General features: G+C 44.8%; 4 protein-coding genes across 10 annotated transcripts in view; 3 read left to right on the forward strand and 1 right to left on the reverse strand.

Annotated features, from left to right (window-relative positions):
- The window catches only part of tiam2a (TIAM Rac1 associated GEF 2a), a 60,036-nt gene extending 48,611 nt beyond the window's left edge, over window positions 1–11,425 (forward strand). For all 6 annotated transcript variants that reach the window (XM_013912370.1, XM_013912371.1, XM_013912372.1 and 3 more), the window contains 12 exons: window positions 1,518–1,751; window positions 2,212–2,280; window positions 3,737–3,862; window positions 4,620–4,728; window positions 6,539–6,718; window positions 6,907–7,025; window positions 7,334–7,442; window positions 7,730–7,788; window positions 7,883–7,985; window positions 8,202–8,295; window positions 9,027–9,181; window positions 9,426–11,425. In XM_013912370.1, the coding sequence (XP_013767824.1) occupies window positions 1,518–1,751; window positions 2,212–2,280; window positions 3,737–3,862; window positions 4,620–4,728; window positions 6,539–6,718; window positions 6,907–7,025; window positions 7,334–7,442; window positions 7,730–7,788; window positions 7,883–7,985; window positions 8,202–8,295; window positions 9,027–9,181; window positions 9,426–10,129 (2,061 nt within the window). In that variant the 3' untranslated portion in view covers window positions 10,130–11,425. The remainder of the gene's footprint in view (window positions 1–1,517; window positions 1,752–2,211; window positions 2,281–3,736; window positions 3,863–4,619; window positions 4,729–6,538; window positions 6,719–6,906; window positions 7,026–7,333; window positions 7,443–7,729; window positions 7,789–7,882; window positions 7,986–8,201; window positions 8,296–9,026; window positions 9,182–9,425) is intronic.
- Window positions 11,426–15,860: 4,435 nt separating this feature from the next.
- tfb1m (transcription factor B1, mitochondrial) lies at window positions 15,861–40,185 on the reverse strand. The gene is made up of 8 exons (XM_005738991.1): window positions 40,124–40,185; window positions 37,514–37,660; window positions 36,841–36,992; window positions 36,549–36,657; window positions 36,267–36,418; window positions 35,823–35,942; window positions 17,680–17,807; window positions 15,861–16,815 (listed from the first exon to the last, which is right to left on the reverse strand). The coding sequence occupies exons 2-8, from the start codon at window positions 37,644–37,646 to the stop codon at window positions 16,527–16,529; spliced, it is 1,083 nt and encodes a 360-aa protein (XP_005739048.1). The 5' UTR covers window positions 37,647–37,660; window positions 40,124–40,185; the 3' UTR covers window positions 15,861–16,526.
- On the forward strand, window positions 24,023–29,595 carry LOC102215085 (claudin-20). Its single transcript, XM_005738990.2, has 2 exons — window positions 24,023–24,410; window positions 25,061–29,595. Exon 2 carries the CDS (start codon window positions 25,240–25,242, stop codon window positions 25,966–25,968), a length of 729 nt encoding a protein of 242 aa, XP_005739047.1. The 5' UTR covers window positions 24,023–24,410; window positions 25,061–25,239; the 3' UTR covers window positions 25,969–29,595.
- Window positions 40,186–46,169: 5,984 nt separating the features above from the next.
- LOC102215659 (filamin-A-interacting protein 1-like) overlaps window positions 46,170–59,609 on the forward strand; it is a 21,934-nt gene continuing 8,494 nt past the window's right edge. The window contains exons 1-4 of one of the 2 annotated variants that reach the window (XM_013912363.1): window positions 46,170–46,357; window positions 56,712–56,989; window positions 57,303–57,476; window positions 57,616–57,884. In XM_013912363.1, coding sequence (XP_013767817.1) covers window positions 56,717–56,989; window positions 57,303–57,476; window positions 57,616–57,884 — 716 coding nt within the window. In that variant the 5' untranslated portion in view covers window positions 46,170–46,357; window positions 56,712–56,716. The remainder of the gene's footprint in view (window positions 46,358–56,711; window positions 56,990–57,302; window positions 57,477–57,615; window positions 57,885–59,609) is intronic. The other variant, XM_005738992.1, reaches the window with a different exon arrangement.

Raw genomic sequence — 59,609 nt, forward strand, 5'->3', positions numbered from 1 at the left:
AGTCTTTGCTGGAGTATTGGAGGGCCGTCTCTGGAGTGACCATGTTATAATGAGCTAGCTGATGAGTCGCAAGCTTATTAATGGCAGACTTTATTATCTGCGGTCTCCCTGGGAACGGGCGGAGGTGGTGCTGGGGGGTTACGGGTCGTACCTCACACACACTGTGAGAAGATGCGTGACTCGGGTGAGCTCTCACACACTTCCTGGCAGCGTATCGGTTCTGTAGTGACAAAATGAAGGTTTTATCGATCCACGTCTGTTACTGCACAGTTTTGAGAGGGAGCTGCGACTGACTGCTTGCTTATGCAATATTTTAAATAGCAGCACATGCACGAGGAGGCAGAGAGTGCTGAGCAGCTGTTTTGTTTGGCGTCTTGGCTGTCCCGCCGTGCTGTGTTGCTGTGCAGCGGACTGGAACCTGCTATTACTGGCATTTATCAGCTCCTGCTGATTTTTTGTGACTGGCCACAGATTACAATGCTACATCATGCCATTCACTTGGAATAAGGGGGTCTGGGCATCATGAGGCCATTTTTATCACAAGCATCAAAGGTAATTGATAGCAGCAAAGCTTGCTGCAGTTGAAGTGTTTTGCTTGACACGCCTGTCAGGTAAGAAATTAGTAGGTAGGATTTTGATTACTTGAGCATAGTTTGCATGTATTGCAGTGCTTGCTAACTGCAACCCAAACATTGCAACAATGGTGTAAGTTGGAAACAACAGAGAGGTTTTTTTTTCCCCTTTTGCTTCTTGTTTCCGTAGAACAGAGCAGCTCCTAATAGTTCACTTTCTGACACGATTGCTCTGAAAGTCTTACCTGCCACAGGCAAAACTTCACAGCGCGCTGCCGACGGCTGATGTTAAGTTCCCCACCCCGGGCGGTACAGTCCACTAAAATGGGATGCGAGCGATCTGCTTCTGTAGAATATTTTTGTAAATGCTGTGACGCTAAGTTCTTCATGGGGTTCCACCCATCAAAGGTGTAAGCTGGAAGAAATGACTCATTTATGTGTGGAAGGTTGAGACTTCCTCTTCATCAAACACCAAATATTTCACACTAATATACGACCACTTGGGATTTCTTGCCATGTCAGACTGTCTGTAATCGACGTGACACAAAGCTGCATAACTGTCTATTATGGATTATGGAGAATAATGAAATGTGCTGTAATGCTATCTGCTGGGATATCCAGTTGCTAATTCTGTAAAGTCTTTGATGCAAAGCCAATTAGCACAGAGTACATAACTAAATCTCAGTAACACTCTTACTGTACCCAGGGGGATCGTTGACCAAGCGCAGGGTGGAGTGATCCACGTGGTTATTTTACACAGCTTTGGGGCTGCAGTCATTAGCTGTGGATGGTTAAATGAGGGATCTTTAAATGGATCCGTGAGAGTTTGTGTTCAGGCCCGTGCGTGTCATCATACAGTGCAATATCTTCTTATTTTATGCAGCTGACTATAATAATCCTGCCTAACCTACATACACCACCTTCTCTCTCTGTCGCCCCCTACAGAGCGTGGACACAGTGTGCACTCTCTACCACTCCTTCCAGGAAGGGTCAGGCTCGGGCAGCGGGGGTCTGATGGATCACGGCGGGGAACCCTCGGTGAGGCAGGGAGGGGATTTGGGCTCGAGCCCTACAGGAGACGCTGCCCTGCTCAGACCTTGCCCCAAGCATATGACGGCCACAGAGAGGTTACGCAAGGTCATCCAGGAGCTGGTGGACACGGAGAAGTCCTACGTGAAGGTGAGACCAGCAAAGAATTTCTAATATTAAACTTCACATCATGATTTAGAAAGCTGTGCCCTTATTGTAAATTGGGGTTTTTTTTTATGTAAGGTTACTTTAATAGATGATGAACAAGAGATCAGGAGCATAAAACAAGCATTCAGAAGAATTTGTTAGCTGTGAGTAGTCGCTCAGCCTGTCTGGCCAGTCATTTTATAACCTTTTTTCCCCCCACCTACCATTTTTCATTTAGTCTCCTCCCCCCACACGCCTCCTCTTCAGCCTGCAATTGAGGGAGAGGATTGTCTTCAAAGTGTGGCCTGATTTTAGGCATCTTCACCATGCAACTAGGGGAGGGGAAAGCCCATATATCAACTTAATGAGTACAACAGTCCCCGCAAGGAGTGGGGGAATTAGGGGCTGTGGTGGTGATCTGATAAGAGGTTCAAAGGTTAAGTGCTGACCACTTCTGTTTCAGGACCTGACCTGTTTGTTTGAGATCTACTTGAAACCTCTACAGAACGAAACCTTCCTCACACTGGATGAGGTAGGTGGAGAATTATTTATCCTCCTATCGCACTCAGCTATCCTTCTCCTATCACCCCACCCCGATCAGGTGGGGGTGATCTCTCCCCTGACCTGGCGTCCTGGCTCCCCCTTGCCGTGGCATTTATATCATACCTACTTCCTCACTCAGCCTAATCTGCTGTAGGCTTGGTTAGCATGGGGGGGGTCTAGCCTTTGGACCCTTACTGGGAATCGAACTTGTGATCCTCCGCTCCAAAGGTGTGTAGTCAAACCACTACGCTATCAAAAATGTCCGGTTATATTTTGGACCTCAGAGGGTTAATCCAACAACGACCAGGACAGAGAGCCCAGGGATTGAACCGGCGACCTTCCGGTTACAGGTGCGATTCCCCAACCCCTGAGCCACGGTCAAAACAGTGAAACTTAAATTAGACGTGTGTTTGTAGATGAACTGCCCCATGTTGTGTAGCTTTCTGGATTTTAGACTTATTTATTATACAGACTATATAGTACATAAAATCAAAACTCACGTTTTTTATGTAACTAAAGTGTTTAATTATGTGGGCTACAGAAAGTAATTAAGTTATAGACTATATGAAAAACATGTATACTTACTGCATTTGAATCATTGTAACCATCTGTAACCACCTGCATGTGGTTTGATTTTGCCACCCTAAGAAAACTTACGTATGCTAACTCTGTTGGACACCTAATATGTGGAGCTTTTATTGTCCATCGATGAACTCTGCCGGGCCAAATCTCCCTCATTACTGCTCCAACTGCCTGGAGGACAAATTAACATTCTCGTCCGCCGACCTTCCGGCGTCTCAGAAGGCCACACCAATAAAGGGCGGCTTAAGAGCCAACCCACCTCAGCTTAATATGCCACGGCACGGCTGTGCACTGCACGTACTCTTCATTAAGGAAGGACTGTTTTTCTCCGTTTAACAACTCAACAGCATATATCGTTGCTGTAGCACGCAACTTTCCAGCTCTGTGACCTCAAACGTAGCACATCTCTCCCAAGTATTACCAAGACACACCAGCTGATGGGCCTCTAAGCATCGGGGCAAATTAAGAGGCCATTATTGGACACCGGAATGTGACCGGACACAGGACAGACAAGGGCACTCGAGCTTTTAATGAAAGCAAGTGGCGACCCTGGCTGGATGTGTCAGATAGCGCTTGTTACACAGCTGAAGTTTACTGTGTCCATTTATATGTGCTTTATTTGTGCGCGGCTGTAGCTTGTCCCTAAGTGCCTCTGTCAGAGATGGAGCCATCACAGTGGAGCTGTTATAACACTCTGGGGTGCCGTCTGCTATGAATTACAAGCTATCCTGTCTGTTTTTCCTCGTTGCCACACACTCTCTCACCCTCTGATGTTCTTTCATACGTCCTCACCTGTCACCTGTGTCGCTTCCTTCTCCTCCTCTTTCTAACTATTGTTCTACTTCCCTTTTGCCTCCTCAAAGATGGAGAGTCTGTTTGGCAGCCTGCCTGAGATGCTGGACTTCCAGAGGGTCTTCCTGCAGACCTTGGAGGAGAGAATTGCCTCGTCACCTGACTTTAGCACCCTGGAGACCCCCTCGCAGTTCAAGGTAAGCAGTGTTGGGAGGGTTACTTTTAAAATGTATTCCACTACAGATTACAAAATGTATTTGTAACGTATTCTGAATACTTTCCATTACTTAATTTCCCGTCATTATGTGGGGTGTAGTAGAGGTGACATGGGCTGCGAGATTGAGACACAGACATTAGAGCCTCTTAATGCGCGTTTTGTTTGGGTTTCCACCAAATACCAAAAATAGGGAGGACATAGCCTAACATGAAACAGGAAACGACCACACTGTAATCCATTTATTTCAACAAAGTAACTGTATTCTGAACCTTTTTAAACGGTAACTGTAACAGAATACAGTTACTCATATTCTGTATTTTAAATGCATAACACTGGTACGTGTATTCCGTTACTCCGTTAGGTAGAGAAACGTCACGCTGTTTGTTAAATATCTAAAGATTCAGTCCCGAATCCACACAGGCTACAGAGAAAAGAGGGATCTTTCAGGTGTTGGGTTTTAAATAATTGAGGTGGTGCAACAGAAGCGTCATCGGCTGATTTATGGCCTCAGTGTGAGGAGGTGTGAGGTCTATCGATCGCGGCGGCGGTTCACTGGTCGGATTGTGAGCTGCTGAAAGCCAGTGTACTGAAGAGGCTGGGTGAGAGGAAGAGGACAGAGGGGGCATTTTGAAGGGAGGGCACGGTGATTCAGTCGTGACTTCACATGTTCACACCCTCCAATCCTCTCTCGTGCTTTGTGTTCACACTGGTGTTCCCCCCCCCCCATCTCTTCACAGAAGCTGCTGTTTTCCCTCGGGGGTTCATTCCTCTACTACGCCGATCACTTCAAGCTCTACAGCGGCTTCTGTGCCAACCACATCAAGGTCCAAAAGGTCCTAGAGAGAGGTACAACACACATCTTAATATTCTGCATAGTAACGAGAAACAGCATGCAAAAACAAACTAATCCACCTCCGCTAAATTTAGCTTCCGTGCTCCTGTGTTGCGTCAGAGGAAGCTCGGCCGCTCACGGCTGAAGGTTCGGTCTTCTCTTTTGGGAAGCAAATCAATTATGTATGAAAGTAAATGTCCCAGAGTGAGACGGTGGGTGAAAGCAAGGTGAGCGATGCCTCTCCAGTTTAGCACCAGTCCCGCTCCAACTCCAGCACCACGCACGAAGGAGCACACGGCTCTCCACCTTTCAGTTTGTGATCGACACTTTCAAAGCATTATCGCCCTTTTCTCCTCAAACAGATGATGTTTAAACAAATACATGCACATATAAATATTCTGGCTTTGGATAACCTTGTCCTCTAACAGCAGATGTGTGACTGTGACAATAACTCTCGCTTCTCCCACAGCATGTGACGCTGGAGAAATTTTAAAGTTGATTTATGCCTCCTCAGATGTTGGCCTTTCCGCCACTATTTGGGATGAATGCCCAGTAGAGAGAGAGGAGTGTAAGCAGATTGGCTTCTTAGCTGACGGGGGGGGGGGGGGCGCTGTGTAGGATATTCCTCGAAGGAAGCAGCAGGGCTGATCTTTAATAGGATTAGATGGGACAAAATTACTAAAAAGTACCTTGAGGATGGTTAGCCAGCAACACTTGAAAGCGTTTTAGGAACAGTCAAAATGATTTGATCTTGTAAATTATGTTAATGATATGCTTAAAAGCAGGCTATAAAAAGATGTTTTGCTGCAGAGGTAAAGCCTCCTGTTATTTTTTGAAGATGCAGATTATTTTTTTAACCAATTGTTCAGATATGTAGATGAATTAGGTAAAATTTTCCCCCCATAAGCATCTGTGATTTTGGCGTAGTGATTATTCCTGAGTGCTTCAGCATGCAGGCGGTGCTAGCTTGGCACAAAATGGTTCCAAGTGTTTGAGTAAGGGAAATAGATGCCAGATATTCACCGGGTTTGTGCACCCGCTCTTTTAGCCAAAGCTTTAAATGACGGGTTGTGCTGCTCACAATTGACGACTGCAAACTGATATTTGAGCAGGAAGCATAATATTTGCTTAGTACGGATAAAACAGCCGAGTAGAACATAAGTGATGGCGAGTTTCTTGCTGGCTCAGCAAAACCGAGAACACCCAGCGCACTCTGGTCACGAGCAGCTGATCCACAACACATCGCAGAAATCTGCGGCTGTTGTGAGTCCTTTAAGTAATTATATACTCATCTCTGTCATCTTCATCCCCCCTCCTCTTCTGCCACGCCATGGGGCCCGGGTTGCCTTAGTTTCTGTTTATTTGTCGACTCGTTAATTGCCTGCCAATTACTCTGCGAGGCGTCGACGTGGCTGCACGTCTGTGGCTGGCAGTGCTATAATTAATACTTTAATGGCCCCCCCTCGGTAACGCTGTGGAAGCATAGCGCTCGGGGAAAATGTCAGCACCTTTACCGAAGGCCTGCTCTGTCTTATACCTGCTGTTTCACGTTAACCATGCGGCCCCAACTTGGTGTTTTACCAGATTTAATGTTACAGCATCAAAGATTTACACTTTGATACCACAGTGGTCGTAGCAGGTGGAGAAGCCCACACTCCCCCCTGCTGGAGACTCATTATTGCACCGCGATTCTGCACTGACCCACATTTGCTTTAGTAGGTTAGAGCTTAATAACGTAGCCACGGTCCGAAACATAGACCAGAAGCAAAGAGAACAGACGACTTAAAAAGATTCAGATTAAGTCTGAGTGTTTCTTTCCTTTAGCCAAGACGGATCAGACCTTCAAAGAATTCCTCGATGCCAGGAACCCCACCAAGCAGCACTCTTCCACCCTGGAGTCCTACCTGATTAAACCAGTGCAGAGGGTGCTCAAGTACCCCTTGCTGCTGAGGGAGCTGGTCTCCCTTACCGACGGCGACAGCGAGGAACACTACCACCTCACCGGTAGGAAGGCTGCGCGCAATCAAGCGCTGTGCTATAAACAGGCCGTGCTGACACTCGGCATTTCGGTGTCACGCTAGTCGCACGTGGAAACATTAAGTGATAACCTTTGGCATTTTTCCAGTACAGGGTGAACACAGTCACCCACAGGGTCACGACTCAGTCCTGTTAACACTCTGTTGTGTCTGCAGAGGCCCTGAAAGCCATGGAGAAGGTGGCCAGCCACATCAACGAGATGCAGAAGATCTACGAGGATTACGGCTCCGTGTTCGATCAGCTTGTTGCCGAGCAGACTGGCCACGATAAAGAGGTGAATTAGTGTATTTTTGGTGGAGTTTCCATCAGTACATCAGAGCGCAGCAGTTTAGGTGATGCGCGCGCCTCTAGGGTCTGAATACATTTATAAATTGATGGAATATTTACTCAAAGCCAAATCATGTTTTCTATGTTCACGTATGCTTTCAGTGTTTTTAAATTTGCCTGAGCTTTGAGCCTGTGCACAAACCCGAGTGTGCAGTGCAACTCCATTCACAGACACGCTTAGCCTGAACCGTAAAAAGCTCAGCGCCTGCCTCGACTCTCTCCTAAACTGTCTGCCGTCCCTTACGCCTCTCTCAGGTCACAGAGATCTCTATGGGAGAGTTTCTCATGCATTCCTCTGTGGTCTGGCTCAACCCTCATCCGTCGCTGGGCCGCATGAGAAAAGACCCCGAAATGACCGTGTTCGGTGAGTCAGCCCTTTTTATTTTTCACCGTTTCCCTTAATTGTCACTCGTGGATGTTTGCAGTAGAGAAAGTGAATCGATATAAACCAGCTGTATTGGGTTTGCTGCACAGAATAGTGTGCAGGAACAGAATTTTAATATCCACAGCTGTAACGCTGATATATGCTTTAAGGCTTCAAGCTGGCATTTAAAATGCTTCTGTGGTTGCGCTCCCTCAGTCGGCTTTCCCCAAGAGGCATGCACAGTCAAATCCAAGACGCTCATGTGTTCTCTCGCGCTCTCTCACCAGTGTTCAAGAAAGCAGTGATATTGGTCTGCAGGGAAAACAACAAGCTGAAGAAAAAAATGGTATGTTTGTGTCACGTTCCCACATCGAGTACGTTTGGTGTGAAACGTTACATTTTCTCTCTTACCCCATTTTTCTTTTTTCTTGTAATGCCAGGCCAACCCTCGTTCGGCGCTCTCTCACGGAGATTCGGACCCCTTCAAGTTCCGCTGGCTCATCCCGCTCTCGGCTCTGCAGGTCAGATTGGGAAATACTGCAGGTAAGAGGCCGACACGCTTCCAAATTATCCCCAACAAATCACTCACAAAGTACATCCACTAAATCTCTCTCCTTTCATATTTCCCTCAGCCCATTCGCATTACCCACACACCCACGTTTCTATTCAGCTTCCACCCCTCTTATCTCCCTCTGAAACCATAAACCATACACGCACCACATGATTAAAGGCCTCTCATTTATTTCCCGGCTCTCCTAGGAACAGGTACGCAGAGCAGCTATATCTGGGAGCTGATTCACTCCAGGTCTGAAGTGGAGGGGAGACCAGAGACAGTCTTCCAGCTGTGCAGCAGGTCAGAGATTCAGCGTTTAGGTGAAATCACAGCTTTCTAAAAACGCACCGATTTTAAGTTAATGCTACACTGGGAGCATCGTGACATGGTGCGAAAACGAAGTCAGACAGCAAAAGAAATACGAGCAGTAAAATATTTTGACAGGTCGTCAACACAAAGGAAAACTCTGCAGACTAGTTTAGTCGATACAAACTGTCATGATGTTTGCAATGAGCAGTTTGTAGATCACATTGAATGTCGGCCTCTCGTCCAAAGATGTTTGGATAAACTCTGGTTTTTAGGAGCCGTCACATATTTCACACGACTGTCACATTAATAATGACCCAGAATTCTTAAAGAATATAGTCTATCGGCTGGAAATGGTTAATTAAGTTTTCTATTAATAGAACATTTTATCCATAATGTTAGATAATCAAATAAAGCTACTTCTTCTCTGCCCCCCAAAAAGACCCATTAGGCCGTTTGCTTTCCTCCCATGCCCCCGTCTGCTGTTATCCTAGCATTTCATAGAAACAGTCTACATGGGAACTGTAGCGAGAGAGCCTGTGACTAAATCGGTGATTCTCATTACATACTATGAAATCGGGATCAGTCCTAATAAATTACATCAGTAATTTCGCCGGGGACACAACGAACCCTTCGCAAATCTTAATCTATATTTAGCTTGTGAAATCAAACTGAGCATGCCCCGTTCTCACGTTACTGCGATACCTCTGGTTTCTTCTCCTCAGTGTGCCTGAGAGCAAGGTCAGCATCATCAAGGTGATCCGCTCCATCCTCAGGGAGAACGTGAGGAGGAACATGAAGGGCGAGGGCACGCTGGAGAGGAGCTGTAAGGAGCACCTGGCTCCTCTGAGGAGCACCCTGCCTTCCTCCGCCAGGCTAGGTGGGTTTCTGAAGCGTTCTTTCATCCAGTTTAGGTTGTATGAAACACTCCACACTCATTTTTAGTACCAGGCACGTCTTCCTGGGAAGGTTTCCTGTAAAAACATCTCTTTATAAAAATTATTCTTGTCGACTGGAATTTGAAGTCATTTGGCCGCCTAACACTCAGCTGGCACTCGGCTGCTTATGCTGCAAGTGTTCAGCTCAGATAACAGTGGAATTTCCATCCCCACCTTTGTTTCTAGGTTCCTCCAGAGCTTCCTGGTTGTGCAAGCAGCCGCCTGCAGAGCTCTCCACCCAGGGCGAGACTCCGAAGCTCGGGCCAGACTCTGACGAGGGAAGCCTGAGCAGTGGAACCTACAGTTTGTCCGGGGCTCCTCCAGCCCGCGTGTCCTCCAACTCGCCCATCTTTCCAGTCCAGCAGAACTGGTCTCAGACACACGGCTCCAACTCTCAACCCCGCTCCACCTCTGTGAAAGAGTCTGACATTTTGAGCGACGAGGACGACGACGGCTTTAGCGAGGGGGGGACGAGGAGGGACAGCGGAGACAGCAGCTCCCCAACTAGTGCAATTGAAGCTCAGTTTCTCCAACTTAAACTGTCGCAGGATTCTGCATCAGAAGGTGCACCGGCCCCCCGCGTTCAGCCCGAGGGTGTTGGCGACACCCCGGAGATGCAACCCAAACTAGTGCGAGGCCACTTCACCGCCGTTAAGAGGAAACCGTGCAGTTTCAGGAGGAGCCCGGGAGCCCTGTTGAAGATGAAGGAGCAGAGCAGGTCACTGGACAGCCAGACGGATGCAGCGCTGCCATGTGGAGCCGTGGACCTCAACACGTTGCTGGAGAGAGAGTTCAGCGTCCAGAGTCTGACCTCAGTAGTGAACGAAGACTGTTTCTATGACCCAGCTGAGAGCGGTGCCACCGGCGCCTCGTCTCAGGTGTCAGCATAGACGGGGCATACAGTACCTGGGCTACTTTAGTGGCCACCGAGGCGATGACTGCGAAGCTGTGCATGAACTTCAATACCTTACAGATTTAAGTCTCACACTCGCCCACACAAGGTTAGATGCAAACGACGTGTTCTGATGGCAGCTCGTCGGCTGGGACTGTGGCTTTCTTCCCCTAGAGAGGCAAAGCGCAGTGATGATGACTACAATGAATCTGCCAAGCACTGATGTGTGTCTGCATCGTCCTCAGCTCTCTGGGCTCTGCCTCCTCCCCACAAACCATCAGTGCGACGCGTTCCATTCAAGTTTGCCCCGCAGCTGCTGCTGATTGGCAGTTTTTATTCGGTTCTTGACCTTTTTCACGAAGAATGTCCTCGTCTGTCACTCCCAAACGTTGAGAGGCGGTGAAATCCACAGGACGCTGAGTTGAGTTTCTCAGGCAGACACTGGTAATTCGGCAAAGCTTGCCAGGCAACAGGCTTTTGTATCGATTCTGTGAAACCAAAAGAAAACGATTAATACACCGAACGTTGTACGAATTTCACTTTAGTACAAATATGAAAGGAGGCACTGAAGAAGAAAAAGGCAATCACAGACGCACCCACAGAGCTGCAACGGTCAAGTGAGACTTCCTGAGAACAGGAGGCATCAACTACGCCTTTTTTTGCTGTATTTCGTGCACTAAGAGTACACTGTTTGCCTACATATTTGAAATATCTGTACAGGTTGTATTGTTATTACTGCTGTTTTTAATTTATTTCTGGGTTTCATTATGTTTATTTTATCCTCTTTGGGTTAAGGCTTGAACTCGAGGCTACAGATTCGGTCGACTCTTAAATGAGAGAGAACAGTTTGAGAGTTAATCACTTCATTTTTAAATGCAGCTACTGGATTTGGTTGTGTTTCGCTCCAGATTGTAATTTCTTGCATTGGGATGTCCATGTTTTTACTCAGATGACCGATTTAAACTGCAATAATGTTTAAAACCCGATGATTTTAATGTTTGTATGTATCCTGTATATATAATCTTTTCTATCTTTGATACGTTTATGTATACTCATACATACTTGACACTGTACAGAAACGAAACAGGATCTTGCAGTAACACAGTTGATATTTTTGTAAAGAGCGTTTGCCATTACATTAAGTACATGTTTGTACTAAAAAAAGGCAAACCACTACATGCTTTACCCTTTCAGCTGAACTCTACCATGCCTTTAATGCTAGCATACCAATGAATGTGAATGCTCCATTCTGATGGAACTGTTTTATAAATAAAAGTATATCTGTGAAAACCATCTGGGAAAGTGTTTCCAGGCTGCCCTTCAAAGCGTGCCACTTCAGTTTTGCATGTCCTTTATGTTTCATTGACAGGTAAGCGTCTCATCTTAGGCTCAGTCCCAGGGCTGGGCTTGATGGACGGTCCCCGATTAGCTGTCATATGATCTTGACGTTGGAAGCATACGGTGTCTCCTCAGAATACATAATTACTTGACAGAAGTGGGCCACGGCTACACGAAGAAAGACTTGGCAAAAGGCTTCACGCACACCGACAATTAATCTCCGTGATGGGAAAATATTTGTTTGCTCATTATTTAGCATCACCGAAAGCACAATTCATTCGTCTTGTTAATTCCCCCCACGTAGCCCTAAATGCATAGCTCGACAGATCCTTCATTTTTGAGACATTTGCCAAACAAGAGGAGAATATGGAATTAAATCCAGCAGCTTAAAGCAGACGGAAAGCCTGCTGTGTAACAGCCACCGAGCCTCTAAGTGATAATGATGTGAAAATATTTCACACTGAAGGTGTTAAACTCTGAACCGACTTAAAATGCAAAACTCTAGCTGGAGTTGGCCGATATTAGACACAATAAAAGGTTATTGGTCACACCAGAACAGGTCCAGCAAGAAAATATGAGGTGAAGCAATCTGACATTTCCTCCTTAAAAATTCCATACTGTTGCTTTAACAGCACCAGGGGGAAAAAGGACGCTGCAAGACTCTTCTAGCACTTTGGCCATTGCAGAGTTTCACTGAGAGTTTTTAATGATACAGCGCACAGCCGATCATTCAAGTAACTGTGCACGGACAACGGTGCTAGAGTAACAGGAAGCCTGCTGTGCTCTTTTATTACCTAAGAGTTACTGGAATTTACAGTAGGTGACAAATCACCATGGCATGAATACGTCATGAGGCTGGTTCAGTGGCTGATGGAGCAACAAGGATACAAGGTGTACGGTTCTGGTTGGGCGTGATTTAGGAGAGGCTCTTAAACGGCTTAGAAAGCGTGCTAAAAATGACTGTGGACCAAAATAACGTCATGAATGACTAATGTCAAATATCCTGCAGAGACCTCCTTAATAATGAGGTAAGAAGACTGTACTCCAACAATGGTAGAAATATTGTGAAGTTATGTTAAACTACACTACAGTCAGTTTATTAAATACATTTCTTTTTGAATTACTCAAGTAAAATGGCCAAATAGACAGCATTTAAAGTGACCCCGCCTCAAGCTGCTGTAATTTGAAGTTATTAATGCATCTGTTGTAACACTGATAGCGGAACGTGACTCGGCTCTAATATTTCACTCTTAACACCAGGGCCGTGCAGAGACGTTTAAGTTAAAAAGGGGCACATTGAACCAGGCTGAATAATAACAACACACATTCATCAAGAATCTAATATGGGATCGCATCATACTACATCACTGTTGTGAGGTGGCGACAAGGCAAAGCAAACGTAGCCTATGTTTTACCTGATGGGTACAATGTTGCTGTTGAGGGGTTTCTGCTGCTCCTGCTGCTGATGGTGCTGGAGGGCAGGGTTGTGCTGATCTGAGACTGTAGACATTAAAAAGTCCATAGGAGAGATGGTAGCTGATTCAACAAGTGTCATGAGAGAATAACAAAATGCAAAGATTGGTGACAGCGCTTGGAACCATAAGGCAACAAAAAACTGAGAAATAATTTAGGCTCTGCCTGTGAATCACTCTTTGCTTCTCTTCTTCCTTCCATCCCATCATTTCATATATCACTCTCCACTTGCTATGTGAGAACAAGGCACAACTTGCTATTGCAATAAACTATAATCTAATTATCCACATCTAACAACTCCAGCACTTAATCTATAATAAAATGATGACAGAAAAATGTTATAGCCCTGCCTTTGGTAGCCTCACACAGCTCCTACTGTTTCCTCCTCATGTCCTTACCAGCCATGTCTGGACAATGTTATATCATGAGTAATAATTTAAAATAATCCATATACATAAAACAAACACATGCACGCGCACACAGTGACATTTTAGACCTTCTTCAGAATACTGTATAGACGACCGGCATCCTTACATTATTATTTATTACTAGAGCTACAATAATAAAGCAAAGAGGAGGGGGAAGTAATAAATATGAAATAATGTCATTATGATGATTCTATTTGTTTCACTATCCACTCTGTGCAGGGGGAAGCTTTTTACATTTTTAAACAGATACAATAATTTTACTGCTGTAAAAATCCAAATTTTGTCTTATTTAGAATATAAATCTAATATAATCTGTTTCTTAATGTATGTTCTTTAAAACATTTTAAAGATTTTAAAACATTTTAAAACATCTTTATTTCCATGATTAATAAGAACAACTTTACAACATCTAACCAAGACAAAAACACTCTGCAGGAAGCGTATTGAGTCTACAAGAGGAACTTGCTGCACAACTGACCAGACAGAGCTTCACGGTGCACGTGCATAATGAGCCAAAGAAAACCACAAAAGCAACTCAAGATTTTCTCAGTACTTAGGCTGTATCCCAGTTCAGGGTCTGCAGCCTTAAAGTACGCAGCCTCAACAATCCTCAAGGGCCGCGTACTCAAAGACCGCTAAGGCCGGAAGTGCGAGGCTTGTGTAATGGGACGGTCTAGCCTCCGTTGCGCTGATACTGTTGTTTGTCAATAAAGTTAAAAAAAAAAAAGCCTCCGTTGCGCTGCCCAGTTTGCCTAGCAACCATGATACTAACAGCTGGAAACGTGTCATAGCTCTGACAGAAATGAAGGAGAAACTCTTTTGTTCATTTGTTTGTTTCTACATGAGCTTTGATCATTCTCTGTAAGATTCAGCTCAGCTATTGAACGGCGTACATTTTAAAGTAACGGCTCTAAAACCAAGTTAGTACAAACGTCACTAATGTCACATAACTTTGCCGACATGTGGCCAACAGCAATGTTTAATGTTCTTCGTTATTAAACATTTGCACATAAATAAGTGACATAATATTCAGTACTTAAAGTTTACTCTTCGGGCGCCCCTCATCCGCCCTTTTTTTGTGCAAATTTATCCACACCCATCGCCGCGCTATGCATTCTGGGATATGTTGGGCCACGAAGTCTACACTGCCACGTCCTTAAAATTCAGGGAAATGAAGGACGCATTTGAGGGCCGCATTTCGAGCAGCCTTTGAATTGGGACAGCCTTCGGCGCGCCGCTGTGACGTAATCGGCCTTGAAATGCGTACTTTAAGGCTGCAGACCCTGAATTGGGATACAGCCATAGAAATTAGATATTCTTCAGCATCACCTGATCTCAACCCACAAACAAGCACCTGAAGGCGACTGCAGGACATCTCCAGAAGGAAAAGCAACTGAACTTCAGGCAGGAATTACTTAGTATTAAAAACAATCCTTATATGTAGAATTATTACAATAATCCTGTTTGTCAAATAGGTTTTGAGCCTCTGGAAAAACAAAAAAGCATGCAATTCATGCAAAATGTTTGTTAGACCCGTTGAATTAAAGCTGAAAGTCTGAACTTTAATCACACTGTGATGATGTAACAGTAACAGCACTACAGACACTGTCCAAAAACAAAACCATCGAGTTTATGATCATAACTCATACAGGTGCCCAACACGAGCTCAGCCAGCCCCACATTTAAAAATGAATAATATACACATTTTAAGAACTTTGATAAGCTGGATGCAGAAATTACATAATTTCTTTTTAGATAAATATTTATCTACTTTTACTGTAGCATGATGTTGCAGTACTAAGTTTACTGCAGCCATGCTGACGCTGTGTACTAATTAAAGACCAAATGAAACTAAATTTTTGATCCAAAAATATAACAGGTGACTTTCCTGACCAGCTCATCAAGTTTTCACTCACCTGTAGCTGCGGGATGACAGTCTTCACACAGCTGTGGTGGACACGGTGCCTGATTGGCCGCTTCTGTACATTATTCAGAGTATAATTGACTTTGAGATATGATGCGTACACTAATGCTCAAAGGTATCAGACAAACCAAACAAATGCCTCTACGACCGCAGCCTTGCATCTCGTTAGTGGCTAATTATCTTCCTCCTCTGCGTGATGCAATTCCTCACCCTTCAGTCCTCCTCCACACGCCGTCATCTACCAAAATAAAAGCTTATCGTAAGAGCAGTTTATTTTGGGGTGACTGAGCAGACTGAACGGCGCGCATCACATCACTCCTGCACGTCATGCGGATTGTTGATTGTGGCTGTCGATTATCACCCACCTATCATCAGAACTGAGTGAATTCTAACTCTGGCAACTACTCAGCCCTAGCACGCCATCTGCCATACTGGCAGGAAGCAGCGCTGCCATGTTCTGCTGGTGACAGTCTGCTCATAGAGGAATATTTAAAACTACAATGCTTTCACCAAGAAACACTGCACACGCTGCTGTTTATTCATACTTCTGATTAAACAAACAACAGTCACTTGTAAGATTTTATTATTTTGCCTCATTTTCCAGTTATACTACAAGCACATCTTACCCCACCATTAGCCCACAGAACGCAACACAAATAGTTTTGAACAAAAAATATTTTAATTGCAGCCATCTTCCTTTTGCATGACGAGTCTTTCTTGAGCTGACAAATTCACAGCACTCTTTGTCCCTTAAAGCGCCGTCTCCCCAGAGACTGAGCAATACACACTGGAAGGAATAAAAGTGGCCTGAATATGGACCTGCCATGTTCTCCTTGTCTAAATCACCCTGAAAACACTGTTTCTTTCAGTCCCACAGGATGAGGTGTTATGTGAGATGGATAAGAAGTAAGAACTGGGACATAAAGAGATGCTTTCTCTTAAAAAGCTTTTGTGGGGAACGAACTAGCCGCCTTTCTTCATCCTCCCTAAAACACATGACTTGCTGGTAGCTGTTGGATCCCAGGAAATGGTTAAGGGGCTGAGCCAAAGCCTGTGTGGATCCTGTGTGTGAGTCCCAGTATTTCCTGTATACCAAATTGCCGTGTGTGTGCAGGGTAAATGCTTTAAAAATGCATGGTTATGCCAGGTGGAAATGTCACAGCTAAGAGCAGACTGTTGTCTCCCTGTGCTAACAGAAGCTATTAGTCCCCTTCTCTTGGTGTCCATGCTTTTTATTTTTTCAGCGGGGTTGCAGAGGACTCTGCCACGCCGCTCGGTGCGTCCGTAAGTGTAGGCGATGATGCCGTGTTGCTTTTTCTGGCAACGTGCTTCAGCCTGAGCTCCTCTCTGAACTCGTAGGTGAGAAGAGCGGGCTCGTGAGCGCAGAGACGAGCGTAGGCATCTGCTAACGCCCTGAACTGGGGTATGGTGAGTTCTGTGGGGCGCAGGATGGGGTCCACGTCGGCCTGCTGCATCACCTCCTGTGTCAGCTCAACACGACGCGCCTCAGGGAACAACTTCCTGTGGGGAAAAAGCGACGACACGAGAGTACAGATTCCTGCGCTTAGTCCGCTTTGATATCTTAACGATCATGCAAGTTTAATGGCATCAGAAAGTTCAAACAGAAAGAAATTATCCCTCAGCAATTATTTCAGATCGGTGAAGTTAATTGAAATCACACAAAGTCCTCATGAATTGTTAATTTACTCCACAGCCACACTGCATAGTCCAGGGCTGCCATTAAACTCACAAAGTTTCTAAATCAGAAACAGAGCAGCTGTGATTTCAATTGCTAATTTTTATTTATTTTGCCGTCTCCCACCCTGAAAGCTGTCCCTGCCTCAGATGTTCCTGCGGACTCGTTCGCTGCGGGTTAGCGAGCGACAGCCAGCTCCACACAATCTGCAGATGCTTTTTAGGTGCTCGAGTGCTGGTGCCGCCTCCCCAGTTTGGTGCTGCTGCCACCGACCCACGGCAGTTACATAAAATATGCTTCCTCGTTTTCCTATGCTACCTCAGTGACTCATAATTGCTGCTCTCTTTCAAACAGCCAGCGCTCTTTTGTTATCCGGGCCTACATACACTTCCCTAACAGGCACGGGGGCGATGGGCACACGCATGTGGGTGTCTGGCTTTGTTACTAGCTGCTCTGAAGTTACTCGAATGTTCAGATTTGGTTAGAGAAACACTCAAAAGCTGTCTGAATGGTGAATATAAAAAAAATATAAAGCCACTCTAATTAACGATGAGATGAAGACGTTGCCGTCAGACATGAAAAATGTAGAGAGAGAATAACTGATGTGAATGACGCATGGATTAAAAAGTAAAAAGAGGGAAAGAGTGGATCGAGGCCCTACAAGCTTCATTAGGTTAACGTGTACTTACTCGACTCCTTTATGGCAGTGCTTCCTACGGAATTGGAAAACGTTCCTGACGACTTTCTCCACCAGCTGAAAGGGCTGCTGGATCTGGGGCTGAACCAAGGGGGTGAAGTGAACTACTCCCACGTCAACCTACAGCGAGAGGAAATCCAGACAGCGGGGGGTTAGCACAGACCTTAAAACTAGACTGCAGAGAGTGTGCTCATGGGAATGTGGTGAAAGAAAGTGGCAGAAAAAGAGCAGTCAGGTGTGATCAGAGGGGGAATGTCAAGTGTGCCAAAAAAAAAACAAGCTTTCCTGACAAATGGCACGAGAGATACAAAGCTGGACAAAGAGAGCGAAAGAGGGAAAGGGCTCAACACTCCGGGATAAAAGAAGGAGGGAAGGGAGAAAATAAGATGACGCAGCACGGCTGGTTGGCGAGCTAGTTCCAGTTGCCACAGTAACACCTGTGCAATGGACCATAGAAACTGAGTCTCTGTTGTTGCATCACCACCGAGTTCCTTAATACCTGCAAGCCTGACTCACCGTAGAGCGCATCTCTTTATCCCACTATCTGCCTCTAACATTTCCACTGAGGACCGACCATATATAGATGCAGCGATGCAGGCAGCCATGGATGATTCAGCGGGAACTAAATCGCATATACCTGCTTTCAGCTCACTTAAGAAGGTCCCAGAAAAGTACTCCAGGGTTCGGTGGAGCCCAGGAAGGTGGAGATACTTTGGAAATGTTTTTGTTTTTGAAGGTCACATTTGGACAAATGGTCCCACGAGCGTTTCAGGAGAAACTACAGCAACAGTTTAAAACCTTAGAAGCCAATCAGGTTAAATCAACACCAGCCCCATAGTCCCTAATAAACGAATAAGGCCATGTGTTACACCGTAATACATCTGACTATTAATTTATTTTTGTTACTTGTAGCAAAATATCTGAAAACCACAAACATAATAAATAATATCTATAAAATCCATAAATCTGGAACCTCCCAGCACACCGCAGATGCAGGAGAAAGCAGGACCAGCTATACTGGAGGTGATCCAGAGCTGCCCACGGAGAGACCAGGGACGCACTTTTTTATTTCACGTCAGCTGAAGTCTTTACAGTGTTACCACAAACCCCCTTTAGGTACCCCCCGTTCGGGAACCTGAAGCGAACCCCAGTTAAGGACTGGTGGTGGGACTCTCGGCTCCAGTTCCACTCTGGCAGCCTCCTCCTGATCCTTCCTGTGTCAGCTCTAAGCTAACATGACACACTGATGAAGTAATCGCGTCAGAGCCAGCAGAGTGCATCTTTCTCACTCTCAGATCTTTTACTTTCAAGCATCTATACGTACACACGTTCTATTCTAGCACTTCACTTGTTCTCCTGTAAAGCATCCTCTAACTCTCTTTATCTCCTCAATGTCATGATGAGATCAAAAGAACCAAAATACATTAAAAAGACTATTTCTGAATCTCCAGATCTTTGCTTTAGCAGCGCAAAGAAGGACATCGTTGTTCAAGCACATTTCACATGATGCTGCCAGTTCTGTAAGTTATAGTTAAAGGAGATACTGCACAATCAGGGTGATACTGCACTGCGTGGGGACCTAAAGCTCAGGCAGACCACAGGCAGCAGAGCACAACAGCTGCCTGTCAGTCTTTCCATAGTCGGTAATAGCCTTACTTCCCTCAGGAGGGAGCACTGAGTGGGACTGCTCGAGCACATCGAAAAGGGGAGCTACATAGACACACATCCAGAGTGCTATTCTTAATAATAACACATTTCGTAGTGCTTAAGTGCTTTTATCTGTAATTTCACATGACTTTTTATTCAGGTATACGCTGGGAGGAACCGCAGAGATGGCAAAAGCTGCAAAAGGAGCAAAGCGTGCTGGTGCATGACTGGCAATGTTAATTTAAAGATTCGAGGCAATACAAACATGTGAACCACACATCCCCTAAGGATAAGCGCCCCCTTCTCACGCTTAACGGGGGTAAAATAAAATGACATCTAATTCAACTCCGTTCAAAGTCTTCCTGTGGTGACGACGTGCCCCGCGGAGCTCCTCGTGCACCCATGTGGCTTGCATCTCTGGATTGTGTGATTCACTCTCCTTCTCAGCTGCTTCGTGCTGTCCGGGAGTCGTGGCTGGTGTTGATAATTAGGGGAAGAAAGATAAAGTGGTCCAAGGGTACCAAAGGATTTTAATTAAGCCATTTAGAGTTGTTGTTTTTCTTTAAAAACAGATGTAGCGTTCAGGAGCGCTTGTAAACCACAGCTCTATCTCATATCAGATCTATAGATCCCTGTGTAGTCCAGAGATGCCTGGTTGCTGCTGAGCATCCTGCCAAAGAGGCTTTTAATGGGACAGCAGCAGTGGAGACTCTTTGTCTCACCAGCCCTGAAGGCTGTGCGCTATAACAGTACGGGAATGCTTCAAACTGGATGCAGCATAAGGAGCAGGGACAAAGGATGTCGTGGGTATAAACAATTAATCTTAAATCTTCTTCAAAATGAGTTTATCATTTACACAGAGAATATTTTACAATCAAAGGCCACGAGCCGTCCCGGGCGCCGTCTCCACCTGTCGTGTCGACAGAAATTCAGTCAGGACATGGTATCTGGAATTTGGAAAAACACTTGTATGGGTGCTTTGGTGACGCTAGATCAGACCACCATCTGCTAGGAAGAAGCAATAAAAAGGAACGTCTTTAATTTCACTCTCTGCTGGAATAATTAGGCCATTTATATTCCGCACTTCATGATTTAAGAGAGGAGCAAGGGAAAAGTCGATACTGGGACTATACAGGCAGCAGCATTTCAGCCATCAGCTTGTCCAAGTCACTTTGCCCGTTTGATTTATGTGTGGCCTTGCTACATGACTTCACTAGGTAGCACCACTGTAATATGTCCCACTCCCTGCCATTAATCCCTCCCCTCGATAACCCCAACATGTAAGGAAACTCCATCTTAAATCACGTGCCGTCACCTGGCTCCTGTGCCGAGGCGCTGTGAACATGCCTTCAATGCTCTCTGTGAAGCATATCCCAGACTTACCGACCCCCTCTGAGCCCATTATCCCTCACCCTGTGCTGTACAAAGGTAGCAGTGGGGATCACCTGTGCAGAGCACACAGGCTGGCCAGACTGTGGGAGTCATTTTTTTTAGGAGAAGAAGAAAAATAAACAAGCGACTCATTAGCCCAATTTGAGCTGTTATGTAAGGATCTTTAGTCCAGCTCATGAACATTCCTCTCGCTCTGACTCACTTAATTCAGATAACTTGATTACATTTGGGAAACAACGACTTCAAACATTTACACCAACTCTGAACCTGCTTCTTATTCCAAATATGGCAACTCAAATAATCCGATTAACCAACAATGGCGCCTTTTATGAAGCGTACAGTGATTCGGTTCGAGCGCTCTGAACAGTCACGTCTGCTTTCGTCCTCAACTTCAGACCTTTTTCTGACCCAATAATCGGACGTCTGCATGAAAAGATTTGCACTTTACTATATTTCATGTGTTTGACCTTCCAAAAGCAGCACTATTACTTTATACAGCTTCCTTCTCTTGCTCTCCTTTCCCCCCCATTTCCATCTCCGATGTGTCTTTCTTGGTGACTTTACCCAATTGCGTGTGAGCAGTAATTTGTCATGTCCCTCTAAGCGTAGCCAAGATGAGATGGCAGGGGCCCTCGGGCTCTAGCCACTACACTACCTGAACCTCCGACACTTACATAATGGCAGGTTTGGAGAAAGAGCTGGGGGATGGAAGAAAGCTATATACAGCCAGGGAATACACGAGACAAAAGCTCACGGAGATCCTGCAACCGAAGAGGGAAGAGCTGCATTAATCATGACAATACCTTGGGAAGACAACCTCCATTACATCAGAGGAGGCAGACAGCCTCTCGGAGAGGAAAAGGCAGCAGTCAATGCCACTGAATATACCAGGCTGATATTGCTTGAGGGGTTTAAGAAGGAAGGGCTTAGGGCTTCCTGTGCAGGCAGCCCAGCATACTTCCCATGAAATTGGCCCTTGGCATGCACACAGGACATTCGAGACACTCCAGCCTAGCCTCTGACAAGATCAGCTCCTTGGAGAGAAACTTTCGTCATAGAAAAGCTTGAACTTTGCCCAAAAATGTGAAATTTACTGTGCCAGTAAATGATGATAGCATGGGAAAAAGAAGTTCATACGGGACACTAAAAGCCTCACACACGTCAGTCCAGGCTCGGCCACTTGCTTCACGGTGTAGCCCGAAGAGAGTCTTTAATATGCTGGTAATTTTACAAAATGTCAGAAATGTTTTGTCTGAGACGGGTTTGCACATATTATGTAGGGTGAAACTAGACTTGGGCCCTGCTCTGCAACAAGATTGCAGTGACAGCAACATCACAGCTATCGCAAGACACCTTGCATCGGAACTGTGAACAAATCGCTGTTGCAAGGCGATGAGCCTGAAAACCAATTACGCAAGAGCAGACATAAAACGGGGAAAAAAAACCCCGTAAAGTGAACGATAAAAGCCCCTCGCGCGGGCAAAAAGGAGCACGGCTGGGCCGGCAGCGCCTCACAGCTACGCTGCAGAAACGCTGGAGAGCTCTGCTGTAAGGTGATAAAATAAAAAGGGACCACGCTTATAATAGCCCACAAAATCTTCACACATCACAGCGTCACATCTGCACCCACTGGGTATTTGTTGACTGCATTTTGCTCTTCTCCCCCTACATCCATTCCCTCTATAATGCATTTATTTATTTATTTATCTTGCTTCTAAGCGAACAACAGCAGCATCAGCACTTAAGATCTCATCAGTTACCAGGAGACAGGTCACACACGCCATACTGCAGTGTGCGTGTAGAAAACTGGAAAATCTCTCATCTCGCTGCAGGTGCGTCCCACAAGGAATTCTAAGAATGTAGCGCCGAAGGTCGACACCGGCATCACACTGGAGCTAATGTTGTGTGCACCATCCCCACATCTCATTTTAAGACAAGGGTCTCTGAGGGGTAGTTTACAGGAAAAACAGTGGAGGCTGGGTAGAAATAAACAACCGGATCAATAGCTAAACAAATCAATTGCTACCAAACCATCTCCACGTAATGACCACGCATCACCGTCTCCAATACCTGGCGTGTACTACAGTTGGGAGACTGGCAAAACTATTTCCCACAGCCGGACGTTTTTGTGCCTTTGCAGCAAAATAAGAGCAACGCACATCTGCATTTACAAGGATATCAGGATATCGGCTCTATTAAACCCTGCCTGATTTTCTTCCTCTCTCGCTCTTTTGTCCTCTTTGTCATTCATGAATCAAGGCCGTCCTAGCCACTCCCCCTGTTGTTCTATGTCCTCTACAGGGAAGGGAGGAAAGACGGGCAAAGACAGGGGAGCAGCTGTGAATTTTAGCATCCTGCTGACTGATGCTGATGAAGATGATGCTCTGGGGAGGGTCAGTTTTGGCATGGCGGGATACACATGCTCCTCTGGCCTCTGGACCTAGAAAAACAAAGCCTCACAATACCAAAGCCTGACCAGCTCATCTGGCCACAATCATAGCAGCTATTTCTTCTGCCTTAATTAGAGTACCCTTCCCCATGGTACCGTCAGGCTATGATTGGAAATCTTATCTAGCCCTCTCAGCCATTACTTAGGCATACATTTTAACAACAGCAGCACTGAATTATGATTAACTAGGAAGCTCAGTGCAACAATGGGATGAATATCATTTTATTTTGTTAGTTAGCAGCATTTTTCCCCATCATGGGGGGATTTCTGGTATCTTTTAATAAATGCTTGAGCCACGAGCCACACATTTTTTTTGTAACTGGTCTTTAAGTTAATCCTGCACGACACAAAAATCTGCTTATTATACAGCCAGAAACAACGGGAAATGTACAGGTTTCTGTCAAACAAGGCGCTTTTAAAGCCCCGGGCAGTTTATACTGCATAGCACAAGGATTTTTCTCCCTGTTATTGTTTCATAAACTCTTTATACGCCAATATGACCCTTTTGTAAAATAAAAAACAAAAAACAAATAGCACTCTGTAACAACATGCACTACTGTAATCAGTTCTAAAATATTAACACAAAAACAAATTCACAAAAATAATGTATAAATAAATAACCAGATAAAATCTGATGTTTGGACAGTTTTATTTTACTGAAGCTCTCTCTAGGGGACAAAAGTCATTTTTTGTATATAAACCTAAGACATGTAAATATATAACTTATATATGACTAGTCACGTAATTGTTTAGTGAAATTAATGATAAATAATGTAGAAAATAGCGAAAATGACGCGAAATCAGTAATTAAAGGAGTTCGGTTCGAGTGAAACGGCAGAAGTAGTTCCGGTCCTGTTCTGGCTGCTCGAAGGTGGAGGAGGCGTCGGTAGTACAGTAGCGGCGCGGAGCTGTGAGGTTTGAGCCGTCTTTGAAGTTGGGAGGCAGAGACCGCTCTGCTCCAACGCGCGAGCCCACGCACGCGCAGACACACAAACCGGCGAGGAGCGACTCACAAAGAGAGAGAGAGCGCGCGCGCGAGAGAGCGAGAGAGCTCCGGTTATTCCTCCGGGCTCCGGCCGAGCCTGTGTGGTCTCTCCGCTCTGTTGCTAAGGAAATGGATGGCTCGAACGGCTCCGCGGTCCGGGATGAATCGTGCTCCTCGCCCCCTCAGAAGCCTGCCGTGTTTACCGGAATCACTGCGAACACCGTGACGCGCCAGCTCTGCACCAGCCGGGGTAAGAGATCATTCCCACAGCGCTGCTTTCTTTCAGACTGGACCGGGAAACAAAACGGAAACAAGTGGCCCGCGTTTACTGTTCATTACAAGCTGGAACGAGCCGTGAATGAGAAAAACCGTTATGTCAGGAGGTCCGACTAAAAAATGTGAATAAAAAAAATAAAAAATAAAAAAATAAAATAGTAATATAGAGAAAAAAAAGCTTTATTTTCAAAGTTTATTTCTGCGACCGAGTAAATAATAACTGGTGTTCCAGCTTTAGATGAGGCTGTGCAAGTCTTTAAAGGCTAGTCTCAGTTTGTTCGGTAAACAGCGCTGAAATCAAAGTGGTAGAAAATACAGTCGACTGTGTGAGTGGAGTGAAGGCACTGCAGCTCAGAGTCCACATACTGTGACTACTGAGCATGGCAAATACCTCAAACACAAACTCATCTTCCTCACAGACAGTAGCTCTGTAAAAGCAGAGGAGTAGAGCACACATGCACAACGACCGGCGGTGTTTTGCTTACCTACAGTGAGCCTGAGCCAGCTCTTAGCGCCAGTGCTTGATGCTGTCCTTTGTTTCCAGCCAAAAAAAAAAAGAAAAAAGTCTGCGCTTGTGTGAGGTGAATGAGATGTGAATTTCTCATTTCCGTCTCTCTCCTCCAGCCCAGTGGAGCTGCAGCTGAGGAGCCGGGGAACTGGGGGATTCTGACTGGCAGCTGGTGCACCACCAAAGGAGGGGAGGGAGGCGGCGGGGGTCCACGAGCAGCGGTGCCGGAGCGGGGTGAATGCTGCCCGGAGACGACAACGGCTGAGGCGGCAGCGGCGTCGACTTGAAAAGCAGCATGGCATCCACGGGCATGCAGATATTTGGATTTGTCCTAGCTCTGCTGGGCATCATGGGCGCCATGGTGGCCACTCTGCTGCCTAACTGGAAGGTGAGCGCAGATGTGGGCTCCAACATCATCACAGCTATCTCCCAGATGCAGGGACTGTGGATGGACTGCACATGGTACAGCACAGGCATGTTTAGTTGCACACTTAAGTATTCAGTGCTTTCACTACCCGCATACTTGCAGACTGCTCGCACCACTATGGTGCTGTGCTGCGTACTGGCTGCCATGGGCCTTTGCCTCGCCTCCCTGGGACTAAAATGCACGCGCTGGGGAGGTGGACGGCGCTCCAAGCGACACGCCGCCATCGCCAGTGGCGGCTGCTTCGTCGCTGCAGGCTTTCTGTGTCTGGTGCCTGCGTCTTGGTTTACCAACGAGGTCATCACCAACTTCCTGGATTCCAGCGTTCCCGAGAGCAATAAGTTTGAGCCTGGAGGTGCCGTGTACGTTGCCTTTGTTTCCGCAGGTTTCCTCTTTGTGGGGGGGTCCATTTTCTGTATGTCCTGCTCGGGAAAGAGACACGGACCCCAGGATCTGGTCCTGCTGCCCCCCCCTGACAAATTGCTTCTCCAGCAGCAGCAACAACAGCTGCTTCAGCAGCAGCAGGAGCTCCAGCACCAGTACTGCTCTCTCTCCCCATTAGACAATAAGACGGGCTACAGCCTGCAGGACTACGTGTAATAACGCAGTGCTGTGCACGCCAAAGGGAGACGAGCCCGAGGGGAAACATCACGGCTACGCACTAGGATCTACTCAAGGATGGAGTTGGAGGGGGAAAAAAAAAAAGAGAGGAGAGCAACAACTTTGAAATCACATTTTTCCTTCTGCTCCATCTTCTTTTTTCTGTTTTGCAAGCACAAGCAGTCGAGGTATTCCCTGAGCAGCGCCTTGGAACAAACGGCGTGAATGTGCAAGGAGCCAGGATACCGGGATAAGGTGCTGCAGAACTGACGGAAGCTGCCAACCAAACGCAGACATCCTTCATCAGTAAATCACACAGAGTTCCCTGCGGAATGAATTAAGCAAATAAGGAAGCCTTGAGTGGAGTTTTTTTTTCCTCGCCAAAGGTTTAAATTGAAGGAAAAAACATACGATTATTTAGCTGCTATTTACAATCGTTCAGTCCTTCCTCTCATTTGATAAAACAGGCAATATAAAGCCCAAGAGCAGTAGGTGGAAACCCTCACATAGCAAGCCATTGTAGTTTATCCTATGCTTGTCCACTAGAATGCAACATGGAATTGACTAATGAAATAAATGGGCATATTTTTGTTAGCTACTAGAATGACGTTGATAGTTTGCCTCTAAAGCATGCTGTGTGGAGCCTGTGTACAAATACAGCGGAATGCCTGGTAGAAGACTGAGACATAGCCACACAATGCCTGTGCCTGAAAAGCTGTAGAAACATTACCCTGCTGTAACTGTTCAAAGAGGACTGTCAGGAGGAGTAGATGTGGGCTGCTGGGCTGGATTTAAGAGAGAAAATGCAGGCAAACAGATGCCTGCGTCTCTCTCTGCAGGTGGAAATATGAGAGAGATGGAGAGAAATTGAAAAGAGCGTGATCCAATACTTCAGCAGCAGAGTGGACCATCTCATATTTCCATCCAAACAAAAACAGTCTGCCTGTAAGTAGCAGCTACCCATCTCGATCCATCCCAGACGATCACGCCCACACATTTACACATGCGCTTGTGCGTCTTCTCGTATGCAGTAAACACTCCGACACGCCGGCTTTTTGCATGTGCTTTTCTCTCCTGTCATCCACCTCCACACTGCCATGGAAACCGAATTCAAGCATTGTCTGGGGGTATGTGCGTGTCAATCAGTCAAGTTGTTTTATTTTGAGTGGGCGGGTGGGTAGGGGGCATCTTTTTCTCTTGCCATGGCATGCCATAAGCTTTCATCAGAGCCTCTGCTCACACTACTTTCACTAATCCCCTTTATTAACCAGTGACATGAAGCAGAAGCCCTGGTCGGGGGGGGGGGGCTGGAAAATGGCTCTTCTTTGTAACACACCCCTATATGGTGTCTATGCCGTGCATGCGGTCTCACATGGATGAACAGATGTTTAATGGTGCAGTGGCACAGAGGAAAAAACAAAGCAGATAAGAGGAGGAATCCTGAGTCACAGCCAACTGGGTAGTCGTGTGGCAAGAGGCTAAAAATGATTTGAGTCATTCTCCATATGCGACTTGTTTTTCAAGTACGTCAGCAATGCGCATACACTACCAGCCTGCACCTGCAGAAGGGTCTCAGTGTCTTAAATTTCATCCACCAGACTGTCCTCGTTTACCTACCAGTCGCCCTCGTCTTTTTTTACTCCATCTCCCCGTCCTGCTTGTGTCAGGATATGATTCCTGACAAGAGAACACTGATGCATGTTGAAAGCATGTCCTTCTGAGACGCACACAAACACGCACTCGTGTCAGTTTTGCAGCTACGCTTTCACAGTTACCGTGCGCTCTATTTTCTGAGGTAAGAAGATGGGAGGAATATTGTTTTTGTGCTTGAGACAGGCCTTGGCAGTGATGTATAGAACTGCACATTCTCTCCTTCTCTCTCATAAGAATGCAGCTTCCTGGGGGAGAGCAGATGGCTAAGCCCAGCTCGCCACCTGCAGGCTGCTGCCGGCACACCACGGGATTCGCTGTGGGAGCTGCCGGTGGCCCCGCGGGGTTGTTTTTTTTGCCCCGCCCCGGTTTAGCCCTCTTGCCCAGCTCAGACTGCTCCCAAAGGAACTGGCCTCCTGACAACGACTCACTGCCCAGGCACCATTACCAATGCAATAAACAAAGTAAAGAATGTGCCAAGTCATCAAGTAATACTGACACGTTATGTGTTTTGAGAATGTGCCAAATGGTCTCATGATGACACGTTTTAATAATATCTGAAGTTCTTTTTGTTTATTTTTTTAACAACTTGTTTGTACATGAATTCTACATTAGCAAATGTTTTATGGATTTGTGATTCGTCCAAATCAGCTGGATGCTTGTGTACAGTCCGGTGCGGCTTTCGAGGGTTATTTTAAATCCTCTTTATTCCTCATTTCCCAAAGCACAGCGAGACGAAACAGGAGGAAGACGAGTGAAAAGTAAATAACGCTTGTTTCAGGAATTCCGGTTTACTGCAGGTCTGTGACAACTGTACACAAGCGTCTAGATTTTTAATACGTTTAGGTTTCCTACTGAAGGATCGGGATTCCTTCACACCGGTTCAGTATAAGATACACCACGCTCATATCATATCTTCTTTATAAGAAGACTAGTCAGTGCACGTTTACGTTATTTGACAGCAGTTCGGTTCAAATGGCTGAGCATTCAACCTCTCTGGACCAGGACAAGTACATCACACAACTGGCACTCTGGAAAAAAGGGAAAGTCTTTTGGTCTGATATGATTATGCAGGGAAAAAAATTAGCTAAAAATCTCTCTTTTTTGTGGCTGTGCAGCTTGATCATCAGCACGTGATTTCATTAGCTTATAAATGGCCAGAGTGCAAAGTGACTAGGTCCTAAAAAGAGTTAAGCTCTCCTGCGTATCCTGTACCAAGACGTTGATTTATGGTTTTGATAACTGCAGCTTATTTTTGTGGATGCTTTAGCACTTCTTACTTTGCCAGAGCATATTTGTGATGATAAACAGTTCACAAGTTCTGATACAGTTGTCTCAATGTGCTTGTGCAAGTAGTTCTATTTTTTACCAATAAAACTATTTTGTGAAAGCAGCGCGCCTGCTGGATGTTGTGTGCTTTTATGTGTGTGGCCGATGGGGACGGCGATAGCATTCATCTTCCTGCCAAATGTACAGATTGCTGGATGGTACAGGCTGCGCAGCGTGCAGGAGAGAAGGCAGGCTGCTCGTATGCAGCACCCACCAGTACAGCAGTGCGTCCAACAACAAGAAAAAAAAAAAGAATTCTCTGAAAATGGCACTTAAAGAAAGGGTTTTATAAAGCTGCTCCCAATCTCCTCCAGTTATTTCTTAGTGATAACATGAGCGAATACACGAAGGAAGCAATAACGACACTTCTGGGAGTTGAAGGGAACGCGAGTTATCCAAGTTGGCTGGTTTATCTGGCACAAAGCGACGAGTTTAACGACATGTAAACTCTTCTGCCAACTGGTGGAAAGAAGAACATTTTTTGCCGCCTCTCTTTTTGGTATTTTATCACATTTTTGCTAGAAAAAAAAGGATCCTTAGACCAACTGATCAATCAGATTAACTGAAAATGGACTAGTTTACTCCTCCGCTGCAGACCACACTTCTTTGTCCCAGTTCTTTAATAATTAATCAGTGCTATGAAATGGTATTTACCCCGTTTCTCATTTCTTAATTTGTTGCAGATTTGTCACATTTACACGTTTCAGATCAAACAAATGTTAAAAACGTAATTTCCCTTTAACCTAATAACTGGTTGTGCCACCTTTAATGATAACCAGCAACGAGCCTTTCACATGACTGTGGAGGAATTCGCAGAATTGTTTGCATTCAGCCACACTGGAGGGTTTTCCGGCATGAACTTCCCGTTTCAGGCCACGCCAAAGCGTCTTAACTGCATTTGAACCCAGACTGTGATTATTTCACCCCAAAACGTTCATTTTGTTGTTTCTGAGCCGTTCGGATGCGAGTCAGACTGAGAGAAGTGAGGCCTGCAGTTTTTTAAGTGTTGTTTGGGGTTGTTCTCTGCCGTCCTGGACGGGGCGTCGATGCGCTCGTTCAGTAACTTTGGTAGGCCGGTCACTCCTGGGAAGGTTCAGCTCTATTCCAAGGTTTGTGGATAACATGTGGATAATCCCTCTCACTGTGGTTCACTGGCATCTCAAAGCTTTAGAAATGGATCTTTAACCCTTTCCAGACTGAGAGATGGCAGTGACCTCGTCTCTCACTTGTTTCTCTTTTAGCCTGATTCACTTCACAGATTCTATTTAATGTTATTCAACAGGTTTGGCTATAATCAGGCCTGAAACTGAAGCTTTCTGTGGTTAATTCATGATTTAACAAGGTACCGTAGCAGCTAGGTTTGGATAGCTTTTCCCCTTCATACAACAAACAAACTCTGTGATCTTTGTCTAATATTAAAATTGAAAATGTCTGAAAATGTCTCAGAATTGATGGGAGTTTGGTTCAGATCACAATCCTGCACAGCACGTTCCCTCACGTTCACGCTGGTGTCATATTTAGCCTATACACTTCAGATGGGGTGGTTATTAAATTAGAATCCGGGCTCTCATTACAGCTGATTGGAGTCTCATCAACAGAGGGTGAGTGAAAATATGCTTTCCTGAAACAAACATGGATTATTAAAGCCTCTCTCTCTCCCTGTCTCATTCTTTCCCTGCGTTTGGTTATGCAATACGAGTGCAGATCAAATAACTACTCCTCTCGTGGGGGAACGCTAATAAGATCTGCTCTTCTGTGTATTTAACCTACATTTTTCATCAAAGGCTTTCACCCCGAGTTGCTGCTATGACAGATCTGGAGTGTGAGCTTTAAATGAGGGGAGGTGAGCACTTGTCAGTTGCAGGCAGGGGTTAATCACGCGCTTTTCTTTCAACTCCGAGCTCACATTTGTTTGTTGACCTTCCTGGTCAGCAAAATGTCTTTCCAGAGATCACCAAACAGGAAAAAAAGGAGGAGGAGGCGTGGATGGTAATAAGATGAACAAAAGACTCGGTGCACGTTAGGGAAATGCCATCGCTCACATCCACATTGCTCAAAATTGCACCAACGTGTCACAACCCTTAAAGTGCTGCTCTCTGATTCGGACAGCAGTTATGCTCATGAAGGTTCATACTGGAAATATAATGCGCTCATCAGCGCTGAGGGAGGATGACCTTCCTTTGTCGCTCTCCTCCAGTCCCTGCGCACATGTGAGGCCGGGGAATAACGGCAACGACCTTAGCTGCTCGGTAAATTGCTGACAGAGGCAGTAAAAGCTATGAAGATGACAAAAGGGAAGCTTGTAGGAAAACAATACGCTGTGACAGTTCAAAGGAGGCCCTTTAATATTTTAGCTTTGGAGCGTGCAGACCAACGCGTGCCCGGGAGGATTCGGTAAGCTGAAGGTGAGGGAGGCTAAACGCTTCAAGGGTGCTGAAGGTTTTTGTATTTTTAGATAATCTATATTTCTCCTGACTAAAATGATGATTACTGTAGACAGGCAACAAGGAAAGAAAGAAAAAGAAGCTCCTTTAATCATAAGATGCTGTTCATCACCTCACCAGTGAAACTAGTTAATATAGCCAGTAAATCTTTACCTGGAACTTTAAAATTGGGATCCATCCCACACCTTCAGTCGCCATAAAAAGCCTTAAAGTAAGTCACAAACCGCCGCGTGTGATGTTGAAATTGGACACTCAAGTAAGCCTTCAACTTAATAGCTTATAGATTGATGCCTCCCATCGCGGTGAGGCTTTTCCCCCATGATAAATGTATTGTAATTTGATTTTTCTCATTTGTAGCTGAACTTTCTTTCCTTGGAGGATAGCCGGGTTTTTAAAACACCGCACCCCCTCCGCTGCGTGCTCACTAACCAAACAGAGCTGAATTTGCTAAACTCGGCACAGTTACTTGTTAGGAGGAGGCAGTGGCTCTCTGGAGATGTTCTTAAGCTAGCTCTGCCAACCTTGGCGTTTTGTTTAAGGTGAGCGGAAATGAAGGAAGAGGAGAAGGAAGAAGCAAGGGAGTATTTTTAGATTTCTTTACCTTGGGTCCGTGATGTATTGAGACCAAGCCTTCGGGCATTTTCTGGGCTGGCACGAGTCATTGAAATAACTTTCCCTGATACTCTTGATACCGCGTTTGACCCCGTTTACGGGATAGGAATAGGCTTAGATGAATTGTGAGAGTGGAGGATGTGTGGCGGGAGGTGAGAAAGCAGCACAGCCCCTCTGAGGAGATTCACTCTTGCTGTAGAGACGGGCAGCGAGGCCACATTACATCACAGAGAAGATATTCATCACCACGGTGGTCCGAGCTGGGTCATGCTCCCCAGTGAACCATCTGTTTCAATTCAAAAGGATAAAATTAATTCAACAGATGAGGAAAAAGTCTCCAAAACTCGGAGCTGTGGAGGAGTACATGTACAGTACCTTTAATTCAAGTCCAATCGCTCTCTGACTACTGCCAGCTACAACCGAAGTTCAATGCGGCATTAACAAATTTAATTTAGCCTCTGCTCATCTGGCCTGTGCTCTTGGTAGACTATTGTGTACAAGGCGAACATCTGTAGGGCGCTCCTCCTGTGAGGCTCGGTTAGTTGGTGGGTGATGGCCATTACTCAGAGCAGGGCTGATGACCGGCCCAGACGACCATCTGTTTGGAGGTACGCCTCGCTCTCCTCTCAGATCCATCTCTGTCATGAATCTGTCTTCTGGTGCTCTCTGGGCTTTGTTTCATTTGACAAATCTCATATTCAGACGATAATCTGCTCTCCAACCCTGCTTCCATTTATTCTGGTTTTCATCACCAATATTTCCTTCCATTTTTGCATCATCACCCACCCTTATTCCCTTATTTCTCAGCTCATTTTCTTTTATTCATTCCATTTCCTGTTATGCCCTACCCCATGCCTCAATTTCATTCTCACCTTATTCAGCAAATACCCGAGTTGTTAGCACAACGTGGAGCCCCCGAGGAGCTCTACAGAGGACACAGCAGGTTGTTTGCGACGGAGCAGCTACTGCACGACTTACAGACCCGCCTGCGATGGAAAGAGGTTGATTTTAATCACATTGTACCCAGATGGGGGAGAGGAAAGGGGAAGAGAGATGAGCGAGTCAACGTGTGCTCTTTTCTCTTTTCAAATCAGCTCCTTTGCATGTAAGGAGGCAGTGAGGATGCAGATGCTTGATGTCAGCGTGCACTCAGAAACCCCTTGACCCCTGACCAGAATATGAATTAGAGATGTGTATGAAAGCAAAAGCAAAAACAGAAAGGCAGTTCCTATTTCGGTTTTCTCAGGGAGCCTTCAGATATGTGCATAGCTGTGAGCCCCAGAAGCGATGCAAGCATCACTCAGTCTGTCCATCTATGTGAGAATTAACAGGAGGAGAGCGACTAATAAGGAAGAGGAGGCAGGTGTGATCTGCAGTGGGACGGACCTAGGGCACCCTGAGCCTGGGGGAACACCGTCAAAGCAGCCAATCGCCACTCTCGAAACCCTTCAAGGACAATCTCAGTCACTCAATGTGACACAGCAGAGGCGAGAGGGACAAGACTGGCAAATTAAGCAGCGGGGATAAGAGCCTATCTGCCCACCCCGCGTCAATACGGGCCCCCGCAGCCGCTGATGTAAAATGGATTCAACATTTCCTTTCTCATTATCCCATCAGCCTGCAATACTCGGCCTCCTCTACGTTCAAATCAGCCGGCCAATCAACCCACACTCCCCTCCCCCCTTCGCCTTGAAGTGATGCTATTTTCTCATCGTGGTTATTTGGAAAGGTTCGCTGCTTTTTCAGCGGCTCTCTGGGACTCGCTTCGTTTGATCTCACAGTATTAAACCACTTCACATGTTTTGTTTTTTTACACTTCACTAATTGCCATGTGTGCACAGCACCTGCTACCGTGTAGTTTGTTTTACTGTCCTGTACAAAGCATTAGCATCGCTGCAGAATAATCCCAACAATGATTGGCACACACGTTCGCAAAAAGGCTCACGCAAAGTGAAGAAAGCAAGAAAGATACAGAGACACAGACCTTTGGTACTTGGCAGTCTAACAGCACCAGTATAATTAGTTCCTCTCTACAAAGCCATCGCCATCTTCATAAGGAGCACTGTGACCAGTGTACAGTACTAACACTCTGCACAGCAACCATAACAATTTATGCACGCAGCATTTTTCTTTCTGTATATTCAACATCTACAATATCTCGGTTACTTCTTCTCTTTAGCAGGAAATCTGTCAATATTCCCGTGAGTGGCAACCTCAGTCGGTCCCGCTCCTCTCAGCCTCTCTGTCCTGTAAACCATGGAAGGACATTTTTACTCTTCATGCTTTTCTGCGTAATTACTCTGGTGTGCACCAGTAAACAAAGCAGAGCCACTGAGCTTTTTATGAATTATACTACATGACATACTACTACGATAGACTTCATCTACTCTGTGTGCTCTTGTTCCTGGTCTTTTATAGGACACCAGCAGCAGGAGAGCTGCTCATCAAACAGCCATCAGCTCTCCTAATGACACCAATTTGACCAAGAGCCCATTAAAACATTTAGTAGGAATAGATGGCCCGTGTGGGCATGTGGGAGGCGCGGATTCATCTGCACGCATGTGTAGCATGAAGCTTCCCCTGTTCAAATGTATTCATACCATATGAGCATATTACATCAAAAGATAAAGCCTGCTAAAGCCCATTAAGCTCCACTTTGACATACACACAAAAATAAAATGCTCTAGAGAAACAAATGCACAGAAAGGCAGCTGAGTGCGATGAAATAATCATTGGAATCCATCTCTTCTAAGAGAATGAGCAATCAGCACTGGTCCCATTCACTCGGCTGCATTTTACTCCACACGGGAGATTAAATATTTACTGTCAGTGGGTCTCCTAAAGAGCCAGGACATCTTCGAGGGACCAGCAGTCTATCTCTGACATCCACCTAACACCTATCCTTTAATTCTGGGAAAGAAAAAAAATGGCTTTATTTGTACAAAAGATGCAAGCGAGCTCTTGAGTTTTCTAAAACACTTGAATGTGTGCGATTTAAAATAAACTCCAGCTGCGTATTAGCCAGCATTGATCCTTTTTTTAATGCATCACCTCTGGTCCTACGTTAAACACTGAAGCTGAAGACGAAATGCGCGATCGGCCCTGATGCTCGCACACGGGTGGAAAGATGCAGAAAGAGAAACTGGGCCTAAAAAAGAACAAGGCCTTCATTACAAGGCACAGTGTGATCGTGCCACATCTCAAATACCCACCAGGCATCATTACAAGCTAAAAAAAGGGTCCAAAGACAGAAGTGAGACAACACTGATTCAACACAGTCTTAATGAAGCCTTAAAGCAAGAAGAACGAGTGGAGGGATGAGCCAGGGTGACATGATGAGGGTCTGACCGGAGCGTGGCACCGTGAGGTCCCGCCGACGTCATGAAAGCTGGAACGTCACTTGTTCACTGATATTGAAGATTAATATCATTATTATTATTATAATAATAATAATATACTTCACCGTTTCTTTCATTTTGTTCTGAAAGAAGAAATCTTTTCCCAGCATCACCCCCGAGGGTGTGCATGCGGGGATCTGAATGCTCGCTATAGCTTTTCCCAATAAACCGTAACTATCAGCACAAACTTCAACAGCACCTTGAAACAAACCGAAAATATTCCACTACAGTTTGAAGCAGAGCCTAATCCGAGCGGCTGGTACACAAACTGGACGAGGAACAAAGTCAAGAATCAGACGCCATGTGCTTTGCCAAACGCCTACCCAACACCTTTTTCTCCAGCTCTAAAGTAATTAAACTTCAGCAGCACACTGATGAGGTTTTTTCAGTGTCACAAAGTCAAATATTATTTAAACACTACCTCTGGTTTGGGGACGAAGGCCCGTCCGGGGATGGTGAAGCAGTTGTGGACAGTACAGAGATACTGAGCCATGATGGAAAGACGACTCCTCTGTTTGCTGCCTGTGCTGGCCGTCAACCTCTGGATGGAAAAAACAACTGCTGAAAGTTACTGAAGCATATTAAACGTGTCCTAAAGATGATTTTTGCATCACAGACAGAGAAGAATTAAGCAAACATCAATAAAGCCTGTTGGCCTGAATCATGAAAGGCCCATCCCAAATCTATTCATCTCAGCTGCAAAGTATTTTTAATTATGAATCAAGGAATCAATATTAAATCACAACAATAAAATAAGAATGAAATGAATAAAAATGTCTGCAGAGTAACGATTGCTCAGGAAATCTGCAAACACGGGTGTTTGACTTTATTTAGGGTCTATGTGGGTCATGTGGAGTTCACCCACCTCTGCCACCTCTTTCTGGAAAGTGAGCGTGAGTCGGGTGCGTCCAAACGTGAAGGGCCCCGTTCTGTTCGCTACGTTTTCCAGCCACTTGATGATCAGCGGGGTTGAGACGCTGAATGGGAGATTCCCTATGATGTGAAGGTTTGGAGGGTCTGTGAAGACACACACACACACACACACACACACACACACACACACACACACACACACACACACGTTTTAGTCACACGTATTTCCCTCAGTTTGATTGCCGTAACAGCTTACGTACGCTCATCCTCTTACCTCCCTCCCATGGCTTAGAGATATTTGTTGGGAATCCTCGATCCAGTCTGTAGGTGAGTATGTCACCGTGGACGATCCTCAGCCTGCCCGGTGCTGCCTCAGACAACAGCTGTGCAAATGGAAAAAATAAACAGGTAACAATCATTTTAAAAAGAATAAAAGGACTCATCAGTCACTCTGCAAGCGGCCACAGCTGCAAAGAGAGGGAGCCGGCTCCTGCAGGTGAGGACGTTTGAGCCGTTTGTGCAGAGTGACCTCGTTCAGCCAGCCTGGATCCGGCCGTTCTGCTCACCTTCAGTCCGGGGATAAAGCGTGTGTCTTTCTCCACAACAAGCAGGTCTGCGGCCCCAGCATTGAGGATGGAACGGGTGAGGCCTCCGGGACCCGGCCCCACCTCACACACGTGGGCATCTCTCAAGCTGCCCGCCTGGCGCACTATTTTGTCTGAGAATACAGAGAGGGAGCACTCAATATTCATTTATAGTAATTTCCTGGGATACATTCTCAATTCGTGCAGCCTATAAATTATAAGATGTTCTTCAATCAAATGTTTTCATCAGAGTCGGGCGTCCAAATTGAGATTAATAGAGTGTGATGCTGCAATATCTGCTCTCCTCTGTGTGATGAAGATGAAAAGCATTAATCTAACAGTCACCTTGTCCAAGGACGAGAGAGCAGATCAAAGCTGCACTGCATCGCTGATAATTGTGTTAAGGCTCAGCTCTCAAGGGCTACAACAACTGAGCTGGTCCATTCGCATTAGTAGGAGATCTACATAACCTCACCTACAAAGAAAGCCTGTCGGTTTCGATGCCTTCAAACAAGGCGGTGCAGCACCGTGCAATCAAGTGCATGTAACACGCTACTGTACCCTGAGAAGGACCTCAAGGGTCTTGGTACACTGCAGACGGGGCAAAAGAAGAAGGAGGAATGAAAGAAAGAAAATAAAATGCTGGATGACTAACCTGTGAGCCTCAGGTCCAGCAGAAAGTTCTGGGACAGCTGTTTCTCTGCTCGCAAGTTGTACAGCTTTATGAGCTCACCTACAGTCGGCAGGGGAGGCAGGCGGAAGGAAGCCAGCTTCCTCGAGGCAGCCATCACTGGGGAGAAGGCTGTGAGAAACAAAGGCAGAAAGCTGTGAGACTAAATGTGACTGATGAGCCTCCTCAGCAAAGAAAAACACAATCTCACAGTATTAATAAGAAATTCCTTTGTTACAGCAGCTACAATAAAAAACCCAAAAACAAACATAAAACAACCGACTAGCGGAACAACAAGTGGAATGGTGAATAACTCAATAAAATATGATAAAACTAATATATTAACAGGGTCAAGACCAATCTGGACAAATAAAATAAGAACTAAACGTAAAAAAAAGCAACAAATTAAAACAAGTGAAAATCAACACAGCAAAAAATGTTTTAATTATTTTTTAATGCTTCCCTACAACACCAGTGAATTTTTAATCAAACAATCAAGATGTGATTGACCTGCACACTTTTAGCTTCGGTTTAAATGTTCAAGAATTACCCAGTCTCAGCTAGACGTGGGAATCACCATATATCCCACGATACGATATTATCACAATACTTAACGCACGATATTATTGCAATTTTTTAAAATATTTTGCGATATTCAGATTCTGTACATAATGGTAAACTTTGATATTAGATAAAATAAATATTGATAAAGTCTCACACTCAGTCTTTCTCTCATTTCAGTCAGTTTTATTGGTGACAAACTGAACGGTTTGTATTACAGTCTAGTCCAACTTAACTGAATGCAACCATCTGGTACAATTATAGCTATTCTGAACTATGCAATTTATGAAAACTATGCAGCCCATTCAGCAACTGAAGAATTTGAAAGTAAATTAAAACAAAATATAATTTTACATTAAATAAAAAAGTTTTAAACTTAATTAAAAATAAAACAATGTCAGGATTCTTGCTCAGAAAAAGGATCAACATGCTCTGAAGTCAGAGCACAAAAACCTTTTTTGTAACAAAATATCGATTTCTGCTGTCCCTGTATCGATACATTATTAGCAAACAAAATATCACGATACTACACAGTATCGATTTTTTCCCCCACCCCTAGTCTCAGCTCAACTGAACCATGGACTTATAAACTGCTTCATGACCAGGTGAGACCTGTTTCTTTACAGTTTGGTGGCATGTTTAGCAGATAAAAGACCAGGAGCTGAGTCCTAGTACTGAACTTGTATTTGGTACTTTTTCCACTGGAACTCTGAATATGAAGTACAAAAAGATGTTGATACAAGAGAAGGAGGCAATCACTGAAAAACCCACATAAACCTGTCACAGAACAAAAAAATAAAATAAAAAGCAACAAAACTAAAAAAAAATTAATGCACTGACCAGCTCAGCCAGACCTAAAGGACCTCCTGAGCTACAGCCAACTGGGGGGAGACACGAACACCAGACTCGACTTTTTCCAAAAAAAAAAAAAAAAAAAAAAAAAAAAATCATCTAAAAGAAAACTTTGGACAGATGATACATAGAGTGAATTTTACTAGAATGATGTAGAAGGAAAGAGCATGTATGACAGGTCACTGTTCTGTGATGATCTGACTGCTGACAGAAGCAGCAGAATGAACCGCGCAGTGTTCAAGGCTATACTCTATGCTCAGATTCAGACAGGTGCTGCAGAGTGGATCAGACAGAGCTCCACAGTGCAGGTGGATAATAGCCCAAAGCAAACTGCAAAGTTTCTCAAGGCAAAGAAATGGGGTATTCTACAATCAGCAAGCCAGTCACTTGAGCTCAGCCCAGGAGAGCAGCTTATCAGTCACTGAATACAAAACTAAAAGGCAGAGCGCCTCACAGACAGGCAGCAGCTGAAGGCAGCTGCACTAAAGGCCTGCAGAGCATCTCAAGCAGGAAACACAGCACCTAGTGATGTCCATGATGTCTAGCCTCCAGCACTTTGAACTACTAATATTCACACTTAACCTTTTTTAGTTTGTCCATTTACTTTAGATCCTCTGAAAATGAGGGACTATGTATAAAACGTCCTTAAATTAAAGCTGAAATCCTGCACTTCAACCACACCGTGATATAATAATTCTTAAAATCCACTGTGCTGGTGGAACAGAGACAAGACTACAGAAACTCTCCAAAAACCTATGGGAGCAGATGCACATCAGGTTTTTTCTCCGTGTCTTGTGTGCGCCTCCTTGTGGCCTTTGAGCAGAAAACGAAATGAAAACACCCGCACACAGTTATGTGCCGTTCTCCACGTTATGAAAACACGTTCACTGTGACGGCCAACGTCACGTAAATCCACGACTTAGGAGGAGAAACTGGAGCTGAATAACTGGACTTATGAACTCCACTCTGAAGCTGACAGCTGACTCTGCTGTGACACTCTTAACACAGGAGCTAACATTTGCAGCTAATGTTAGCTTGCTGTCTAAAATGCAGCTCGCAGAGCTCGTGGGAAAGCCGCCAATTTACACGAAACACGTGACCGTTTTCTCCAAAAATCGAGATAAAAATGACAATGGCACACAACGAGTACACGAGACTGATAATACACAGGAGTTTACCCACGTTTGTCACCGGCGGTGCTCTCTTCCTTGAATTTCCTTATTCGTCATCGTATTGACGACCAGATATCCAATAAACTTCGTCGAACACCGGTATCACCCAATCAAATTAAAGTAGGCGGAGCTCCACTGTGCCCTTGACAGGGCGGCTGGTGTTGATGAATGACGCCTCTTCGCCAGAAGAGGGAGACATTTCAGCGCACACAGTGGCACCTGGTGGTTCATGTAGTCCTAATTTTACACCATTTCTTCTCTTAATAAGATCTGACAGAGAAACTACAACCCTAAAAATCCAAATGTAGCTTTTAAAAGAGCAAAAGATGGGAGAGTCATTCTTAACTTGTTGAATCCTTTCCACTGATGGGCAGGCTATATGCTTCTATTAGAGCTCTGTAGGATATTTATTCATTGTCTGAGTATTTTGTGACACTGAGTGATGCCCAGCTGTTGTCTGGAATGAACCCTGTGGCCCTGCAGTCTCCCTCCTCTGTTCATGAGACACGCTGGCTCATGGGCATCTGAGCCTCATATGGAAATACCCTTCCCCTCCAGAAAGTCTGGCACATGACTGGCAGTCCTGACTCCTGCTGGGGCTGACCTTGAGAGAGAAAACCAGCGGCGGTGTCGGTGGGTGAGAGTCATGCTGCGTTTGCTGCTATGGAAACTACTTTAAACTGGATTGTGCCAGAAAATATCAATCACTTTTTTTAATCGTTTGTGTGAGCTGGACTCAAACTTTATTGAATATTGTTACAGTCTGGGAGCAGGAGGGTGTGTGAGAGAGAATCACCTCCTCAATGCAGCTCTATAGTGTGTGATCAGGAAACACAGGAAATGAAACATAAGTAATTAACATTTCTGAGCGGGTAACTCATCACCAGAATGGGAACACGAGAAGAAAAACAAAGGCAGAAATACTTAACAGCATGTAATTTCCCAGCCAATTTAGGCTTTAGACACAGGCTCACATCAATAAACACAAAAACCACAAGAGATGTACAGCAATAACTTCTGTTATGATGATAATTCACAGTTGAGTCAGTATTATTCCCCTATATTTATCTGGATGTGTTACGGGTGATGTAACAAGTTCAGCAGGGTTAAAAGCCCAAAAAGTGAAACCAGATGCACGCTCTTATGAATACCCTGTTTATCATGGCAACACTGGATTCCACTGAGTGCCATGGTCTTACTATTACTTTTTTAATTTAAATTAAAGAGTCGCTTTGGTCTGAGACTGCATGAATGCCAGTTTTTGGCAAAGGTGACGCCTGTGACTGATTTTCTGTTTATGTTGTTTCATTTTTACTGAGCTGAAATTTGGTGTCAAACATGATCTACATCCAAGCTTACAGTAAACCACCTTCAAATTGCTCTAGAAGTCTTTTGATGAGTAGTTTGACTCAAACAGCAGCGTGATGTCATTTTCATTGTTCTTATGAAAGAAAAATTATGTTACATTTATCATTTCTATGCCAGGTCACAATTTCTGTGTTTGGAAGCGAAAAATACAAACAGACTTTACACAGACAGACCAAACATCGGCCGTACTGGAATTCCTGTGATACAGCACCACATGAAAGAGGTAGCTGTACTTCAGCAGAGGAATTCCTGTGGTGATGAATGTGATCCTGGGATACATGTGGTGTGGTATTTTTGTGGTATCCTGAGACGTGCTGGCCCTTTCTGGATAATTTACCATAAGATGTTTGGTGAGCAGTCTTACTGTAAAAAGGTTTCCTACGTGAATTCAAATACTGAAAGCTTGCTTGTCATTGCAGGAAAGTTAATCTGATTATATATCCTTTAACAAATAACTGAGGTTTGTCTTTGATTGGTGGCAGTGAGTAAAGCAGCTATTTTGGAAGGTAAATGTATTTGCTTTCTTGTTACATGTACCTACAGCTAAATACCCGTTAGCTTAGAGACAAAGGGGCTCAGCTGGTCTGTCAGACATATTTAGTTTAATCATTTCAAAAACTCAAGGATCAACAATCTGTTATGTTATAAAGGGTTATGTTTTAAAACTTTTAGCAAGTAGCAGCTAACAAAGATTGTCTTCCTAAACCAAACCAATCAAATTGAATTAAAATGAAGATAACACTCAAAGTCAGCTAAACTTCAGGGATGTTAATCTGTTCAGTTAGGAAGCAGAAACCTTCATGTGCTTTGGTGTAAATGAAAGTGGCAACAGGTGCACCAAAGAGGCAGCAACAAGACAACCTGCAGAAAGGGAGGGATTTGGCAGATGGAGGCCACAGACCATAGGAAGCTGCACGGGGCTGTAGAAGGCCATCGACCCGGCAGCATGACTGCTATCTGCTCTTTTGTGTGAGGAGAAACAGGAGGCACTGCCAGAACTCCATGGAATTACCTCTCCGTACATCCATCTGTGTTGTTGTAAGATTTGTTGTGTCTCACAGCACAGTCACAATAGTGTGGAGGATATCAGGAAGAGAGCTGGACAGGGCCGTAGAAGGCCAATAACCTGGCAACAGGAGGAGCACATGGAACCAGAGCTCCATGAAGTGACCTCCAGCAGCCTACTCATGTGCATGTGTCAGGTAGCAGTACGCTAACAAATGTTTTTAATTTTATGCACAAACACAGTTGGCAAAATATTTTTTATTGTAGCTCTGGAAGCTTTCTCTTGGAATTTCACCTGTTCTAAGCGTTCCAGGTTCACTTTCCGTGTTGCCACAGGTCATTCAAATCTTCAGGCAACACTTTTTGGATCATGCAGAAACCATCAGCTTTTTTCTTACACTGTGGTCATTTGAATGCATTCCTGAAAGCTTAAACAAAAAACTATGCAGATTAAAGTTTTGGCATAAATCACATGACTGCCTAAAGTGGAACTCTCGGTCACCTTATACCAGGCAGTGTTGAATAACTGAGCCACAGCTGTGTTACAAAATGTCTTGTAGATTATTTTACAATTTTTCAAAATGCTTTCAAGCAGGACTGGTGCATTTCCCGTCCCTTAGGTTTGCACATCAGTGCCATTCTCTTTGTCTTTTCATCCCTTCATCTAAAAACATCTTCAGTCCCTTCATGGCTTCAGGCCCAGAATACAACTTTCTCTGTTTTCTCAGTTTAGCCTAATCACACTTTGCTTGGACAGCTCATCAGCATCCTTCAGCGAGGCCAAACCTAAAAACGACCCGGGAGAGCCCAGGTGACGGCTGATCAGAAGAAGTAGAAGTGAAGAGAGACTCGCTAATGCTGGTGGAGTGATGTGAAGACAGCCGTGACCGTTGGATGGGAAAGACCGGCGTGAAAAATGGAGATATGAAAGACTTACATAATAGAGTCTGGTATGTAACATCATACAGTGCAGATGTCATGTTATCTTCTCTGCCTACGTTTCCCTCGATTAAACCTCAAACCAAGACTTTTGCTTCCACCTGGGTCATGGAGCTGACATCTTATAGCAAAATTTTATCACCCATCTTGTATTTATCAGACATGAGTGCGATTCGCTCTGATCACATCGTACAGGAATGGCAGCTCCTTCCACCAGCCCACATGTTTCATAACAACCACAGCCCAAAGCGCCCTGACGGGCCCACCGTCCTCCGGGCATTCTGTGTACAGATTGAAATCATAACAAACCTCTTCCTCACAGAATCCCACCACATGACTTCATTCTGGGTGTGGGAATTATGGCATCCAATCAAAATAACCTTCTCATGACCTCAGTTTGGCTAGAGCTTCTTCTCCGATACCACACGGAGAGGAATGACTTCATATGTGAGGAGGAAGAGGCCTGTCAAACAAATGGGCTTTGTTTTTCTTTGCGCTCATTCATGCTGATTGTCACAAATAAGGATGAGAAAAAGTTCAAAGCTTTGGGTTAGCTGCAGAGCGCGTGCACGTTAAGGTGATTTTGCATCTTCAGATAGGCCGCCTGGAGAAATGATTCATGACAACAGAAGTAAAGGAATCTGAAGAAGCAGAGAAGTGTATGCATGGGTTTATGTCCGCTGCAGCAAGGTTTCACTTTATGGAACAAAACATGACATCAGCACCACGCCCAGATAATCCAGCAACTGCTACTCCTGAACGCAACTGCTCTGACAAACAGGGAGTGAATGCATCAGTGTCCATCTGACATAACTCCTCAGGGAGTACGTGAGTCTGTTCGCCGCTGCCTCTTTTGTTTGCTTTGGTTTCCACATAGAGATAAGAGCGTCATTATGTGCACCGAGCCCTGCTCCTTGGTGACCAGACAGGACTTTCACTTTAGTAACAGAAAGACGCAGACCGCCATGACTCCTTGTGCATCACCCGTAACTGTGATTTGAAATCTTTCTGTCCTGGTCAGACAAGAAAGCAGAGGAGCTCTGGGTTTATGTTTCGGAGCATTACCATCACTCACTGCTGATCTCTGCCATGGGCCACATGCAAAGTGCTTTCACTTCACTGTTTACATTATCATAATTTACACGCATGCAGAATAAAGGACAGTTTATGCTCCTTACATTAGTGTATATGATGTCAAATCTGAGAGCATATACTGGACTACTGCTGGCAAGATATTACAAAACCATCTGTATGAGCCGTGATGAACTGTAGCATTGAAAAGGAACCATTATGTCCTTGATGTGATGTACTGTTTTGAAAGGAGAGACGATGATATTTTGCAAATATTTAAATATAGTTTTACTGCTTAGATATTTTACAGTTAAGACAAAGTTTTAAAGTTCAGTGCAGAGTTAGAAGAGCTGCTAGACACCTTTCATTTTGGCATTTCCTTTTCATTCAACAGGTCACATCTGTCTTCGTGCTTGATTCTAGAGTGAGGTGCCCTTTTCATTTTCACTTCCTGTTGGGAATCATGCATTCCTCTTCCCATCCTCTTCATCTTCCTCCATCCGTACTGCTCCTCTCCTCTTGCCTGGCCCCATCTCCGGCATCCCTGTCCTTAAATGTCCTCTGCCCAGATCCAAACCAGCTCAGACTCACCTATTTCTTTGTCTCTAAGCCTTCCATCCTACGCCATGTTTTACTTATTCTTTTTCATCATCGCAAATCAGCGTGTCAAGAAAATGTGCCACTGGTGCCGGGCTTTTATAACCAGTAAAGATGCACAGTTCCCAGCAGTAATGAGCTCATCAGTTATGATCTAAACTACATGGACTAGATGTTGTCTTTGCTTTTCAGTATATATTTATTTATGCTGGACTTGAGAGCGAACTACCCCACATATAAAACAGGTAGGTGAACCAAGGTTAGGTGTGTTTATACTCACTCTGACTCAGCAGCACCCTGGCAGCAGCTCTTCCCATTGATGCAGAGCACAATTACCGCACCTCAGATTCTGCTCGCCTCCCTAAATTAGATTGTTTTCTGCAAGCAGGGCCAAAAAGACAGCCTGGCTGCCAAAGTCCTGGAGAGTTTGGCCACGCTCAACCATCCCAAGACGGCAATTGGCGGTTACTCGGCCACTGTTAGGGCTTGGGTGGCTGCTGTCACTGGACTTTCCCAGCCTGTGAGAATGGCACAGCACTGTTCAGCTGTCACCGAGGGTCAGCGGGGAGAGTTGGCTCTCTGAATGGCCGGCCAAAACATCTAGCATTCAGCTAGCCTCAGCTGCTAGTGGCACCCGTGCTGGCAGCAGTGGATGAGTTAAATATAGAAGTATACTTCTGGCTTTTGTGACTCTGGTCAAAAAGCACAGAGAGGGACGATGGTGGATGTGGCTTGGAGAAAAGATCTGGCCCTGTGACAAAGGACATCACAGTCCACCTCACCAGGCAACGGCCTTTTTCAGACAGAGCGGGAAGAGAATAGCGCATGCCCCCCTCCACACACACACACACACACACACACACACACACACACACGCACGCACCGCTCATCAACTGGCTTCTTGAAGGGATAGGAGGGAAAGAAAATGAGAGGTGTGTGCTAGCCTGCTATGTGAAACAGAACTGGATAGGCTGTGGGAGCGAGAGAGGGCGTGTGTGTGTGTATCTGTGTGTGTGTGTGAGAGAGGGAAGTTACAGTCCTCTGTTATTGCTCTCTACCATTCCCTTCTTGACCCGACGACCTAAAAGAAGAGAGGCAGGGAGAGAGTGAGAGAGCAGGGAAGCAGACACCACCAGTGGACCACACAAGCCCGAGGATACGAGTGGACTCTGTATTTCCTTCTTGCCTTTTATTATTTTTGATTCTAGGATTACTTGCTGTGTTTACTAACTGGTTAAACATTCTGGAAACATCAGAGCGGCAGGTGAGTGATCATCTCTTGCATCTCTCATGCTGGAGAAAAAAAATCTCTGCTATTTAGAGGGAAAGAGCCAATGACAAACATGCGGTTCTAGCAGAGTGGAGCTTGTCAGCTGTTCTGCTTTCAGGCTGTAGTGAATGAAACGGCTGAGTGCAGGTGCTGCTGCTGCTCGGCTGTCATCAGTTTTATTGAGCCAGTAAAGAGCACTGGTCAAAAGAGTCTCCTGGCTTCATTTGTTCTGCAGTATGTGAATGAAAACACTATTAAACATTTTGAATTAATTAGTGTGCGAGCAGACACACGACTAGTCTCTGTGCTGATAATGGAAATGCAGCACGTTCGGATAAAAGAAAGTCATGAATCAAACATTTCTCAATAAATTACACATTGTTACTGTGTGAATGAGACCATTTACTGTAAAGAATGTGGGCATGTGGGAAGGAAACACCCACAACACAGCAGGGCATGGTGGTTTATTGAGATATTGCAAAGAAATGAGAATGATATCGTACACATTCACACAGTCGACCTTTGCCCCCGACGTCTCCCACACGCGCCGCCTTCGCCTCCTCATGCAGCTCTCACTGCTGCGCTGCTCAGCATTAAGAAGCTTAGGCCCGTCAAGCTGCAGCACGATGACATCTTTCATCTGGAATATTTATGGGATGTAATGACACCGAAATGAATTCCATTTCATTCACATGAAGTCACCAGTGTTTAGGAGGAGACACATGGCTCCTGCCAGTCGCTGTTTGTCAGGCCATACGTCACCCTGTCTCAGTAAACTGAAAAGAAAAATGTGAAATGCGCCTCGGTCTCTTCAAGGCCAGCTCCCGCTGATGAGTCGAGGGTTTTCTTTCCTCCTTGAGTGTTCGAGACCGCAGCGCAGCCTCTCCCTTCCTGCCTTCCAGTGGTACCAGTCCTGCCTTAGGACAGAGAGACCCGGTGCAGAGAGATTGCTCATTAACATTTCTGTGCTTGTAAGTCCTCTTTACTCCTGCACACTCTCAGGATAGCCTGTGAAATTCACCGATGGAAGGAGTTCTAAAGATATTTCGTGGGTTATTGATAGTAAAGCACTTAAAGCTACTCTGTGGTCACACAGTCACTGCAGTGCGTTATTCTCATTCCTGCAGTGTTACTATGTATGTTGCATGCTGCTGATGGAGTGGCTGAGCTGGAGTTTGATTCTTCCTGTTAAAAAGACGTTTTTCCTTCCCACTGTTGCCAAGTGCTTGCTCATAGGAGGCCATCTGATTGTTGGAGTTCTCTCTGTATTATCATGCAGTGTATTACCTTACAATATAACATTGTTGTTGTGATTTTACGCCATAGAAATAAAGCTGATTCAATTCGGGATTGTTTTTAACGCTTTTTTCCTAACTTTTAATTTTTTTATATGTAAAACATACACAGACTTGGCCTAATATATAAATAGATATAACAGAAGCATAAAGGTTTCTAAAGTAGAACAAGAACCCTGAACATGTATTTTAATGCAGTACTTGAGTAAATGTACTCAGTTACATTTGGCCACTGTAGAAATTCAGTCAGCTGAATGAGCAATCAGAAGAGACAGATCTGTGACTGTAATCAGTCCCAGCTTGTTAATGGATCAGTCTTTGTGTAAATCAATAATGCAGTCTCTGATTAACTGAAACTGAGCTGAGGCTGGGTCTCCGCCAGAACAGCATTGATTCGTGTGTCACCTCACGACATCACTTGAGCTCTATGTCACTTAAGGTGTTCCTCATGCACAAGGTGACATAGTTTAGCAGTGAGTACACAGTGGTACACATGACAGAACAGCATCTCATTGTTCCAGGATTAAACGTTGACACCGACACCTCAGCACCCTGTAAATGTTGCTTATCATGATACCGTTCTTTATACTTGCATCGATATGCACCTGTACCTCTATCTTGTGTGTTCGTGTTCATGTGGGCTAATTCATTTTATGACACGTGCACTAACAGAAACAGGAGGCGGAGCTTGTTCCGCCAGTAGCCGGTGTCTTTCCTGCGTGTCTGGGGGGCCTCGACAACAGCTGTCACCGACACATGCACAGCTACAGTCGTAGCAGTGCCCCTGGTCTTGAATTCCAAAAATGCAGTTTAGATACTTCGGGATGTTTCGCAGAACAGCGGCACTTATAACTTATGTGCCCTTCATTTAAAAATAAGCCCAGAACTCCATGGCAACCCAAGATATTCTAAAGAGCACTTGATATGTTGTGGTCAGAATGGCGACGCATACGTGCTAAAAACAGGGGACTGGTTAACTGGCTGTTGATGTTTAACGATAATAAGACGAGTGATGTCATTCATTAGGTTCGGATCTTTGGACCATGATGTGCCTGGACCGCTCTGGCATTAAATATGGATTGCATCAGGAGACATTTCAAATTTCACAGCTGGGAACAAACCTCACGACCCATTCTGTAAACTTTTCCCCTGTTTGCCAGTAGTGACATAATCATGACTTTCCTGGTGATTTCCTGTGTGATAAGTTACACCAGCCTTCATCATTCCAGTGATATTACTGGTCAGGAGAGAACAAACCAGCATATACAGTAAAACATCTGAAGGCACCTTTAGAATGAAGATGACTGGCCTCTGTGACTAAGACAGGCCGTCTTTGTCCCTGAACCAATCACACTGACACCACACACCTCTCACAGCGAGTCAGAGCTCTTCTCTGACAGACGTGTTATGCTTTAGTTTATTTTTGTCTCACCTGCAACAATGCTTTTCATTTTTTCCCATCTGTAAAAAAGGTAAACAACTGACAATGGCACCAGCACAAGACAATGCAAATGCTCACTTACAAACTTAAATGGGTAGCAGTTTGGAGATTTGTGGTTAGCCATGTGTTACATTATCATTCCGAGCGCTGCGACGTGCGATAGCTTAGGTTTACTGGAAGGCCAGCTGCAAACTTTAAACTTTAAAGCTGAAATTTCTGCCCACTGTTTTCCCGTCCACACATATTTAATCTCTCTGACCTTTGGAGCCTTTTTACCTCTGTTTTGGTCTCCACACCCTCCTCAGATAAAATATCTGGGTCGCTGAGTTGCTAAGCTCAATTTTCATCTCCAGCAACAGTTACTTTTACACCTTTGGTAGCGGTGACACATTTTTATCAACATTTTCTTTTATTATTTTGAACGATTAAAAAAGCTTCTGGCTGCTGTTGGTGTGACTGAAGAGGATAGTAGACGCAGGACAGAATGGAGGGAGGAGCCTTTGTGCCTGCCAGATTTTTGTGATTGTTCTGCAAGTCGCCACCCATACAGCTGGCATACAGCTGGGATCAACAGTGGCTCAAGAAGTAGAGTTGGTCACTTACCCGTCGGAAGGTCGATGTTTAGTTTACAGCTACTCCAATCCAGTGTGTGTGGGCACAATTGTCAGACAAAGCTCTTAGGTATAGAAAACAGTGTTTGCATGAATATGTATGAAACTGGGTGAATGAGGTTTGCAGTAGAAAAGGACTTGGAGTGCTCCAGTGCACCATATCAGTACCAGTCCAATTCCCAATAAATTCCAGAACTCTAATGGTTGGAGAAGAGCTGCAAGTTAGCACAAAAACACTGTTCTCTGAACAGCTATGAAAACATGTTATGGAAACCAAACAGACGTTTGATGTGTGCTTTAAGATGACTTTCTAAGTTCTCTCTCAGTCGCCCATTTTTTGCTCCGCGCTGACTTCAGCTGGCATTCAGAGGATTTTAGACAAATGGCCGAGCCCATGTCTCTTTCCCACGTTTGAATGTGCTTCATCCATATGTTGCTGTTTCTATTCATAGCACACTCAGAACTTAATATCTTCCTTAAGAGAGGGTAAAGATGATAACCAGATCTAGAAAGATCTAGTGCTTCATTAGTTGGTGTTGGTTTACCGATGCTGCCGCTAGACTTTAGCAACGAGAGTCAAGTGACTCTTACTAAATGCCGTTGCTATGGGAATCGTTAAAATGTGAAAGTTTATCATCGTGTTTGAAACGATGTTTCTAATAGACTATGTCTAATCTAAGTGTGCTTCATGTGCAGCAGTGTTTATAATGCATGACCCAAATCTGAGCATGTTTCACCTCGTTAGGTTCGCCGGTGGATTTACACAGTAAGAGTGAATAAACAGCTTGAGTGAATATTTAACAAAGTGCCCTCACAACAACTCTCACGAATGCGTCCTGTTTTATAAGTGACTGATTAACGGCCTACCTGCGCTGAGTGTTTATCAAGCAAAGAGCGTGTTTGCTCTAATAGCAAAGACTTACTTAGAGAGCCACCTGCATTCTTCTCGGTTTGCTCACCGTTCAAGCTTCGGCTGGTTCCCATGAGGGGATCAGGTTAATGTGACATCAGGAGAATACTACAAGATGAAACCCACCACCTATGCTGACATTTTGCTCCAGTGTGCTATGCCAGCATTAGTTAAGTATTAATAGAAGCCATGATTACAGTAAGACAAGCTGTAAATGCTCGCGTCATGTGCACAAAATCTTTTTGATGGTTCAGTTTAACATTACAAGAAGAACGTTTATGAAAGCAGAATCTTTAAGGAATGTGAACAAGTATCACTCCAAACTTTTTCTGCCAACAGAGTCTTTAGTTTTCCCAGGAAAAGACTGTTATGTAAAATTTGACCCGTGAAGGCCACCGGCCGTCTCGGCTCGAAGGCTCCGTCTCCCAAAATGGATTCCTGGAGCAGACTGCGGCTTTGTACCCTTGCATCCTCACAAAAGTTTCAATAATAAATGGATTGACTGGTAGCTTCGAAACCCATCCGCAGAGACGGTTTTGATTGGAGCTTTCATGTCTTGGCAGGGCTGGTGTGTTTTTCTTGCTGCTCGAGCACGCTGCATTTTATCTGTGTTCTCTGGCAGAACTGGTACCTTAATGCTCTCGTGCAGTTCTCTCTCCTTTTTTGGTCACGCTGGGTTTGTGCTGTGAATACACCAAATCACACTGAATCAAAAAAGTCATTTTTCCTAAACCTTATTCATCACCTCCGTCCTCATCCGGCAGATCAATTTGGTTATATGCCAGATTTTTGCAACCAGGCCCAACCTCTTGATACGAGCATCACATACAAGCTCAGTTTTCAGTAGCCTCGTGACCTTATCATGCTATAATTTTATTTCAGCTAATGGTGTCTTTAAAGGGAATATCTGCAAATGAACACACACAGGATGCAGGTAGTTGACTTTCCACCATCTTTTGTGCGATTGAGGGCTCGTATCTGCCCAAGCAGACCAACCACTGGCAAATAAATGACTCATTTATTCAATAAGTTTACAGTCATTTTCTCCAACTCTAACTCTGTGTGTAACCATAACATAATTAGTGTATCTGGCACAGGCTACAACATTATGCCTATTAAATTTATTAGAGCGTGCTGGGAGCAAACATCATTCGGACTAAAGGTATATGTAAGCCATAAAGTGAACATTGGTGCGGACCACTGATTAGCTTTTACAGTTTCTTTTTATCACTTTGGAATGGAGGCACGTGCTTTGTTGGGGCCTATAAATACACGTGTGTGACAGCTGGACCTGCCCAAGCCTTGGGGCAGATATGGGTCCCACTTTAAATTTAGACTCAGGCCTTGGACTTGGGTTTTAGGATATTTCTTATTAGATTGAAGTACTGGATGCCGCACCATCAGTGGTGATGGCTTAGATGCTGTGAGTATGTGTGGACATTGTGACAGGTGGTCATTGATGTTAGAGTACAGATTTACTGTCTGCATGCTCTCCTTTCTTTTCCATAATGACAAATGGGAATGCTTCACGGCAGGGAGGAATTCAGGTCACGTGACTCAGGAATCCCAGCTTGTCTCTCTGCGGAATTAAATTGATAAAGACTGCAGCGACCAGTCAAGGTGACTCAAAACTGTGAAGACGGTGGGCTTTGATGACACATGACAGTTGTGTTCATGAGTTGCCTGTAATTGGCCATGAGGATGATAAATATGTAGCAGTTTCAACAGCAAGATTTCAGATCAGCTGTGGTTGCACATGGAGAAAAACCTGGTCAAATAGTCCAAATACTTATGGACTCTGCAAAAGTTGTTAAACTGTAATCAGCAAAGGCCGTGAAAGTGTAATGATTTTATTATTTTCTGCTACCAGGAAGTGTTGGATATTAAATGTCATCAGGTTGTGCAGCTGAGAAATGTTGGACTTGTTATAATAATAAATTAAGAGTTGATTTCTAAAGACAAATGCATTTCTCATTGAGATATATTTCGTTTTCTACCACTCTGTGCAGTGTTTGTCATGTTTCGGCTGTGTGGCAGGCAGGGATTGGACCCAAACGCAAACTCACGGGGACAGAACTTGAACTCAAAAGCACAGTTTTATTGCTGGAAAATAGAACACAAGCAATACAAAACTAAACTGGGAAAAGCTAATTAAAATGCATCCCAGAAGACACGGGGAGAGTCACACACAGCATGAGGGACGACGCGACACTGACTCAGAGAAACACAGGGTTTAAATACACTGGGAAGTAACGAGGGGAATGAGACACAGAAGGAGGGCACAGCTGGGAGAAATCAGGACTGACGAGACAAGCAAAGCAGGACGCATTCACATAGGACACGGACCATCAAAGTAAAACAGGAAGTATCACACAGAGACGCGAACTTGACACAGTGGAGACAGCAACTAAGAAACACGGATGATCTGATATCCTCGTGTTGGTGTTGTTCCCAGACCATCATGAAAATGTTGTTCCAGGTTCAACATTGCAAGTGACCAATCACATTGTTGTGACGTTATTCTTTTGCGCGCCAAGCCATTCGTGCATTTATGAAATTCCAATGTTGCAAGGACAATATCAATTCTGCTTACTGTTTATTAAAGGGTTACGGTTAGGGTTAGGGTCAGGGTCCGTTGATCGGCGGACAGAGGCGGTTTCACGCAGCTTTAGTACAGTTTTTTGTTTTACGCCGGTTTTTCCCGAAGTCGCAAAAGTATGACGTCACAACATTCTGATTGGTCACTTGCAATCTTGATCCTGGAACAACATTTAGTATGATGATCTGGGAACAACACCAACACGAGGATATCAGATCAACCAAGAAACACAGAGACATAAACCATAAGGCAGAGGACTCTAAGAACCGAGAGACACAGAGGGGAACTCAAACATGCAGACACAGACTACACAGAACAGAGGGGACACAGAGAAACATGAAGGGCAAGGGATCGAAACTAGAAACCATAGAATAACTCACACAAGTACAATAATACAAACATCACAAAGAACTAAAAACGCTGGGTCAGGAGACCCAGGACCGTGACAGTACCCCCCCTTAAGGGCTGGCTCCAGACAACTGAAACTCAGAAAAACAAAACCAAACAGAAAACAACCCAGGGCGGGCGGCGGGGGCCCAGGACGGAGGGCGCGTAACAGAAAACAAAAGCAGAGCACAGCAAACACCGGAGCCCAAGAAAACAGCCCAGACACAGGGGCAGTTCAGGGGGCCGACAATGCGGACGGCAACACAGCTGATTTAAATGGCCTAATTAGCTCATCAACATGTCCTGAAGTTCTCCAGAGGCCTGGTAATGAACTAATCATGTGATTCAGGTGTGTTGACCCAAGGTGAGACCTAAAACCTGCAGGGACACCGGCCCTCGTGGACTGAGATTGCCCACCCCTGCATTAGCTGGTAGGTTTAAATAAAGTTTTGTATGTTTTACTCAAAGCCCTGCTTCAGATTGGTCACCTGCCCGGGGTGTGACCTGCCTCTGAGCCTGTAGTAGCGAGATAGGGTCCCGCCCCCTATTAGGAAAAAGGACAAAAGCCTTTATTCAGAGCTAAACATGATAAAAACATATATAGTTGCCGTGAAGTCAAGTGAGCTGCATTTCAACAATAAGATCAGAATTAATGTTTGTGTTCTGGGGCAGTTTGTCTGAAACCTTGTTTTGATTGTTTGCTTTACTTTTAATGCATTCTTACATTTTCCTCATATGAATTTTTATTGTACAAGACTGAATTTGACCTGAAGCTATTTTTATTCTTACATCTGTCAGCTCTAACTGCACTCGCCTGCCTTCTCTGCTGAACGATAGTAACACTGCAAAGTGAGCCGAGCTGTTACAGTAGCTGGATTTTCATGGCGTCGGCCCAGAAATTAAAAATAAACCATCACGGTCCTCACTCGGTGTCAACCATCTTGTCCTTAGGAAGTCTGCCAGAGTCATTTGCAGCGCTACACATGTTTCTGTGTTTCGTCACGCTCGTGTCCCAGAGGTGGTCATTTTAATGCCCTCGACCTCTGGGCATCATTCAGAAACACTGGCACAGTTTGAATGGTGGACCCAACACTATCAGCACTCGCGCACACTGCTGCACCACAACACTGGAATGAACGTTAGCGAGCCTACAGCTGAAACTAATAGGTATGAGCAGGAAAGAAGGCACCGCCATTAATCTCCAGTTAAGAACCAGATCTCCTCGGAGCCAAAGTGCACTCTCTGAACTCCGAGATAAAGGATGCACTTAATGGGTCCGTTTGTTTGATTTTCTTTCCTCTTTATTTGAACTGAGAGATGCTGCCACTGTTATCTTGCACCTCAATTTTCGTGCATGGGTGTTTTTCCCCGAAACAAGTGGGATTCAAAGAGATCGGTTTCAAGCGTCATTGGAATTCACTGCAGTCTTGACTTTGGTGACCTTTATTACTGAAGAAGATAAGCATTTCTCTTGATGTGAAGCAGCAGTTTGATAGACTCTCTTTCAAACTTCTCGAAATTGTATAGAAAATCTAACTGAGCTTTACTTTTTTATCAGGTTGGACTGATACGCATAGTTACTGATGTTCCAGTAGAGCATATGTGTGAATTCTATCGCACACTTCCATGAACGTGCACCAGAGAGAAGTCCTGACAGTTTGGACGGCTTATTTGGGATGATTCAGAGGTCAGGGCGCTATGACATCACTGTGGGCTTACAGGGGGACTCTAGGTGCTCAGGGTGCTTTTCTGTTTGTAATTATAAAGAGCTGCTGATGTCATATCTGAAACCGATCACAAAGAGCACTCTGTTCGTACAGAACGTGAACACACACACAAGAACACGCACGTTTTCACATTCACAGAGACAGAGAAACAAACTTCTCTTCAGTCTCTTAACATTGTTGGTTGTTGTTCTCGTGTGTGGAGTCAGCTCCCAGCTTGAGAACTGGTTAGAGGTCTTTGCCCCTAGCTTTTGTTTTAGCATCACAGAAATGTGGAAATTTTAATGTCACATTTTTGCCATTTTTTATAACTAATTTAACCTCCTAAGACCTGAACTCTTCCACAACATGCATTTTAAGTTTCTCTTTGATATTTGGGCTGATTTGCACCTGATGAATGTAAAAACAAAGAATTACCAGATTTTTTTTTTTACCTTTTTTTTGTTTCTGAGAAAAATGAGAGCCACATATGAGGATATTTGTTTAAAATTTCAATAGAACAGTGGCAACATAATGTCCTCGTAAGTGGATATCAGGCCCTTGAAGAGCAAAATTGAGGATTTTGGCCTAAATAACCCAAAATGTGACGTCCACATGTGTGGACACCAGGTCGTAGGAGTATAAATATAAATTAGTTCATGTCCATGTCCTCCAAAAGTTGTACCCACTGCTTTCATAACTTTAAAAAAATGATATTAACTGAAGAGGATGGCAGAGTGGTTCAGTGGTTAGCATGGTCACCTCACAGCACCAAGCTTCTGGGTTTGAATCTTTCTCTGTGGAGTTTGTGTGGATTACTGTGACTGAGAAGCCACACTGGCGGTTTGGTTCATTGGTTATTCTAAATTGACTGTAGCTGTGTCTCCAACCTTTGACAACTGTAAACTTGACTCATAAATACAAATGAACTCATGCTGTGCACAGGCTCAGTTACAAACTACTTTTAAATTATTTAAAACATTCAGAAATGACAGCAGAAGTTGTGAACCAGTGATAAGTCTATGTACATGCACTTCTACCAACACTCACCCTTATATGCCTTTGTGATTTTGGGACTACACACACACACACACACACACACACACACACACACACACACACAGGTGGGTAATTATTGATATTCACTCCAGATTAGGGATGTTAACAGAAGACATGTTTATCCAGTTTTAATACAAACACAATGATTGTGCTTGTGTTTGTCATCGGATCAGTGCAGGTCAGAAGGTCTGTTAATGTGAACAGGAATGGAAGCCAAACTCAAACAACACACTCCTGAACCAAAAATACCTATGAAAGGAAAAAGATGAATGGTAGTGGGATGCAACCGAATAAAAGGCTGAATTAAAAACAGAGAAACCTGTTCCTTCTCTCTCTGGTTCAGGTAGGATGAGATCCAAAAGCAGTGGGGTGGACAACCCAGCCAATGGGGTACTTGGAGTTCCACAGGGTGACCAAGAACAGGAAGTGAGCCTGCCTGTGAAGACCCTGAAGGCCAAAGTCCAGCAGAAAGATGGTGAGGAAACAGTGGAGGTCGAGGTGATCTCTGACAAAGACAAACCGTTGGATTCCTCCAAGGCTGGAGATAAAAGACAGAACATCCTGGATCTGTCTAAAGAGGATTTGCTGACACTGTTGGGAATCATGGAAGGAGAGATTCAGGTGGGCGAGGCATTGTTTCCCTTTGTGTTTAGCTTTCTGTATGTGATCTGCAGCTGTAAGCAGGACAAGTGCAATGATAAGAGAAAAGGTGGATGAGCGCAGTACCTGAACATTATTGGCTTGAGTAACTGCAAGTTTTGCACAACAGCTCTCTCTTGTGGTTTAAAATGTAATATACCAGAGAAAACTGACAACCACACTTAGACTTTATCGAGTTGGTACTTTAGAGAACTCTGAAAGGTAAACTGGTGATCCATGAAGCAAAGACTAGCAAGTTTTTAACACCCTCTGTATCATTTCTGTGTAACTTCAGGCCAGAGAGGATGTTATCTGCATGCTGAAGTCCAAACACAGTTCCCCAGAAGCCCTTGAGTCACAGTATGGCTCTGCGGTCCCTGGCTCGGCCCTCCAGGCCCTTCAGAGAGACGGCGTCATCACAGGCACCAAACCACACAACCACAGTGTCTACCAGAAACCGATGACTGAGGTTAGTAGGCGAGTGTCAGTCACAAACCCTGAGGGATGATCAAAATTACTTTTTTATTAACAGGCCTCAAGACCCTGGAAATCCAAGAAATCACAAGACAGAAACTAATAAAAGTAATGTTTTTGTCACCACCTGGCAGGAGGTTGTTGCTACAAAACACTCGGCATGTTGCACCACAGCAACTGGAATTTTTGTTTCTGTGTGTGCGTGTTCGTCTTTGCCGTCTCAGCTCGAGCGTCTGCAGGAGAAGCACAAGGAGACGTACCGGCGGATGCTGGGTCAGCTGCTATTCGCAGAAAAGTGCCACCGGCGAACGATCCACGAGCTGGACACAGAGAAGAGGAAGCACGCCGACTACATGAACAAGAGCGACGACTTCACCAACCTCCTGGAGCAGGAGAGAGAAAGGTGAGGAGATCAGGAAAGGAATGCAAGAGCCAGCGGCTGTAAAATTGCAACGCCATTATCTGAACCTGGACACTGTTTAGCTGCCCCGCTATTTTAAATCATTTGGTAAATAAGCTTTGAGAGAAGCACCTACAAATATGTTCATTTAACAGAAAGCAATATGCACATAAAGTGAAAAAATGGTGTACAGAAAGTAAATTTATTGCTGTAGCACTGCAAACATCATGTGATGCTCATACAGAATTTTACAGGTATGAGAAGTAAAAGGAGGAACTGTGAAGGAGAACCTGGTAAAAGCAGCAGGGGAAGAAGAAGAAAGCATAAAGTGCAGTTCCAGTGTAGTCTATGAAGCCAGTGCATCCAGTGGCTCAAGGGAGAGAGTCGAGGGAAGGAATGCTTGAAAAACATCTCAGACTGCATGAAAGATGGCTTCATCGAACCTGTGACGCAAGCGAGACGGGAGAAGACAGGGAGGTGCCGCTTACTGAATGATAACCTCGCATAGCTTTGTATGCAGGGGAGAGTCACGCAGCTCAAGGAAAGAGAGGCCAGAGGCAGGGTGGACTTGGACTCCTGTGGGAAAGACACAGGTCAGGTATTGGGAGAAGAGGACACAGAGCCATGGGGTGGAAGAACAGCAGGAAAGACAAGCGCAGGGCTAAAGGACATGTCAGAGCTTCATTGCTGAGGTTGTGACATGGGCTCGCAACCTCAGAGCGGCTGCATGGACACACAACACAGGAGGGGAGATGGTGAAATTCTGTGTCTAGAAGGCTCATAGAGATAAAGCAAGCCTGTATGTGAGAGCGTATTTGTGCCATGGGATTGTATGAGAGAGAAGGCCCTGCTAACTGCAAACACTCCCATATAAAAGGGTTTAATTGACTGTTGGTTGTTGGAGATTATTCTTTTGTTATTGTTTTGTTGCAGCTTCCACAAACGGACGGCGATGCATAATTTAAAGCTATTTGCACTCATAGTTTGCAAAATAAAAATAACAGCAAAATATGTGGACGACATAATCATCTGTAAGACAGACTGGAGCACTTATGTGGCAATTTATAATGACTGTGAAAAAGTTGCTTTAAAACTGTAACATTACCTCTTTGCACGGGCACACACACACACACACACACACACACACACACACACACACACACACACACACACACACACACACACAAAAGACACAGCTGGGAAATAAGCAGCTGAATTTACCCACAGAAACGACCACCTGCAGTAACCAACCACTGTGGCCCGCCCCACAGTTTGAGAAAGACTAATCTAAAGTAAATTTATGTGAAATTTGATACTTTAATCTAGCACTGTCCAACTCCAGGCCTCGAGGGCCGGAGTCCTGCAGGTTTTAGTCCTTGATCTGACACAGCTGATTCAAACGGCTAAATTCCTCATCAACATGTCTTGTAGTTCTCCAGAGGCCTGCGAATGAACTAATCATGTGATTCAGGTGTGTTGACCCAGGGTGAGATCTAAAACCTGCAGGACACCGGCCTTCGGGGCCTGGAGTTGCCCACCCCTGTTTTAAACAGAGCCCTAGTGAAAGAGTGCACACAACCAGCTTAAACTGCATGTATTTCATGAGTTTTAGCAACAGGAAAGAGGGACTGCTGACCTGTCTGTGGTGTATCCTGCTGTGTTAGCTGGACTGGTTGAGCTCTTCTGTGTTGCATAAGCAGGGGTCTCGAACTCCAGTCCTCGAGGGCC

Source organism: Pundamilia nyererei, unplaced genomic scaffold, assembly GCF_000239375.1.
Source record: "Pundamilia nyererei isolate P.nyererei 1_Seehausen unplaced genomic scaffold, PunNye1.0 scaffold00088, whole genome shotgun sequence".
Lineage (NCBI taxonomy): Eukaryota > Metazoa > Chordata > Actinopteri > Cichliformes > Cichlidae > Pundamilia > Pundamilia nyererei.

What these genes read in the sequence shown, in the direction of transcription:
- LOC102215085 (XM_005738990.2), top strand. Translation starts at nt 25,240, where the DNA reads ATGGCATCCACGGGCATGCAGATATTTGGATTTGTCCTAGCTCTGCTG.
- tfb1m (XM_005738991.1), bottom strand. Translation starts at nt 37,646, where the DNA reads ATGGCTGCCTCGAGGAAGCTGGCTTCCTTCCGCCTGCCTCCCCTGCCG. An exon ending in TCCAGAAAGAGGTGGCAGAG is followed by an intron (nt 35,943 to 36,266) that starts GTGGGTGAACTC and finishes TTTTCCATCCAG; the next exon opens with AGGTTGACGGCCAGCACAGG. An exon ending in CACTGCCATAAAGGAGTCGA is followed by an intron (nt 16,816 to 17,679) that starts GTAAGTACACGT and finishes TTTTCCCCACAG; the next exon opens with GAAGTTGTTCCCTGAGGCGC.